The following is a 72,089-nucleotide window of genomic DNA, read 5'->3' as shown; positions in this document are numbered from 1 at the left end:
TGAGTCTTTCTGTACAGTAGGGGGGCACATGCTTTTGTTCAGGCTTGCCTGCTGTTTCCATACAAGGGCTAAACCCTCAGGAAATGGAGCCATGGTCTGACTATTTTTAGTTGTGAGTGTGTGTCTGTGTGTTTGTGTTTGTGTGTGTGTGTGTGTGTGTGTGTGTGTGTGCGCGCACGCGCGCTTGTGAGTACATGCATGTGCTTGTGGGTGATGATGCCTGGAGAGAAGGCTCAGCAGTTAAGAGTGCTTGCTCCATAGATCTTTTCAGAGAATATGTGGGAATCTGATCTTCGGATGAGAGTTTTGTTCCTGGCCATAAAAAGAGAAGTGGCCTCAGGAGTAACCATCCAATTGTTTTTATGCCCATTTTGTTGGCTATAATTGCTGACCTAAAGTCCTCCTCTGCTGAGAAGGTCATCAAGGCCCACAATAAGCACTGCCAGGAACAATGTAACACCAACTTATCTATCATCTTCATTCTGTCCATGACTGATATTTCCTCCACCTCTGCTGACAAGGAGAGTGATGAGAATAGGTGTAAAGTGAAGGAAAGGGATGGAAAGAGAGAGGAAATGCTTGCAGCAGCATCTAAGCCTATACTGACCGCCCTTCTCTCTGTTCCCCCCTGCCTTGAGGGACTACTCCCCACACTGCAGTATCCACAGAGTGATTTGCCTGGATGTCTGCCTGCCGAGCCAGCTGCTCTGCATACCTCCCAGCCTATTCCACCTCTGGTGCTGCACATGCCCACCATGGCATTTCCAGTTAATGTGGGCCCCAATGCGGCCAACCAGCCATGGATCCCTACCCCTCTTACAGACCTGTCTTTGGTCTGTAAGGCTGCTAATGAATTGGGTCCTGACTCGTCATATTTTGAGCAAGTCCTATGGCAGTAGGCAATGCATTTACAGACTTATTATGACTGGCACCATTTGATGAAGGCTGTGTTAGAGCCTGCAGTCTTCCTTAACTGGCAAGCTGCCCATGATGACCAGGCTGAGGCTCAGGCTCATTTTAATATACAGTACAACATCGCTGTTTCTCTTGAGATGCTCACAGACTGAGAACCATATGTTAACCCTGTCACAAAGCCCAAATTGGACAACATGTTTATTTACATGCCTCAGGAGACACCATTGCCCTTGGTGTGTGGGAGGGATCCCATCACCCTTCAGTGACAAGCCCCTGCTCCCCTATTAACCTGGGGGCAAGGATATGCTTGCATTTTTCCCCAGGATACCACCATGCCAATATGGATACCCTTCAGAGATGTGTGTCTGGCAACAGACCAAGAGACATTGACCAAAGAAGAGGGGTAATATATGATTTGCCCCACTACTGTGGCATTAGTAAAAGGTCATGTCATTACTGGCTTGTGACCCTAGATATCAAGCAATTGCCTCACCCCCTACAGGGTCACTAATGCATTACCAGAAAGACTTCAATTGGCACAATTAATATGACTAGGGTCCCAGTCATGTCCTTGAGATTGAATTTTTGACTAATCCTTCTCCTGTTCAAATGTCTTCTACAATAGGTTCACCAACAGAAAGTGGTTACAAAGGCAACCCTACAGGTTTTATTGGCTCTCAGACACATAGATAAAAGCCCTCCTAGAGAGGTAATGCACACATGGCTCATTGAAGGCTATTGCCTAAAGCCCACCACCTGGACAGCTCTCCAGGACTGATGCTCTTCAAGGGCTGGTAGTCAATGACTGGAATGAGCTTATTTGGCAAGCCAACCTAAGTCAGGCACAGTCCATTATGCTGAGCTCTCCTGAGGTGGAGTCAACAAAGTTAGGACAATGCAACCTAGCTCCCATAAAATAATTAAAAGAGGTAGATATGTGGGATGACTCATCCCTAACAGGCCTGAGGGCCAGCCAGCCCAAACTAGTAATAAGATACTTTCTGTGAACCAATCTGGGTCTGCCTAAAGGTCTTAGCAACAGCAGCTGAGACATGATCTGGAGATGGCCTGGACCAATGAGAGGCAGCCATGTCACACCAGCAGATGCATATTCATTAGACTTTCCCCCAAGGTGGGATGGAGGGTACATAAGGCTTGCTTCTTCCTGAATAACCTGGACTTGTTTGTCTCCAACATTCTCCCAGAGTCTATGTCATTGACTCTGTGCCTACTTAGCCCCCTCCCCCAAAGGGAACAACACAGTACCCTGCCACACATAACCTCTTCCCCAGCCACACATAACCTCTTCCCCAATTCAATACATTTTTTGAATTTCATTTTAAAGTTAAGGCATTCCTAAAGTATCTAGGCTGGTTTAGTTAAGCAGTCCCTCTTACAATCCCATGTCTGTGGTAATATTTTATTTGTGATCTAACAAATAAAGCTTGCCTGAAAATTAGAAAAAGGAGCTAGCCACTAGTTAATCATAGAGGTCTGGAGGTCTGTATAGACAGACAGGAAGTGATAGTGCCGGGTGGAGAGAGGAAGTAATAAGTTGGGGTGGAAAGAGGAGCTCACTCTCTTTTGGCAGAGGATTTTGTAGGGGTAAGAACTGGTGCCTTGCTGCTCTGCCTCTGATCTTTCAGATTTTACCCCAATATCTGGCTCTGGGTTTTTTATTAATAAGACCATTATCAATTGATGTTACACATGTCTCTCAGCAGCTGTGATTCACTCATCAGCATTCAAAAAATTCAAAGTCAACAGGACACCATATAGGATCCAGACTCTGTGTATTTTTTTATGTTTAAGTGGCTTATCTTTTTTATATTATTGTATTCTCTAATTAAAAACTTTATCTTATAAACTTTTTATGACTGTTTATACCCACTTTCTCTTCTTTTTTTAAGCCTATGCACAATTTAGAACATATTGTGCATTTTTAGAGGTTTTGTGTGTCTTGACCTGCCTTTACTAAGCATCTGTGGTGTTATCTGATCACATGACACAAATCTTAAGCTGTTATGTCAGCCACTGCTCAAGTCAGCTTAGCACATGGTGCTGGCAGCTGGCTCCAGCCTGTGGGAAGTGGCCAGTAGCTATGCTTCTATGTGCTGCCAAGCCTACCCAAGAGACCCGTGGTCACCAGGAAGCTGCGTTTGACTCTGTGTTCACAATTATTTTTAGCTTTCTCAGGCCACCTGTGATATATGTGGCTGGATGTTGGGTGCCATGTGTAGCAAGCTTTCTCTTTGGGCTGCCAGCTCACAAATAATGACACAGAGACTTATTACTAATTAAAGTTCGGCCTTAGCTTTGGTTTGTTTCTAACTAGTTCTTTTTTTTTTTTTTTTTTAAAGATTTATTTATTTATTATGTACACAGAAGAGGGAGCCAGATCTCATTACAGATGGTTGTGAGTCACCATGTGGGTGCTGGGAATTGAACTCAGGACCTCTGGAAGAACAGTCGGTGCTCTTAACCTCTGAGCCATCTCTCCAGCCCCTAACTAGTTCTTATAACTTAAATTAACCCATATTTTTTTTTTTTTTTTGGTTTTTCGAGACAGGGTTTCTCTGTGTAACTTTGCGCCTTTCCTGGGACTCACTTGGTAGCCCAGGCTGGCCTCGAACTCACAGAGATCCGCCTGCCTCTGCCTCCCGAGTGCTGGGATTAAAGGCGTGCGCCACCACCGCCCGGCAAAATTAACCCATATTTTTAAATGTACTTTTTTTTTTTTTTTTTTTTTTTAGCATGGCTCAGCTACCTTTACTCTGTACTGCCCATCCTGCTTCTTCCACATCTGGCTGGCTACTCTGCCTTTCTTCTTCCCCAAGACCTCTCTGTCCCCAGAAGTCCTGCCTAATCGCTTCCTGCCCTGCCCACCACCTCCCACCTGCTCTGCCCACCCCAATCCTCATGGCTCTTCCTTATTGAAGCCCCTGGATTCTTTGATAAAGAAAGAAAAAACGTTACAGTTGAAGAGGTGTGTGTGCCTGCTTTTAGCTCCAAAAGCCTAGGTCCCACAAAACCCTGACAGATCAGAGCCAGGTTTTTATTCTAGGGCAAGAAAAACCACTCAGCGGGTTTCTGAGCAGCGAGAACAGGATGGAGAAGATAGAGTGGGCAGAGCCTGTAACAAGGAGACTTTGTCCCTGAAAGAGCCATAGGGCTGGGGCATTGAAGCTTGCAAGCCCTGTTCCTAGGAGACTGAGGCAGGAAAATTACAAGTTCAAGGCCCGCCTAAGCTATATGATGACTTTGAGAAGACCCTGTTTTTTTGTAGCAAGATTGTATCTCAAAATACAAACAATAAACAAAGGTGCCCTGGAGTCAGGAGTGAGTCTGCATTCTCAAACTCGGCCTCAGAGCCCCACCCACCCCTCGGGCTGAATCTCACACCACACTGCTGCTCAGTAACCCTTCAGTCCACACACAGCCTGACGACAGACGCCAATCTTAAGGCTGTTTCAGCAGCTCACTCTCAGAGGGCTGAGGTTTTCCTTAGGCCCATCACCTCTTGAGCGCAAGATGATTGCCAAAGCTCCAAGTATTACATCTTCCGAGAACAGCATCGGAGAAAACAGAGTGGCACCGTCCAGCAAGCGGATTCTGGCGCCTGACGGCCAGAGTTCATCCCGAGACCGCATGGCAGAAGAAGAGAACTCACCACAAGTTGTCCTGAGACATGTGCACCCACACATGTGCGTGTGTGTGCATGCATACACTACAGAAGTTCATTAAACACACACACACACACACACACACGTAGCACAACAGAAGGCAGGCACGAAGGGTTGTTACACAGTTTTCCTCCAGCCTGAGGCATGACTGCTACAAATGGTTAGGAGTCCCCTACAGCTCATTGGTTAGGACTCAGTCATGTGCTCCTTCCCCCCACCCCAACATCTGTGCTTCTGCTGGAGCTCAGTGGTAGAGCTTGCACCCAGCATGTGTGATGCCCTGGGTTTAATCCTGAAAACCAAAACAAACAGAACAAAATGGCCCTTGTCCCTGTGGCGTGGAAAGTGAGCTCTCCCACGGCGAACAGGGCTGCGAGTGGGGTGGTGAGTGGACTGTGTCTCCTGTGGAAACCATCAGCGGGTGCTGGAACCTGACAGCAGAGGCTGCTAGCCGATAGCCCCTCTCCCAAAGCGGCATCCATCCATGCCTGGACTCAATCAGTCCAGTCCTAGCTTACCTTTTAATGTCCTGAGTTCACACAAAACATCTTTGAGAAGTCAGGATGAAGGGGAGAAGGGGCTGAACCACCTGTGTGGAGGCCCAAAGGTTTCCTAGTGAGAGCTGAGCTGGCTTTACCCACAGAGCTGCATTAGAGGATTGTTTGACCACATGTGCGGTTACTAGGTGATTGGAAAAGGTCTACACTTGGCTGAGCTAGGGTAAGGTCTTTGCTCCAGCCCTTGGCACTCCTATAAACAGCCCTTTAGAAGAGACAGGAGGGGCTGGTGGATAAGGATCCAGGCCTTCCCGAGGCTATCCTGTGTTTCTATCTGTTTCTCTCCCCTCTATCCCTCTATCTAAATCTCTTATCCCTCTCTGCTCAAGAGTACCCTGGGGTAAAATGTGGCAGCCCGTCTCCCAGCTGGCCTCCCACACACCTACACACACATGCCTGAGCAGACTCCCTGGGGAATTTTCTCTGGACTCAGCTCCTTCCTATGCTTCCATTCAGATGTGGTCACCCATCTGCCCCCCAGTCCCCAGAGCCGCAGCAAACCACCACACTAGACTGGAGAGCTCTGGGTTGGGCATCTAAGCCTGCAAACAGAAACATCACCAGTGAACACAAGACCAGGACAGAGCCGAAGATGTTCCCCACCACCAGCCTCAGCTGGTGGATGGAATGTGGACTGAGGAGTCATGTGGAAGCCATGTAGATGGAAAGCAGCTTGGATCTGAGAACGTAGCAGTCGGCATTCAGTCCAGTAGTGAGGCAAGACTGCCTTCCTCCTCCTCCCCCTTCCTTTCCTCCTCCGTCTACTTCTTTTTTTCTTCCTCTTCCTCCCCTGCCCCTTTTCTTTCTCCTCCTTTTCTTCCTCCTCTACTTCTCTTCCTCGTGCTGGAGATTGAACTCAGGGCCTTTCCAGCACAAGCTAGACAAAGGTGTTGCCGCTGAGTGGTGCCCCAGCCCTGGCTGCTGGTTTTCTACTTAGGCGTCACACTTTCTAAAAGCCAGGCCATGGGAACACTGCTGCTATAAGGAAAAATGGCTCAGATAACACCATCATCTATACCTGGTTCCGTTTTCTTTTCCATTGAAAGCAAATAGCTAAAACACTTGCAGTAAAACTAAGGATGGATAGTTAGGCACATTCACTAAGAATGCACTAATGAGTGAAACAGAATGCCAAATAGGACATCAAACAGTCACAATTATACTACAAGCGCGCGCGCGCGCGCGCGCGCGCACACACACACACACACACACACACACACACACACACACATAATATAATGCATGATTAAATAGCTTGTGAAACTAGGGAGTATTTAATTGGTTCTCATTTGGGGGTAACAGAAATGACACAATGAAGGTGATTTGGCTTTAGGCATGGAAGCCAGATTTCCTGAGGGTCTGGCCCTCGCCCGGTGGCCTTCAGATCCCCCATCTCCAGTTCTGCCCTGCAGTGGCTGCTTCACTGGTCAGCTTAGCTGCAGCCCCACAGAAAACCAGTCAAGGGAGCCAGTTAAGGCCCAGGAAAGAACAGGAGGGATAGTTCAGGGGCCATGTTTAAATACGTATCATGCATGTTTGACGTATCAAACATCCTGTGTGGTTGATATGATACCCTCAGCTTACTGGATAAATCTTCTCATGTTTTTAAACAATAAAGGGGGACTGGATAGCTTGTCCTAAACAATCTGACATCAGAAATGCAATTGCTCAGCCTCCTGAATCAGGAGGTTCATGAGTTCAAGACCAGCCCTAGCTACATTAATTTGTCTGATCCAGCCTGGGCTGTGTTGTGAGACCCTCTTTCAAACAAACAGTGACAACAAAAATGCTCAAGCTAGCCGGGCGGTGGTGGCGCACGCCTTTAATCCCAGCACTCCGGAGGCAGAGCCAGGCGGATCTCTGTGAGTTCGAGGCCAGCCTGGGCTACCAAGTGAGTTCCAGGAAAGGCGCAAAGCTACACAGAGAAACCCTGTCTCGAAAAACCAAAAAAAAAAAAAAAAAAAAAAAAAAAATGTTCAAGCAAATGAGTAAGAAGTATCACATCTGGATCCCTCACCAATCAATTTGAAAGCCCCATGATTCTAAATGTTCTCTGCTGTTTTGCCACAGACGGTCTAGGTGGGATGAGGTTCCCACCTCAATCCAGTTCCTGGCTATTCCCCTTGTGAACTCACAACAGCATGGTCCAGGTAGAGCCTGCAGCTGGAGCAGACAAGCTACTACACCAACATTTACATCTGCTTTCAATTTTGCTTTCCAAATTCAAATTTAATGAGAAGATGGCAAGAATGGGTTTATTTTTATAAACCCAAGGTGCTTGGCTAAGTGTCTTCCTTAAGTCCCAAAGAAACCCAGGACAATGGCTGGCTGAGGTGCCTATTACCATCTCAAAACAGATGCTGGCCACCAGGCTCCCTCAGCATCACAAGTACCTGTTACAGAGTCCTAGTCCTCTAGGTACTTCTAGCCACGCCCACTCCCCTACCCCCCACTCCCCACCCCTACCTCCATCCCCCCACTCCCCCATCCCCACCTCCCACTCCCCACCCTCACCTCCCACTCCCCCATCCCCACTTCCACCCCTACCCTCACCTCCCACTCCCCATCCCCACCTCCCCCCCCACCCCTACCCTACCCCAAACCTCTGCAGCCCCTGAGCTCTGGTTCCCTCCCCCCAGCTTCTCTTTCCTATAAAAACCTGCCATTTGGGCCACAGGCTCTCCTGGCCTCTGGGTTAGCTCTGCCTTCTTGGTCTTCATTTCTCTTCCTCTCTTGCTACCCCCGCCCTCAGGATCTGGTCTATTCTGCTGGCCATGTTCAGTCTGGACTCTTCCAGATTCTCTGGCTGTGTGGTCTCATTCATATCTACAATAGGAAACTTCTCCTCAGCCATACCTAGGAGTGGCCTCATTCTCATTCCTCCCTGACTCTTACCCCAGGGTTTAAGTTCTCCAAATAATGTACATCAAAAGTATACAAAAGAAAAAAATTCATCATTATCTCATGTAGGGCTACATGAGACCTTGCCTAATAAAGAAAGAGAGGAAAAAAAGAGGTAGAGATGGAGGAGGGAGGAAGGGCAGGAGAAAGCAGGGGTGAGGAGAGGAGGCAGAAGAAAATGCTGACTGAGACTCCCAATATTGGCTTCACAATCCCTTACTGTCTGCAGCTTGACAGAGCTGGATGGTGAGTAGACATTAACAAAGATTAATACAAAAGGTCATTTTCAAAATCAGAAAAATTGTGCTGAGGGGATAAAAGTAATTGGAATACAGGTCATAGAGTGCTTCCCAGCATGTGTGAGACCTGGGAGAAAGCCCACCACCACTCCAGAGATCTGCATTATGGACTATACCATAAAAGACCATCCTGTGGTATTTTATTACTTCTTCCTTAAGAAAAACCAACCTGAATAAAGAGGAGGAGACCAGGCAGGGACTCCGTCTCCTGTGGACTGCCCACCCATGCACTGGGCCTCTCCCCAGCCATTGCTGTCCGTCAGTCCTTCCTAGGCATCTTCACACATTTGGGGCTAGAGAAGACAGCACTTGCTGTCTTAAGAACGAAGCTGATAGGGGCCAGCAGCAGCAGGAAGGTCCCTGGAAGTATCCTCTTCTCTCCTGGAGCAGGCTAATAGGTTTCCTGCCCCACCCCACCCCCCAATTGGTTTCTCTGCTGACAGAGTGAGCCGAATCAAGCCAAACTGAGAAAGATAATAGCAGGTATATTGGGTGAAGCAACTCAGAATGAGGCCAGAGAAGTTTCACACCTGAGCTAAGGCAGGGAGATTTTATAGGTTGTAGGTGAGGAAGGATGACGTGTCCACTACAAGCTGGGTTTGTGCCCAAGTGTGGTCAAATGCTAAGTGCTCAGGCAGGGACTTGGGCAGCTGGTTGCCCCAGGGGAGGAAGCTGCAGTAGCCACCAAGAACGCAGAACTGGGCTTTGGGCACCTTTCCTTTGTTCAGAGACTCCTGAGTGGGCAGGTTTGGAGGGGGGGGGGGCAGTCAATAGGGCTTCCCAGACAATGCAGGGGTGGGCTGGAGGCCCTAAAACCCAGGAAGAACTTTGAGGTGTCCTCCATGGGCCCAGCAGCAGGAGTGAACCGCAGGCACTGTTAGAGTTAAGCTTCCCCATTCATTCTCATTAGCTCCACCCTCGGTTATAAATTTCTGTGGCTGCCCACTTATCAACAAACAGCATGAATCTGACATGTTCCCCCTATGGTGATTTTTGTTGTTTAACAGGGTCTCACTGTGTGTGGCCCATGCTGAGCCAAACTCAACCCCTCACCTTTGCCTCTTAAATGCACCATACACCAGGCTGTTTTATTTAGTGAATGAAAAAAACCAAAAACCAGAGCTGTGTTTATGTTGCATACTAAAGGGGAAATTAAACACATGTATAGGATCTTTGTGCTCATAGGTTAGCACTTGGGGAATGTGGAATGGTAAGCACAGGGGGTTATTCCTTCAAGGGAAGGGGTGCAAGTTGCCCCCAAAGCTGGGCATGGACATGTTTACCAACCCGGTGACTTTTGTGCTATCTGTGTGGTCGGAGACTTTTACAGCGCCAGCTCCTCCCCAGACACTTATTGTAAATTTGTTTTTCTCAGTCAGTCTATAGGACCTATCCCCGTGGGCTTTACAGTGAGTTTCAATGTGGTCACATCTGACCTGTATTTAGTTCACTTTGTTCCTCCATGTGATCCCTGTAGGTTTTGTTGTGCACTCAGGATTGAGTTAATTATCACCAGAAAAGTTTTCACCAAATTGTGCTGTGCTTAAACATACCTAAAATAAACGACTTGGGGTCAGACTCCTGAAGTTTAGACCAACTGGGGAGGGCATAGCTCACAGATAAGCACTGGGAAACCAGAAATGTTAAATCACACAGGCTTATCTCTTCAATGGAAGGGACGTATACCTGTTTTCCACCCAGAAGGCTGGGGTGGATGGAGTTAATAACCTGGTGACTTTTGCTATCTATAGGGCAAGGTCACATCCAAATCTCTAGAATGCTTGTCCCAGACCCTTCCTCCCTAAACCTTTATCTTTAATTTTGTTTCCAGTCCTTAAGAATCCATCCTTGCCGGGCGGTGGTGGCGCATGCCTTTAATCCCAGCACTCGGGAGGCAGAGCCAGGCGGATCTCTGTGAGTTCGAGGCCAGCCTGGGTTACCAAGTGAGTTCCAGGAAAGGTGCAAAGCTACAAAGAGAAACCCTGTCTCGAAAAACCAAAAAAAAAAAAAAAAAAAAAAAAAACCCATCCTTATGGGGGGTGTCACATGTACTTTATAGCTTGGTGACTGAGACCACACCAGATCCTAGGCCCTTAAGCTGCAGAACCCATCTTCATGGTAGAGGTCACATGAAGAGTTTTTGCAAAAGAGTTTCCATGTAGTCACGCCTTAAGCTTTAATGTGCACATGAGATTGGGATAATTGTTACCAGGAAATTTTTCCCCAAAATTGTACTGTACTTAATATGTCCAAAATAAACTAGTGTCAGACTTCAGGAGTTTGAACCGGCCTGAGCTGGTTAAGTCAAGCTGAACAGCACAATTTGGTGAAAACTTTTCTGGTGATAATTAACTCAATCCCCAGTGCACAACAAAACCTACAGGGATCACATGGAGGAACAAAGTGAACTAAATACAGGTCAGATGTGACCACACTGAAACTCATTGTGAAGTCTATAGAGATAGGTCCTGTAGACTGACTGAGAAAAACAAATTTACAATAAGAGTTTCCCTCCTGCCCCTTGCAGCTCATTTCTCTGCTAGCAGCAGAGTGTGAAGGGACGCCCACAATCACCAGTGGCTGCTGGGCCGTGCCGAACCAAACTGCCTTCTTGCCTCCCTTGGAGTGTCTCTCCACAGACATGTGCAGGTTGCAGAGAAACACACACACACACACACACACACACACACACACACACACACTCACACACACATTCACACACACATGATAGAGAGTGCGGCTGAGTTAGTTCTGAATGTACCACGCACACTGTTCAGCTATAAGACTGCAGCAGCTAACCTCTGGGAGTCCAGTGTCTCCAGTCTGTGAAACAAGACTAGGTCTGAAGCACAGGGTGAGAGGGCAGGAGTCTGGGGAGGGACCATGTAATGGAGAGAAAAAATAGGGAATTCTTGTGGGCAGCGGGAGACAGGTGACCAGAGACCAGCAAACAGAGCATGTACAAAATATAGCAGTAACTCACGGTGACCAGGACGCATGGCTAAGACTCAAGCAGCTCCACAGACACGAACTGCTGTTTCAAGTCTTTTGATTTCATTTCTTCACATACCAAGCAACAAATGGCCCCAATGAGCTGCCAGTGTGACTGGTCTTAGGGCGCCCAGACAGATGGTCAAACATTATCCTGCTGGGCTCTAGAAAGTATTTACATGGTAGATCTGAGGAGAGTAGATTGTCCTCCAAGGTGTAGGTGGACCTCATCTGTTCAGGTGAAGGTCTAATTAGAACGCAACACTGACCTCAGGCTCATTCTGCCTCACAACCTTCAAGGTGCGACCTTGGCTCCTCCAGCCTTGAGATTCTGACAGGGACACTGGAGGGACAAATGCTTTGTAATAGATATTTTTGTAACTACACATAAATATGAGGTTTCCTTTCTCTAGAGAATTCTAATACATTGCTATACTCCATTGTGCTGGCTAGTTTTATGTCAACTTGACACAAACTAGATTCATCTGAGAGGAGGGAACCTCCATTGAGAATATGTCTCTGTAAGATCATGCTGTAGACAGGCTTGTAGGGCATTTTCTTAATGAGTGATCGATGGGGGAGGGCCCAGCCCATTGTGGGTGGTGCCATCTCTGGGCTGGTGGTCCTGGGTTCTATAAGAAAGCAGCTGAGCAAGCCATGGGGTGCAAGCCAGTAAGCAGCACCCCTCCATGGCCTCTGCATCAGCTCCTGCCTCCAGGTTCCTGCCCTGCTTGAGTTCCTGTCCTGACTTCCTTCAGTGATGAACAGCCAGCGATATGGAAGCGTAAGCCAAATTAACTCTTTCCTCCCCAAGTTGCTTTGGTCATGGTGTTTCATCACAGCAACAGTAACCCTAAGACAATACCCTACCATGCTTTACTAACAGGGATTCCTTTAGGTTACAGGCCTTAAAGAAAAAGAAGGAAAAGAAGAACAGATGGATTAGAAAGGAAGCGAGCTAGAAGAACATGGAATAATTCTGACCACAGGATCAGGTAGCTAGGGAACAAACACAAAAGGTAAGACGAATACATCATCCCTGGCATTTTTTAGAGAGACGCCTGACAGATGTATTTCCCCGCCCCCTCCCTCCCAGTGAAGGAGAGAGTGGCAGAGCCAGACAGCACCGGCACCACATGGTGACCTAGGAGTCCACTCTGGTGGTCAGGAGGGACGGAGCTGTGAGCCTGGCTGTGGAGATAAGGGGAGAAACTGCCATGAGGGCGGACGGCCAACTCAAATCTGGAAAGCCGTGACTATGGAAAATTTTACATTTCCTTTCAGCGTAGGCCCCTAATTACATGGGTTCAGACACTGAAGGACAGCGAACACTTCTCAGGCAATCAACTCAATATTCCAAGGGTCACGTCTCCTCTAAGACTCTGCACAATGCCTCAAATGGCTCACACAGCGTGGGGGAAGCCAGAACAGCATCTTCTATGTGTTCGCTTCCGTGGGAGTCAGTGGAAATCCTTGCTCTTGTCCCTCAGCACAGTGCTGGACAGTTTAAAACAGGGACAGCTCTTCCCACTGAGGGAAGGAAGTGAGGAACACTAATGCTGGAGAAATCCAAAGACAATGTCGGCCATTTCCAGCCCCTCCCCCATGGAATTAAAAGAACGATTTTCACTGGGCAGGGGTGGCACACTCCTTTAATCCCAGCATTTGGGGGGCAGAAGCAGGAGGATCTCTGTGAGTTTGAGGGCAGCCTATTCTAGAGTGAGATCCAGGACAGGGAGAGAGGTTATACAGAAACCGTGTCTCAAAAAAACAAAACAAAATAAGACAATGTTACCTCCTGTCAACAAACAAACAAACCAACCCCTGAGGTGGTATGTCGGCTATTATGAAAGGCTGCTGTATGACTGAGGGGCCTAAGAGTCAGTTATTACCTAAAAAGACAGAACAGCTAACAAAACATAAGTGATAAAGTGTGCTGGTTCGAATAAGATGTCTGCCCTCCCCACCCCAACCTTAGGCATTTGAATACTTGGTCCCCAGTTGGTGGCCCAGTCTGGGCAGGCTTAGGAGGTGTGGCCTTGCTGGAGGAAGTATGTCGGAATGGGTGTTGAGAGCTTGGAAACCAGCACCATTTCAAATTTGCTGTCTCCTGTTTGCGTTTTGAGATGTGCGCTCTCGGCTGCTCCTGCCTGGTGCTTACTGCCACACTTCCCCAGCATGATGGTGATGGACTCTAACCTCGGGAACTGTTAGTTCAAAATAAACTCTTCCAGAGCTGGAGAGATGGCCCAGTGGTTAAGAGCATTGGCAACCCTTTCAGAGGGCCCAGAGTTCAATTCCCAGCAAGCATAGGGTGGCTCACAGCCATCTATAATGGGACGGTGCCCTCTCCTGGCCTGCAGGTGTACATGCAGACAGAGCACCCTATACATAAAATAAATGAATCTTTTAAAAAGTAAATATAAACCCTTCCCTTTGTAAGTTGCCTTGGTCATGGTGTTTTATCACAGCAGTGGGAAAGCGGCTGAGATACAGAGATGGCTGACTCCGTGGTTAGGAACACTTGATCTTGCAGAAGACCGGTTCGGTTCCCAGCACCCACAAATGGAGGTTAACAATTGTCTGTGACTCCAGTTCCAGAGGACTCAGCACCCTCTTCAGGGCCTCTCCAGGCACCAAGCATGCACTAAGGTAAAATACCCATACACATAAAATAAACAAAGCTTACAAATTACAAAACGCTGCCTGGAATTTCACAGTCACTTGTAGAACAGGATTAAGTATGTCTGCGACAGAAAGTGAAAAGCTGCCGAGGCCTAGCATCACAAGGTTCTGTGTGCAGTCCTTAGCACCGGAAAAAGAGACAAACAGAAGGGGAGGTGGAGAGAACTCTGCAGCGTAGTCTAGCCCACTTCCGGGAGCAGACTAGACTCAGTAATTTCACCCACTGGAGAGCCAGGACCCAGAGCCTACTGTGAATGCGCTGGGTAAAACAGGAGGAATTGTGGTTATGAACCCACGAGTAAGGTCATTGCCAGGGCTATCCTTGAAAATGTCGCTGAGATCCTGAGTTTTGTGTCACTGGGACCAAAATGCCTGATATAAACAACCGAGGCAGGAAAGCATGTCTTTTGGCTGAGATGCATCCAGTTGTCTTGATTCAGGGCCAGTTCCGAGGCAGAGCACCCCTGGGGTGAAACAAGCCAGATCAGGGCTAGAAGGAGAATGTCGTGGAGGACAGGAAGCAGAGCAAAGCTGGGAAGAGGCCGAGGACAAGATGTCTCCGAGGAACCAGTCCCAGTGACTAACTTCCTCCAGCAAGATCAAACCTCAGGTCTGCAGAGCCTCCGGAAGAGCACTGCCGGAGGAGGATTGGGATCACTTCAACCCTGGTGGCACTGTTTAGGGAGGCTGTCGAGCCTGTAGGAGGTGGGGCCTGGCTGAAAGTGTAACTCACTGCTGTGTGTGTGTGTGTGTGTGTGTGTGTGTGTGTGTGTGTGTGTGTGTAAGGGCGATACTTGAGGATTACAGCTCCGCCATGCTCCTGTGGATCTGCTTCCTGCCCCGCTGAAATGTGAGCAAGCAGCTTCCTGTTTTCACCGCTGCCATGGATGGGAGGTAGTTGTTGTCCCTCCCAGAGGACTGTATTCTGTCAAATCATGGGCCAAACCAAATGCTTCCTTTAAGATGCTTCTTTCAGATGTTTTATCACAACCACTAAAGTGACTAACAGAGGAACCGGTGTCCAGAAGACAGCAGCTGCCATTGCTGTGGAGAAACCTGGACATCGTGTGTCTCACGGGCATTTGGAACTGGTTTGTGGAAGTGATGTGGAGTGGTCTGGGGCTAAAGGAGCCCTGGGGTGCTCCAAACAGCATAGTGTTTGTTTGTTTATTTCATTTGGGTGGGAGTTTAGGAGAGCGGGATGTTTTCTTTTAAAAAATGAAGACAAAGACGTAGAGACTTCAGAGGGGTCGCTGTCAGCAACTGGATTGGACCATAGAGATCACATGATGGCGCACGCCTTTGATCCCAGCACTCAGGAGGCAGAGGCAGGTGGGTCTGTGAATTTGAGGCCAGCCTGGTCTACAGATCGAGTTCCAGGACAACCAGGGCTGTTATGTGGAGAAAACCTGTCTCGAAAAACAAACAAACAAACAAACAAACAAACAAACAACAAAACAAAACAAAAAACCCTTCTTTTCCCATCTCTTAGCATGGAGGATGAAGTCATTGCTGCTCGGGAGTCTGTACATTTTAGGGCAGATTTTGTTTGCATGCCTTGCTCTGTAGTTCTGGCTGGTCTTGAGCCCAGAGCTCCACCTGGCTCTGCTAAGATTATAGGCCTGCTCCATCACCGCCCAGCTGTACCACTGGATTTTATTTTGACTCCAGATTGTCCTTTGGCTGGACAAGCTTTTCTTTATGTTCATGACAGTGGGGGATTTGAAAAAGGTCTCCATTCTAATAAACTCTTGGAACATGTGAGAGAGGAAGGCGTGGGGGGTCTCTAATACAGCAGGCTTCCGGGCAACCTGGGGACGTGGTCAGCGAGGCAGATATTCAAACTCCTCCATAGCCGTGGTGAAGGGGCCAAGATACACCTCCAGCTGGCAGCATCTGAAGCCCGAGGGTCATGGCGTCACAGAGGTTTACATAAGGTTCCAGGAAGCCCTAGGCCAAGTGATTGTGGCAGGACCTGACTGCCTGAAAGGAGGCCTTGTGACCTTGAAGGGAGCGGTGAGGGTGAAGCCTCCGTTGTCAAGGAGACCCCAGTATGCTGCAGATTCTTCCTTCTAAGGCAGGGGGATGCTGGTCCAAGACAAAGGTCACTTTTGCCACAGGCCCCCGAGAGCCACTGGGGTGGGGCCACTCGAGTCTGCTGAGTCCAGATCATGCCATCGTGGGCCCATGATGCTGGACAAAGAACCACAGGATTTGATGCTTTCCTGCCAGAGTTTGGTCTAATATTTGTGCCATCTCTCCTTGCTACGCCCCCTTCCTCTTTTGGAATGGGAACTATTTGCTCTGTCATTATAATATGTTTCACACACACACACACACACACACACACACACACACACACTTTTTTTTAAAACAGGGTTGATTACGAAACTGCAGTGAGTCTCAGAAGAACTTTGGATACTTGAACAATGTTAGAACTATAAAACTATTCAGCTCTGAAGTCACACTGAATGCATTTTGCACTATGACTCCATGAGGGTCAGAGGTGGAATGAGGTCTGAATGTGAAATGCCCCCACTGGCTCGTTGGCCCCCACTGGTTAGGTGGGGCTGTTTGGGACACGCCGTGGGGTGTTTTGGAAGTAGGGCCCAGCAGGAGGCAGTGGTCACTTGGAGGGTGTAGCCCGCACCAATTCCAGTTGAGCTGTTTCCTGACCACTTCCAGAAGACAGAGCAGGCCCATCATGCTTTCTTTCCCCACCATGATGAACCTCACCCCCTAAACCCTGAGCCTAGACACGTCCTCCCTCACTGCTTCTCTCAGATGTCTTATCACATGATGAGAAAACTAACGTGGTTCCCAAAAGCCCTCCAGTGAGTCCCAGGGCTGCCTGTGCTACACAGTCAGGCTGGTTTGTTTGTTTAAAAAGGAAAAAAAAAGCTGAGTGTGGTGGCAATTTAAGCCCAAGCACCGTGGACAGAGCGAAGTGGATCTTAGAGCAGCCTGGTCTACATCCCGAGTTCCAGGCCAGTCAGGACTACACAGTGGAACCCTCTCAAGAACAAACACAGAAGGTGTTGAATAAGGAGTCCATCCTCAGGAAACAACTGCTGAATGAACGCTCCAAAGGCACGGGGACCTGGGCATGGTGTGTGTGCCAACCTCCCGGCCGGCAGCTCCTCAGCAGGCGGAGTGCTGAGGACAGAGGACATGGACACTGTGACCACGGAAGGGACGACCTGGAACGTCGGGCCTGGAGGAGGAGGAAGGTTGGCAGGACTCTGCATTGAGGTTGGAATGATGTGTGGAGCAAATGCCAACAGCGGAACACAGCAGAAACAGGAAGTGAAACCTCAATCCTTCACGGGGATGCAGGGATTCACGTAAATCACTACTGGGAATTCTGCGGGTCCCGGGGCAGCTCTTTAATCTGAGTTTCACAGAATACAATTCACCTTTTCAAAGTTGTGTCACTTGGGGCTGGAGACCCGGCTGCTCTTCCAGAGGAGCCTGGCTCAGTTTCCAGTACCTCGGTGACAGCTCACCACCACTGTAACCCAGTTCCCGGGGATCCGATCCGCTGCCCTGCCCTGAGGACACCACACTCACATGTGGCACACTCACATACATAGACAGAACACTCATACCCATAAAATTAAAAAAACTATAACTGTGTCATTTGGTTTTACTCTGTTCAGAGTTGTGCAGCCATTACCAACACCACCCAGTTTTGACCATTTTCTTACAAACCTCTCCCACCCGGTGTTGTCACAAATCTCTTCCTCTTTGGAGCCTGCCAACCACTATGCTTTCTGAGTCTACGGATTTGCCTACATTTCACATAATGAAATCATGTGATGTGTGTGTGTGTGTGTGTGTGTGTGTGTGTGTGTGTGGCTTCTTAGTATGTTTTTAAAGCTCATCCACATGTTTTGCATGCTTTGAACTTCCTAAGTTTTTGTGGGGTTTCAACTTTCTTAGGTGAGCTCAGCACTTAAGAGCACTGGCTGCTCTTCCGGAGGACCTGGGTTCAAATCCCAGCACCCATGCTTGTAACTCCAGTTCCAGAGAATCTGATGCCCTCTTCTGTCTTCTGCAGGCACATCAACACACATGCAAACACACCCATATTTATAAAATTTAAAAAAAAGGTTCCCATCAAATTAAAAAACAAACATTAAAGACGATTCTGCCCCAAGCGTCAGTGGCACACGCCTTTAATCCCAGCACTTGGGAGGCAGAGGCAGGTGGACCTCAGTGAATTTGAGGTCAGCCTGGGCTACCAAGTGAGATCCAGGACAGCCAGGACTGTTAAACACAGAGAAATTCTGTCTTGAAAAAACAAACAAAAAGAACAACAACAACAAAAAGATTCTGCTTCGAGAAAGCACAGAGAAGCCAAGTTGAAAAGAGAGATCGGTTTGAACAAGAGGCCTCTGTGGGAAATGAGCTCCTCATGATTCACAACAGCGAGCAGCCATCTCCTGCCTCAGCGCTAGGAGGACTAACTGAAGGGAAGCAAGACAGGACAAAGTGGCCACTCACAGTGGAGAGGGCGCACAGGCAGCAGAGACCCAGAGCAAAGACAGGCGGCAACCCAGGCTGCAGACACACGGCTGTCAGCCCTGCAACCCCCAACCTGCTGCTGGGCAGGGCAGTTCCCCTGTCACGGAAGTGGTAAGACCCTCACCTGCACACCACTGGTCAACATGACCCCTTTCCTAACAGAGCGCCTCTTCCTGAGGGCCTCTGGGCTTCCTGCAAGAGGCCTTAATGCCTCAGCATTCTGTGAACTGCAAATCCTATGGGTGCTGAGCATCTCCTTGATGTCTCCCGGAGCCGGTCCTGCCCTGCACAAACAAATGCTAAGTAGGCATTGACTGACAGGAAATTATGCTCCCATCAGAAGCACACAGCTGTGTTTTCAATTCTGCTGATTCAATGTTTCCCATCAGAAACAGCTTTTGGTCTGTCAGTACCACAACCGTTTATCCTCATGGACAGAGGCACAAAATGTGCGCAGTGCCTTTCGTGATAAAGGGAACGCTGTCTGTAGCAATCCAAGGCACATCAGCAGTGACTCACAGAGCCCCCCTTTCCTCTCCTTGTTCCCCAGACTGCTGAGAAACCCAATCTGGCAATCAAGGCACAGAGAGGCTGCGGGCTCAGAACAGGTGCAGCCACAGGAACATGGCCACGAGCCACGGGCAACTAACTGTATTAAAAGTCAAGTGTCCTTTCCTGCCACGTTAGTGACATTTCAGGAGATCAACAGCTATGAGCATACACCTGGCAACACAAACCGACACCATCTAGAGTATCATCACAGACAAATATTTTGGACAATGTTCTCTTCAGCTGGGCCTACTGTGTGGCTAGATTTGAAAAAGTATGGGTCTTCGGGCTGAACTTTCTGGATAGGCACACGACACCTAGCTATGTTTCTTCTTGTGATCAAACACCTGAGAACAGCAACTTAGGGGAGGAGGCTCAGTCGGCTCAGTTTAAAAAGGGGTTGTTCATTTCCTAAATAAAACACCAACAGCACAGACCCTGAGCACAACAATTAATAAATGGGACCTCTCGAAACTGAGAAGCTTTTGCAGGGCAAAAGACACAGTCAATAAGACAAAAAGACAGCCAACAGAATGAGAAAAGATCTTCAGCAACCCCACATCTGACAGAGGACTGATCTCCACAGTATATAAAGAACTCAAGAAACTAGACATCAAAATACTGAACAGTCCAATTAAAAAATGGGCTAAAGAGCTAAACAGAGAATTCACAAAACAAGAATCACAAATGGCTGAAAGACATTTAAAGAAATGCTCAACATCCTTAATCATCAGAGAAATGCAAACCAAAACGACTCTGAGATACCACCTTACACCTGTTAGAATGGCTACGATCAAAAACACCAATGACAACCAATGTTGGAGAGGATGTGGAGCAAAGGGAACACTCCTCCACTGTTGGTGGGAATGTAAACTTGTACAACCACTGTGGAAATCAGTATGACGGTTTCTCAGAAAATTAGGAATCGAACTACCTCAAGACCCAGCCATCCCACTCTTGGGCATCTACCCAAGGAATGCTGATTCATACCATAAAGATACATGCTCAGCTATGTTCATAGTAGCACTATTTGTAATAGCCAGAACCTGGAAACAACCTAGATGCCCATCAACGGAAGAATGGATGAAAAAAATGTGGTACATATACACAATGGAGTACTACTCAGCAGAAAAAAACAATGAAAGCATGAAATTTGCAGGCAAATGGATGGAACTAGAAAAAATCATCCTGAGTGAGGTAACCCAAACCCAGAAAGACAGTCATGGTATGTACTCACTCATAGGTGGATTCTAGATATAAAATAAAGAACAATCAGACCACAACCCATAGAACCATAGAGGCTATATATATAGCATGGAGGTCCCTAGGACGACTGTGGCTTATAATAATTTTCGGTTTTACTCAATTATTGAAAAAAAAATAGCCAAATGAATGGAAACACATGAACTATGAACAGGCTGAGGGGCCCCCAGCTGGATCAGGCCCTCTGAATAGGTGAGACAGTTGATTGACTTGATCAGTTTGGGAGGCAACTAGGCAGTGGGACCAAGTCCTGTGCTCATTGCATGAGTTGGCTGTTTGAAACCTGGAGCTTATGCAGGGACACTTGGCTCAGTCTGGGAGGAAGGGACTGGACCTGCCTGGACTGAGTCTACCAGGTTGATCGCAGTCCTCGGGGGAGGACTTATCCTGGAGGAGGTGGAAATGGGGGGTAGGCTGGGGGTAAGGGGAGGGGGTGGGAGGGGGAGAATAGGGGAACCCATGGCTGATATGTAGAACTGAATGGTAGTGTAAAATAAAATATATATATATGTTGTTCACCATGGTGGAAGGCATGGTGGCAGGAACATGAGGTGGCCAGGGGTACTGCCTGACGGTAGGAAGCATGAAATACTGGCACACCCCCTGCTTTCTCTGGAAAGTTCAGTCTGGAACTCCAGACCACAGGAGCTCAGAGCAATGCAGGGCTCCCAGTACAAGCTCAGTAACTACAGCCAATGGTCCGATATATGCTCGAGACACACACACATACACACACACACACACACACACACACACACACACACACACACACACAGTTTGGGATTAACTCACAGAATGAATTGTTTAGTTTTTTTGGAATTTTTCTATTAATATGGTTTAATAAAATACCCCCAGAGAGAATGCTGCTGAGTGTGGGCTTCCCTTAACCACACACACATTTCAGAACCAGCCAACCACCTGGGCAGAGAACAAGCAACGTGCTTACTTTTCAGCAGCACTAGAGTGCCCTCTGGTGGCAGCGCACAAGCCCTGCATGGTCATAATTTTGATAGGAAACAGGAAGGACTCTGTGCTTCGAATAAACATAAACTCTGTACGGACCTACACTGAGAGTCAATCCGAATATAATGGGTACCTGTGAAACGGGGCGACCTGTGTTAAGGGAAAAGGAACTATGTGAGCAGAGTAAGTGACCCTTTAAAGAAAGTTGCCACAGCTTATCTGCTGAGGTCGACCACATACCTAGTTACCAGCAAAAGACCATGAAACGTGCTCTTTGGATTCGATAGTCTCGACATTTTCTCCTCCAAGCTCGAGGTGGAGCTGTAATTATTCCTTCTTCCACTTTTTCCCTCCTATGGTTTTCTCATACAAACCATTCATTCTTTCCACGTCTTACTTTCTTTACATTTCATAAACATACGGATCAATCATGGCAACAAAAGATAAAATGTGGTTTGATGCACTGTTTGACACACTTGTACATGACACCATCTGTATGCAGACACCTGAGAAGGCAGGGCTCTCAGAGGGCTTTGTGGGTCAGACATGATGGAGATGGGACTCTTCCTCAGTGACAAGTCAGAGTAGCTGGTTTGACCACAGTCATCTATGATAGACAACAATCACTATTTGAGTAAGGCCTAAAGAGGCTCGAGTCCTCCCGGCTGACCACACGCCTAAGTAGCTCCTGGGTGTTCGATTACGCTGTAGATTACTCCTTAGATCTATGCAGGATTGTCAACTACCTCTCCTAGGGGTACTCGAAGCGGCACTTTCATTATGTCTTCATTAAATGTCTTCAGTGCCCCCATGGACAGGTCATATGATTTCAGTAGCGGAACTGGCAGGAAATCTCGTTTGCTGCTGCCTCCAGCTTCAAAATTCTTTACCCTGACCATTCCTGGTCTCTCCAATCCTGTCTCTCAGATAATGGACTTGGACTATGAAGGCGAGTCTTTTGGAAATGAAATGGTTCCAATGTGATATATTCTTTCTTATTAAGAAACCAGAGCTGGGTGGTGGTAGCGCACGCCTTTAATCCCAGCACTTGGGAGGCAGAGGCAGGCGGATCTCTGTGAGTTCGAGGCCAGCTTGGGCTACAGAGTGAGTTCCAGGACAGGCTCCAAAGCTATACAGAGAAACCTTGTCACGAAAAACCAAAAAAAAAAAAAAAAAAAAAAGTTTTGGGTTCAGTCCTCAGCAGGGGGTGGGGGGGGAGACCAGGATTACATTCAGATTTTTCTTTAGAAGACTTGTTTTTATGTGTGAGTGTTTGCTTCATATGTGTACCACATGTGTGCAGTGTCCACAGAAGCCAGAGAACGCTGATCATCTGGAGCTGGAGTTAGTGTCTGTGAGCCCATGGGTACTGGGACCAACCCTGGGTCCTCCGCAAGAGCATCACCTGCTGAGCCATCTCCCCAGCCTCCACAGTCACGTTTCCAAAGGACCTAATGCTATAAATACAAACTATGAATACGGTTATGTATTGAAATGGCAATTTAAAATATTTTGTTCTGCCGGGCGGTGGTGGCGCAAGCCTTTAATCCCAGCACTCGGGAGGCAGAGCCAGGTGGATCTCTGAGTTCGAGGCCAGCCTGGGCTACCAAGTGAGTTCTAGGAGAGGTGCAAAGCTACACAGAGAAACCCTGTCTCAAAAAAAAAAAAAAAAAAAAAAATTGTTCTAAGGTCTTTGTTGTTGTTTTGTCTTACTGAGACAGGGTCTGACCTATATAGAGCCCTGGCTGTCTTGGAAATCACTACGTAGACCAGGCTGTCCTGGCCACAGAGATCTACCTGCCTCCTGGGTGATAGGAGTAAAGGTGTGCACCATCACACCAGGCAGTAATTAATTTTTAATTGAGCGCTTGTCTCTAAACTGTAACGTTTTCTACAGAACACAATACTGTTATAGACTTTCCACAGCAAACTATCTCTCACTGATTTACTGCATTTGATTTTATTAAGAAACTGAGAAGCGATTTCTTCTTTTACTGATGTTAATAAAACAATAACTGCTGTAGGCCGCAGGAATATATCATAAGAACTCAGCTGGTTATGGCAAAGTCACTACCTGGAGGGATCAGGGAATTCCTCCAGAGGAAGCCAAATCCCAAGGAGCTTTTGGTGTTACTTGGCTTGTTATATATCAGCTGTCTTCTGTTATGAAAATCATGTGTGCCTTCATAGCTTTCCCAATTGACTTTTCCCTAAGAAGGGCTAACAGTGTGGACTGACCACTCTCTGGACATATACATTCCAGGTATTTGGAGAACAGCCTCGGGAAAGGCTTTCTCTGGTATCACATTGTCTCCCTTAGCCACTTTGAAGGACTACAGGAAACACCACCCAGGTGGGGGCTCAACTTCCGAGGACTAACAGTGATAACGGCCCACATGCAAGTCTCCTGACTTACGGTAAATTCCACAAGGAGACACTGCCTAGGAGAGGTGGACGTTAAGTAATAGCTTTACACAATTTAGCTCGGACCCTCCCTTTATATACCGGGACTTCCAGGGCACGGAGAGAGAAGAGAAAAGAGAATGGAAGAACTAGATGGGTAAGAACTTGAGAGGAACGAACCGAGATGGGGAAGAACTAGACTGAAGGGCTAGAAGAGAGGACTAGAGGAACGAGATGGAAGATGAGGAAGAGCCAGATGGGGAAGAACAAGATGAGGAAGAGCCAGATGAGAGAGGAGACGGGAGAGGAGCTGATAGGGGAAAGAACTAGATAGATGAGAACCTAGAAGGGACAGAACTAGATGAAGGAATTAAGATAGAACCTAGAGGGGACAGTAGATAAATATAGAGAAATCAGGCAAGAGAGGAGCTAGACATGAGAGCAGAATAGAAGCTGTGTAGAGAGAGAACTATCACAGAATAACAAAGTGTATGAACTAAGGAGTTTCGTGTACATAGCTTCATTTCTTTTCATCAAAGATTAATTATCAGCTGGTTGTAGATTCTTCCTGGACCCTGGGAGGGGACTATCGAGGGGCTGGACCCCCATAGTCCCCGATAAATAACCCTATATTTTTCCAAAGGCAGCAAAGGTTTTCACTGTAAGCAGTCTGTAATATTTCTACACGTGGCTTTTCACCTTGTGCACATTACTTAAACTCAAAAGGAAGATGGTAGCAAACTCTCCTGTCGACAAGGATTTCTATTTCATTTCCAATACCTGAGAACATAATTTAGAGAGCAGGTAGCCAGGCAGTGGTGGTGCACACCTTTAATCCCAGCACTCGGGAGGCAGAGGCAGATGGATCTCTGTGAGTTCAAGGCCAGCCTGGGCTACAGGGTGAGTTCTAGGAAAGGCGCAAAGCTACACAGAGAAACCCTGTCTCGAAAAACCAAACAAGAAGAAGAAAAGAGAGCAGGCAGAGATGCTCACACTGCTGAGTCAATGTCCACAAAGTCTGTCTCTCAAGACACTACTTGATTGTGCTCATTCCCAAATCCACTCAGGTCATGGTCCACAGAGGGCTCGTTTAGGAGCAGCTTTAGCAGGCTTGCATAGGGAAACAACCTCCTGGGCTGATGCTGTAGGTTATTAAAGTCAGCACGCATCAGCTAAACACAGCACAACCCACCATCTAAGACCTGCTGTCGGCTCTGCCAAACACCAACACGATCTAGAACGTGGGTGTCCATCTTCCAGACTCAATCTCTACCGACAGGTACTGGTGGGGAATCTCAGCGATCAAAAATGTTAGGTTCAAATATGACTCCGACTCAAAGTCTGTCATTTGAGTCACTCCCAAGTTGTTAGGACCTGGGAATGTAGCTCAGTGGTGGAATTATTGCTAGCATGTGTCAGGCCTGGGTTCTATTCCCCAGCACCACACAATCAGTCAATCAATGAACACACGTGCACACACATACAGAAAGACATATTTTGGCTTTTAATTTCTTTGTGAAACAGGGCCGACCAGTCCTCCTATCACCACAGAGAAAGGCTGAAGCAACAGGTCAGAATGGTCTCCAAGTGTTCCAGATGTCTCACAACTGCCTATTCTTCACACAGGAGGGACCCAGGAGCCGCCTTGGGAAGGGAAGCAAGCAGGAGCAGCCCTTCCCACAGTGGCGGCCACCATCAACACTATAAATACACCCCACAGGCTGAACTCCACGACAGGCACCAAAGCAGCGTTAAGACTGCAAGGATTTCTAACTGCAGACTCCCTCAATGTGCACCCTGAAGCTCCCCTATCAATCACAGGGAGGCAGCTCCCAGCCCTAAGTAAATGCATGTGTTCAGCTCTCTCTAGGCAACACTCGGCACCCTCTTGCATGTGGGTCAGTTACTCATGGCAGCCCTGACCACCTCTGACGGGGCTGGCCTGGGTGGAGAGCTCCTGAGGAGCAGAGTTGGGGACCAGCTTCAGAATCCCATCTCGGCGCTCTGCTGCACTATACCTAACGGAAGGGCGGTCAAGTCCCAGAGCTTCACACACAGAATGATTGACACCAGAGCACAGTTCCTACCCAGCCACAACCGTCAAACCATCGAGTGGCTCACCAGTCACTAACTGAACACAGTTCCTTACAGTAGAGACTATCCACATCCCTGAGATACTAAGGTTCAAAGAACACTTGCAAAATAAGAAAGAGAAAAACTCAGAGAAATTTCTAACATTGAAATGAAAGCTTTTCAGCTTCCTCTGTCTACAGGAAAACAAAGAATAAAACTGCATCCCTACCGGATGTCATGGCCATGCCTTTGATTCCAGCACAAGGCTGAAGCAGGCAAGCTCTCAGTTCAAGACCAGCCTGGCCAACACAGCAAACTCCAGGCCAACTGAAGCTACACAGCGAGACTAACTCCACGACAACCACACCCGCACTCCTAACCTATCTGGACTTCAGAACGCTGACACACATTTGGCAGCATGTGTCAAAATTTGGAGAATCTCTTACAGGGTACTATTCAAAGTGCACACAGACGTACGTACATGCGTACTCAAGGACGGGTCAAGAGTAAAGTGCAACACTTTGAATACCCTGAACACGCAGCACTGACTTCTGTGACCGACACTTGGTAGAACCGCATGATCAGGAAGAGTGAGGAGCTTAAGTCTCACAATGTGGACCTTGGATAAACCACTAATCCAGACAGCAACAGGACAGGAGTGGGCGGTATAATCCCTGCCTCATCCAAACCAGCTCGGAGGGAGGGAGGGAGGGAAGGAGGGAGGGAGGGAGGGAGGGAGGGGAGATAGACAGATAGATGCTGGACACAGAAAAGGGCCAGACTTCCCCTGAGGGTGGAAAGAGGGAGACATTGTATGTTTGGAGTCAGTAACTACTTAGAAACAAAAATACAAAATCCCAAGTAGCAAAGATCTCGAAGGCTAATCTTCTAAAAGGGATGGAACAGTGCAGACTAGTTCTCCCACTTACAAAGCTATGTGTCCAGTGAGTACGGGATTACCACAAAGTCCCCTCTCAGAGTTCTTTCTAGATTTTAGCCAAGCCATTCATTTCAGCAATTTTAAAGGCCAATAATGCCTATTTTCAGACAATGTAAGAATGACGAAATCAGAGTGAAGCCTTTATAATTATGGAAGTTAGGAAACAGACTTAGACAAAATAAATGACCAATGCTGCATAGTTTTGCTACACTTTATTCTGGCCCCACTTCTTATTGAAGAGAACTAAGCGTCCAGTGTCCAAATATAAATATCACCATGTGTTGGAAAAATAACCTTCAGATTTGTGCTCTGACCTCAGTTTGGCACAATGAAATCATACGCAAGTCAGACACAAAGGCTCGCTCACAGCTTGGCAGTGGTGGAATCCTGAAGGTAGCCCACTGCGTCAGACGGTGCCTTCCCTGAGCCCACACTGCAGGGAAATCCTCAAGTCACACACACAGCACACGGTGCACAGGTTCTTTTATTCTGTCCTGTGGATGTCAACGGTGCTGACAGATAGTGTTGGGAAAATTGGAAAGCACACACCTGAACGTTGTCACATTGTTCTACATCACGACTTAGTAACTACTGAACAGTTATGTCTACTAAATACAGTGAACAAAACGGTATGTTTACACCATTCTCCTGTAAACAAGGCTGTGCACAATAGTAACACACAGAATTATGCATACCATGATATCAAGGAGGAAAATACCTCTTTAAATAAACTATTCTATTTATAAATAAACTCTGATTTGTTTCAGTACACATTTACAGACCTGATCAATAAAAAGAAACAATATATAATATATATTTTTTCCTTTAAAAAGCAAATGTTGAGATATGGACCACATGAGAAGATCCACCTAGGGAAAGGGTGAGGAGCAAGCAGAGGGCACGAGAGTTACGAGAATGAATCCTGGGAGCACACATCAACACAAGAAGAGGACTGTCTAGCAGGAGCTCATTTTTACTTGAATTCCAGCAAGTTGCAATCAATCTTGTAATATACATAGGGGTAGTATTCTTGCTGACTCAGGTTCAGGCCAGGAATATCCATAGGAGCCTATGGAGAGACCACAAACACCAGTTAGGTACTTACAGGACCTCTTATGGACACCTCATCTGGGATGAAGTTATGCATTTAAACTAACTTAATCTGACCAGGCACTCACTTTGCCTGAAGTGTGGGTAGACCCTGAGGCTGCTGAGTCACACTGAGTCACACAGCAAGCAGGAAGGCCAGACTAAGCTAAGCTCCAATGCTGAAACTGTGACTGAACCATGACCTTCCTGTGTTTTATTGTGTAAAACTGCAAAAGTTAACTTTTTAAATCTTGGTTTAGGGGATGAGGCTTACAAAATGTAGTATCCAAATAAACCGAGTGTGGTTTTGAAGATCTCAGATCTGTTTACACCTTGTAAGAATTTACTGAGAGCCAAGTTTCTACCAAAGACTTAGGGTTCTTACTTTCTCTAAGATTTTATGAAAAGATAGCAAGTCATTTCCTGCATTTTTCTCTCACTAAAAAAACCAATTTTTCATTATTCCGATATATACGTGAGATGCTACCATCTTCAACTAAAGTGAAAAACAGCAAGCTATATGAAATTTAAACTGTAAAATAAAAGCCCACTAATATGGTGTAACAACAAAACCACACACACTGTTTGTGTTCTGGTTAAAAGCTAATGACCGGGCATGAAGAGCACTGGCTCTTCCTCCAAAGGACCTGGGTTCAACTCCCACCACCACACACTGCTCCCAACTGTGCAGAACTAGGGGATCTGCCTCCCTTTCCTGGCCTCCCTGGGTGTCAGGCATTCACTGATGTACAGACATATGTGCAGGCAAAACACACAAACATAAAACTCTGAACTGTCCCAAAGAGACTCCAGGGAGTAAGGGTACTTGCTGCCAAGCCTCCTGATGACCTGAGTTTGAACCCTGGGACCCACCCACATGGTGGAGGGAAAAGTCACACACACACACACAAACACACAGCATGTGTGTATCCTCCCCAAATAAATAAAAACGTAAATTGCTAATCTATTGACTCCGTTATTTCTACCAGACAAAATTAAAATAACTTCCTATTTTCTCTGCAGTCTATATTGTTTAAGAACAAGGGGGAGTACTGGGTATCTCTGAATATCTGCAGCTAAACATCTAATACACAGCGAGATAACGCTGGGCCGCTAGGATACCGAGAGCAGCCACACCTAGCACATGAACAAAGAACGTCCTTGCTGGGTTTGCCCGGACGCCTGCTATCCTTTCCTCCATCTCCTGAGCGAACGGGTACTCACATCGATAATAGCGGCTGCGCTGCTGTCCAGGTGCTTGTACAGTTCGTGTAGAACTTCTCGGAGTTTCTTCACCGTTTTCTTGTTGGGTTGAAGGAGCATCGCTTGGAAGTTCACCGGCAAGCCGTACCTTAAAGAGCAGCAGAAGCAGTGTGTAGCACAAGCACGCACGCACGCACACATTTTCTCTTCAGAGCAAACGTCCTCCTGCTTCTCTAAAGGCTCCTCATGGACACAGCATGCCCCGTGTTAAATAACCCCTTCACAAGCCGGCCACCAGCCACAGAAGCTCACACTAGCATGTAAACAAACCTGCGTCCACCACAAGTCCGTCCTTAAAACTGAGTCACTGCGGGGTGGTGGCCCCCGCCTGTGATCTCGGTGCTGAGGAGGCTAAGGCAAGGTCAGTGTAAGTCTGAGGCCAGCCTAAGCTGTAGCAGACGGGAAAACAGGCAAGCCAATCACTAGTAATTAATTAATATTCAATTTCACAGTAATCTATGAATATGCCCAGTACATAAAAATAAAATAGGGCTAGAAGACATGCTTATAATGAAAAATTGAGAATTTCCATACTTATTTGAAACATTAAAAAAAATGTAAAGGTGAGAAGCACAGCTACAGATAAGTTTTTAAATGATTTCTAATAGGAGCAGAGGCTCAAAGGGTATTGTTATCTTAAAATCTACACTGTACATCAAACTACATGCAAAATATCTGAAAAAAAATCTTCATTTTAAAGACATTGGCTTTTTTTTTTTAAAGACAAGGTCTCACTGTGTAAACCAGGCTGGCCTTGAACACAGAGATCTGCCTGCCGGGATTAAAAGTGTGTGACGCCACATCCAACTTGCTTAATATTTTATAATTAATTTTGCACTTAATTACAAATCACGTGCCACACACAGATATACTGAGTGAACTGAGGAATGATGGTGACCCCACGGAGCTAGAGCGATGTCTCGGATGAAAGCACTGGCTGCTCCTCCAGAGGACCCGAGTGCAATTCCCAGCACCCACGTGGCAGCTCACAATCGCCTGTAACTGCAGTTCCAGAGGACCTGAGGCCCTCTTCTGGACTTCACGGGCACTGTGATAGACAGACATGCATTCAGGCAAAATACTCAGACTCAATAAATAGGTAGTTTTTTAATGGTAGTGCTCCCCTAATTATAATGGAGCTAGCTCCAAGTTTCTTTTTGCTTAGTGCTATCCATCACTGTGCACAGTCCTGTGGTTTCTGGCAGAGCTGGAGCAAGCTCACCTGCACCTCCAGCCTTATAAATGTCTGACCCACATACTCACTCACAGTTCATGACACATGATCATCACGGTAAATAACTGAGTTACTGGTTCACTATTTACCACACTGCACTTTGGATTAGTGGAGTTCAGGCCTTTCTCATGACAAGCTGTACAGAGTCTACTAGAAAGGTTGTGCTGTATCACACGTCTCCAGACTGCATCGAAAGGCCACGTGGGACAGGCATGATGCTGCACACCTGCCATGGTGGCAGTCAGGAGGCTGAGGCAGGAAGATCAAAGTGTGAACCAGCCTATGCTGCAAAATGAGTTCCAAGTCAGCCAGGAGGAGACTGTATCAAGCAAAACAAGTGGCCGTGTTGAGCAACTGACACCATGGCAACTGGCCGACCACAGAGCACATTCGGTGTACCCCACAATGAGCTCACTGACTCACAGACCAACTCTCCTTAAACAGCACATGATGCACCTTAGAGGCAGAGTGAAGCAGTGTGGATCCCTCTCCTGAACCTGGTGCTAGAGGACAAGCTTGTGTGACCCTGACCGTCTCTGCCTCTTCATATGGCTGGACTGTCATGAGAAAGGGACACTGAGCTCTGCAGCTCCAACTTTCTCAACTGTCTTACCTTAAAACAGATTCGACAAAAACCCTCAATGCTTTTATATGAATCCACGCAATAAACGCCTCACTGAAATTCACTTTGAGCCACCGCACAAGTGGTCCCTTTAAAAAGAAAAACAAAATTACCACAAATTTGGTTTGCAAACGGCAATTAGAAAGTCAAACATCTGACCACACTATGAAGTTTCAAACATTATGCTGGACACCCTATTACCTTCCTTCCTGCTCTTAAATCAAAGGGTGAGCCAGTACTCTGGACCTCAAAGACTCTACAGTGAACCGGGCTCAACAACAGCAAAGGCATGGCTTCATGGAAGCAGTCTAACTGGGTTTGGAAGCTGTAGCACCAACACTGGAGCACACAACACAGCGCCCAGCGTACTTAGTGCACTGACAGAGAACTCAACCTGAAGCTTCTAGAGACACAGCCATTCCCCAACCCTAGCTCACAGTGTGAAACTGTGAACAAGGGCTTGTTCTGAGGCCCTGAAACCTGCTCCTGTTTTACATTTTCTGTTTCTATGACAATGCAAGTTCTTGTTGAATTAAATGTTGAGCAAAATTAAAAACTTCTTGAAAGATGTCAAACAATAATACCTCCTCCTGTCTGCCTGTAAAGACAGCATTACTGACTCAGTTAACACTTAGGTTAGGTAATGCACAGGACCATGTGGACGTACCAAGCAACTGATTCAGGCAAAGAGGATACAATTCAGTGACAATTTCTGATCAAAATGCTTGCTCTTTGAGCTGCTGTGGCCACAAGCATTGACAACATGTGCTTGCTAGAAAGCAGAGCAGGTGGGGGACAGTGAGCAGCGAGCATGGCTGTGTCTGTGTCCGGCTGCTCCCCGGTGATGGAAGAACAACCCTGAGCTGCTGGGAATCTACCCATAAATATATATTCTAATTTGTTTGTGAGAACTTCCCGATACTCCTGCCTCTTCCTCCAGTGCTGGGATGACAGGCTGTGCCACCACAGCCAGCTTTGGTCAGGGTGGCACTGTGGCTTTTTTGTGCTGGTGAAGCACTCTACTGAGCTACATCGTCAGCCCCAATACTTACATTTTTCTAGCACCAAATTATAAACTGTTTTTTCATAATGTTTCTCTCTGAGACTTCCAGGCTTTCAGTATCTCCAGAATGTATTTTTCCATTTTCCTAAGACTCAAAAGCAAAGCAAGCTCTAAAAAAAATCCAGCGAGGATCGCAAAAGGAGGGCTCGGCTCCGGGTAAGGACGTTTGCTGTGCACGCACAAGGACCTGAGCCAGACATGGACACACGTTTGTAATCCCCGAGAGATCTGGTAACTGATGGCTGCCTATAATCCCAACACTCTGAAGCCGAGGCAGGAGAATAATTCCCAAGAGCTCAAGACAGCTCTGGGCCACACGGTGAGGTCTGCCTGGACTGTGGGGTGAATCCTGTCTCAAAAAAGAAGTGGAAGAGTACAGCAACTAAAATCAACTCTCTTAAAGGAAAAACCAGAGAAGTTTTTGCCAAGTCAAAGACAGGCAATACTACTTCACTTCCCCGGACACTGACAGTGCTAAGGAACACCACATACAAACTGCTTCTTCTTGTCAGTAGACAGCCTGTTCATTTCTTCTTTATCTGCCTTCATCTCCTCCTCGTTATACTGGAAGTCACGAACTATGAACCTAAATTTGGAGGAAAAAAACAAATTTGTCCACACCATATATAACAAATGCAACAGATTAAAATTATATGCACACCTTTATGAGAGGGACAGACAACTTACTTGTTTTCTCTGGCTTTGTGTCTGAAATCATCGACCGCTTTTCTAAACAAGGTGACGTTACAAAGGTAACTGTCTTGGTCCTCTGAAAGAACACTAGAGGGGAAAGGCACTGTGAGTCCTAGACGTCCTGTGGGTTTCACAAACGGGGAAGGGAGGGACTGGAAGCATGCTCACTCTTCACCTGCACGCCTCCGTCGGGAAGACGCTCTGTCTGGGATGCTCTCTGGTTAGGATGCCCGCACACCCTCTCCTCACTCTCCAGCTAACAAAACCATCTGTTCACTAAGGGAAGCCACACTCTAAGGGGCAGCTGTTCAACTTCTACATCAGGCTGGTTGGTCAAACTGTCTGTTCTTGTCTCACGGACTATCCCTCTTTCCAGTCCAATCCAGCCAGCCCACCAGGGCCTGGCTGCACACGGCCATCACCTCATACCCCAGGTATTCATTCCTGTTCCCCATAACATCCCCAATCGGAATTTCACAAGCAACAGTCTCAACAGCTCTGAATGAATACACTTCTGTGTGTCAAGCTCCTTTTCAGTGTCAGTGAGCTCATAACTTCCAGCCACAGCTCCACGGACATCACTACAAAAACCTTTCCAGACACAAGTGCTGGGAAACTGCCACAGAGATGTGTAAGGCCTTGGGGAGCAGGCCTGCTGGAAAGGGTGGACTGTGGCTCAGACAGTAGGAATCAGCTTTTAAAAGTGCCACTGACTCTACAGGAAGAGAACCCATGCACAGGGGCTGCAAAGCTACACTCAGCATTCTCAACAGCCAAGGCCCAGGGTGGGTGATGTCACTGGGGGTGGGGCCTCTTCTACCTTTCATGCCATGAGGATTTTCTAATGTTTAATTTACGGTTTTGTGAAAGAAAAACAGCTTCTAAAGTATAGGTGATACACACGCAAATTCTCCATCTTCAGTGTGTGCAAGCCAGGTGCACACCCACAAACATCTCCACACTTAAGGTAAAAAATATTCATCCTTCTGAAGTTGCCTTGTGAAAGGTTTTTCTTTTTATGTTTATGTTTTGGTTTTTTAAGAATACTTTTATGGAGGGGGGGGATGCTGCACATCCACATGCACCTCACTTGCATATGCCTGAGGAAAGTGCTGGATGCCGTGGAGCTGGAGTGACGGCAGCTGTGAGCCACACAAGTCTCAAGCAAAAAGGAAAAAAACCATGCTTCATTCTTAAATTTGTGTGTGTGTGTGTGTGTGTGTGTGTGTGTGTGTGTGTGTGTAGGCATGTATACAAGGTACTTTCCTGGAGGTCAAAGGACAACTCTTTCCGCCATGTAGGTCCTGGGACTCAGGTCATCAGGCCCAGTGACAAGCCCCTTTACCCACAGAGCCACCCTGATAGTTTAAGTAGCATTTCTTCATGATGAAATGTGGACTTGAACTCTCTCCAGATACAGTGTTAGCCAGAGCTATGGCTGCCTGCCGGGAGGCTTAGTTTAACCCGATGAGCGTAACAATTTCTACAGGTAAACAGATGAACTGACTCTTAGGTCTGCCTCGGGCCATTTCCGTGACCCTTGCCGGAAGTAGAGCTTTCTAGAGCCCCCAGCTCTTCCTGCTCTTCCTGATCCCTTGCTTCTCTAAAGCTTGAGCCAGCCATCTGGTTCTCCCCGCTGCTTTAGACAGCGCACTCTGGCAATCCTAATCCAGAACACAGACGAATTCTGCACAATGCCTAGGACAATTTGTATGTACATTCTAGCACTCAACCCTACTAAAGCAATCCTCGGAAACTCTAGGGAGTGACTTCTAGGAGAAAGGTACGGGTTAACCAGTGAGCTGACCCAGACTGACATGTCTAAGTTTCTGGTGCAGGTAACTGAACCCAGGGCCTCCCACATGCTGGGTAAGAGCTCAACCACTGAGCTACCCCTCCTCCCCAACCTCCAATGAGACAGTTAAGAAGCAGAGACATTGCCAGCCTGGTCCTCACAGTTCCAGACCAGCCAGGGTGACATGGTGAAACCTTATCTCAAACAAACACCCACCCAGAGACAGAAAGAAAAGTGGTGAAAATTCAGGGGAGAGTGCGAGTCTCCTGAGCCCGCGTCAGTGGAGGTTCAAGACAGCACCAGCCTCTTCCCTGGGACAGCTTCACACACATCTGCACACATCCTAGCAGGCGGCAGGATTTCCAATCATCGGACATTTGAAAACTTTAACACAGAGTTTTACAGTGCACAGCTAGGCTTTGTGCATTGACGACGAGGTGAGAGACCAGCAGGATGAGCACGTCAGGGCACTTCCTGTTGAGCCTGAGGACCTGGAACTGACGTGGTGGGAGGAGCAAACTGACCCCTGCCACCTAAGCTGCCCTCTGGCCTCCACAGAGGCTCCCAACACACACACACACACACACACACACACAATACGGACAATGTCAGCGGTAAGGCGAACAGCTTCATCAAGCCGGTCTTTCCTGCACGGTGAGTGACAGAGCACTGCCCCAGTCTAGCTCTCCTAGCTGGCTCGTGTGAACTGCAGGCTCCTCCTGGTGCTACTGAGCTGGCTCTATGATCTCCATGGACATTTAAACAGCCCCATTTCTTAGTCAGTGATGCCAAGTGCACTTTACACTTGAACCTGGTGGAGTGGATATTACCCTGACTGAGGTGGGGCTGGGGATCCAGAAGGCCACTGGGACAAGTACTGCCGGAATCGAACTCTTCTTCCTTTAAACTATTAAAGTGGTTAGCAAAAGATCGAACTCTCTGAAATGGTATACTTAAAGTCCTCCTTTCAGAATTAGGCCTACTCCCCGTCCTACACAGCACCACACCCACCCCTGCAGCCGGCCTTTCATGGCTACCTCGAGAGGGCACTGCACTGAGTCTTCAAGCTCCTCCTAGGTACCCGCTGCTTCCCAGATACGCGTCAACCTCTGAGCTCAAACGCCCTACAGAGAGGTTATTACTGGTCAGGAACAACAGTGCAGACGAGAATGTGTGTCGAGACACATCCACTGTCTCCGGCTTACTGTTTGAAGAGCTGGTTTGAGAGATGGAGGGGCACAATGAGCTCAGGCCATGGCTCTCAAAGGACCAACACTCGTCAAGCGCCAATGGAACAACCCTGTGTTTTATATATTCTGTCAAGTCTGCAAACTCCTAACTTAGGTCATGAGAGGAGAAAATGAGACCCGACAAGTTCAAAGACTTGCCCAGGTCACACAGCAAGTTGAGAGGAACCTCAATAGGGCCCATGATTTTCCATCACACTGAGCAAACTCCCACTGAACTAGAACAGAAGTACCCCACGGCCTAACCTTACCAACCTCACGTCCTCACTGTCTTCCACACCGTCCTTTACAAGAACATCTGGGAGACAATGGCAGACACTGGCTGATAACCTGGCTCATGAGCTACAATGTCACTGCCTTGGCACTGGGAACTGAAAGCCACCTGCGTTAGAGAGCGTCAACACGGCTTCCTCGTCTATGAGGACATGAGCCGCCTAAACTGCCTCACGGCACTGCTTAGAGTGACGGACAGACAATACACACTGAACTCACAACCCAACCGCTGACTAAAAAGGCAAGCCTTCTGCGGCTTTTCCAGGATAGGCACATCTGGCCTCAACTCTCTTCTCAAGTGACAATGGATTTGATCAACACAGCCTCCAGGGGCTGCCTGGTGACTCCTCTGTGAGGTCAATGATGTTAGTTCCTAGTGGGCCAAGTGCACGGTGGACAAGGCTTCAGAAGGCAGAGAAGTCCTCACTGCTTCTGGCCCTAGTCCTGCCCAGCAACAAGTGTGACTGGGCAGACAACCTCACCTCACTCTCCTCAAACTTCTCACCTACAGAAATGGGGGGGGGGTCGGGTCACACTGGCTGCGCCCAGTCCCTTCTAGACATAAAATGATAACTAAGATGACAATTTACCAAGTAAACTGGTGGCTCTAAAGTTACAGGCTTACTGCAAAGAAAACCGCAAAGGTATCTCCTAATCCCACAAGCTGCAGGAAGACTCGGGGAACAGAGCGCTATTGGCGGACGGCTACTCACTTGCTCGACCTGGGGACCACCATCTCTGCGAGCGTTTCATACTGCTTAACCCAGTCATTGTGGTTCAGCCTGCAGAAAGGCACAGGAAGCGTGGGGGATGAGTCTGACTTCTGCCATGCCCAGGAAGAGAAAACACGGACAGATAGGAAACGTGGCTCCAATAAAATACATCACAGAGATGTAGCAAACCCCAGCCTCCTACTGAGAACACGCCTCACCTATAGAGTGAGGCAGGAAGTACTGATCGCCTGCCGCCCTCAGAGCTAGTAACTGTCGCAACAGAGGCTCAGCCAAGAGCCTGGTTTGGTAAGGTGGCCGAGTCTCTGTTCTTCTTAAACTGCATGGTTGAAAACAGAAGAGGCCGTGGGCAATCACTACCCTTGGTGGTCAGTACAAAGGGCTGACTCAAACTCTATGTACAGAAAGAGGCGGCATCTCCCCGGGAAGCAGGAGGAACCAAGTGGCGGTAACTGATGCTGCCCCAGAACACTGTGCACCAGCTTTCGGGAAAGGCCACTGGCTTTGGGGACGTGGAGAGACAACTACGTGTGATTTACAATAAAGTGTTTGTAGGCATGGCTAATTCATTATGTAAAGTGACCTACAGGGCTCCTGTCTCCAAAAGCTGAAATTTTCTAAACATAAATTTTAAAGAAAGCTAAATAAAAAAAATATGGGCAAAGATTATTTTCCTGAAAGCTATAAAATCAAAGATAAATAGAAATTTTGAATAATGTGTTCCAATGTGTCAGTAAACAAAATTTTATTTGTTTGTGTATCACTGTGGCTGCTTCAGCTCTAACAACCAATGGACATGGTAGAGCGGAGCAGTTATGACAGCTGGTAGAGCCATAAAGACTATGCAGCCCTTGAAAACACAGTCTTCGTTTTTTCTCCTTTTGGTTTTTTGAGACAGGGTTTCTCTGTGTAGCTCTGGTTGTCCTGGAACTCACTCTATAGGCCCGGATTGGCCTAGAACTCACAGAGATCTGCCTGCCTCTACCTTCAAGGGCTGAGATTAAGGGCTTGCCCCATCACCGCCCAGCTCACATTCTTTATTCTTATAGGGCTCAAGTTCAAATATTTTTCAGAATAACAAATTCAATGGCCTGATTTTGAAAAATCTAAAGTATCTATTTTTAAAAGTTTAATAACAAAATATTTGCTCTATTAGTCAGCCAAGCCTACCAATTTATAACTGATGTCTCCACTACAACATTATGAACCAAATTGTGCTGTATGTGCCACATGAACAAATGTTTTGTGCTTGATTTTCAGGGACGCTCTGGTAACAGACATACTTGGGGACTACCACCAGCAGTGTGACCAGGTACTCGGAGTCAAGAACAAAGTCATCTTTCTTCACGATCTCTGCCAGGCTCCGAGTCAGCAAACTTCCCCTGGAGGATGAGAGGAGAGTCACTGGGGTGAGTGCACACTCCACGGCAAAGGGAAGCAAGGGCTAAACACACGTCATAAAGGCTTGGGGCTTAGGAGTTCTTGTTCTTGCAGAGGAGCCAGGTTCAACACCCACGCGGAGGCTCAGCTGCAAGGGATCTGACACCCTCCTCTGACCTCCAAGGACACCAGGCACACATCTGATGCACAGACATAAACGCAGGCAAAACAATCATACACCGAAAATAAAGTTTTTAAAATTTTATATAAAAAGTCAACAGTTAGCCAGATGTATCCTACCCCTGCAACTTAAGAAGTGTCAATGTTTGCCAGAATTTCCTCTAATGTCTAACTTTGTGCTCATTTTAATTACTGTAACTCAGCCCTTCTCATAATTACATACCTTGACTGAGAAAGTACTAGTCATCAGATACCAGTCTACTTCACTGCAATCATGAAATTTTGTCATCTAAGCACAACCTGTTTCTCCTCCTTCTCTCCCTAGATATCATGTGATACCAGACAATTTTGGTTAATTAACACAATACAATAATCAACCTTCAAGTCAGTTTTCATTTGGTCTTCCAGTCATGAAAATGCTTGTCTATGCTTGGACTATGACACAACTCTGAACAGCTCTGCACCTGACGCTACACGCGGCGGCTGACAGATGCTCAGCGGTTGTGAGCACTTGCCGCACCAACCATGTGGACAGAGTTCAGACACCAGCGTCCGTCCGTGTAAGGGGCTGTGCACAATCATGCACACGCCTAAAACCAAGAACTGAGGGGCGTGGGGACAGGGTGACCCGAGGCCCGAAGAGGGTGCCAGAAGAGGGGACCTGATGAGTTCCTCTGCCCTCCATGCAAAGGTGTGTGCACCATTCACCCACACACCACACTCACACACATGTAAAATAAAAACTGAAATGAAAAACTTCACTTGTGTCCGTCCGCCCCCACCCACCCACCCCTCACCCCCCCCCCCGCCTCCAGAACCAACAACAAAACTGCCCCAGCTACACTTGCAGTGACACTACAAGGAGGTCAACCAAACACGGCCGCAATGCTTGTGAAACCTACACTGGAGAGGAGAGCAGACATCACCGCTACAGCACAGACAGGTGTTACATAAACATCTTTTAAGTGGCAGGTGATCGACAGGCAATAACTGACTTGACATAAAATAATTTTACACCTTCTTCAGTGAGATATCAAGTGGATAAGGAAATAAGCCAGCGTCCAGGTGGCAAGTAAATTTATGAGAAAGTTTAGTGAATCAGCTTCACATCTGTTTGAACTGCTCAAATTCTGTAAAATTAGTGAACTTTCTCCATGAAAATTTTTTAAAAATCATTAAAAAGTATCTTTGTGTATGCCATGTGTGTAGAAGCCTGCAGTTAGGAGAGGGCATCAGATGCCCAGAAATGAAGTTACAGAGAAGCACGGGAACCACCTCAGGTCCTCTGCAAGAGCAGCCAGCATGCTCTCCAGCTCCCTCCAACCACTGGTTACAGACACAGCACAGACTGGAACCTTCTAAACCCCAACGGGGCCCACAAAGGCTTGAGAGCTTACGCATTCTTTCGCTCCAAATTCTGAAGGTTTCCTTTCAGGTTGTTGTATGCAGACGCTCGAGATTTCAGGTCATTATCAATCTGAGTCACTCCCTTCAAAAGAGAAAAGAAAGACGCACGCTCTCCCTAGGTTTGCCCCACCAACACAATTTAAATAGTTTCTGATTCAGAGTAGTGGTTACATTAAAAGTACAACTTTAAAAGGGCATTTAAAAAACCAAACTTTGTTTTTAACCAATTTCCACATGAATCTTTCATGCTCTGTTAGTCTCTGTAGTTAACTGCTATTGTCATATTACTTCTTAAACCAAGAAAAAGGACCCCAGCTCACCAGATTTGAAGATTACTAATCAAAAGGCCTCAAGGCCAGATGTGGTGGCACACACCTTTAATTCCAGCACTCAAGAGGCAGAGGCAGGAGGATCTCTGTGAGTCTGAGGCCAGCCTGGTCTACAAAGTGAGTTCTAGGACAGCCAGGACTACAGAGATACCCTGTCTCAAAAACAAAAACAGAGGGAAAAAAAACCTAAAAAGTATTTCATAGCTATCTCACACACACACACACACACACACACACACACACACACACACACACACACACGCACGCACACACGCACGCACACTCCATACATTTAAACAATTCTTCTATAAATCAGTGTGTCCCACCTGCCTCCATTTTCGTCTTACCTTGGCAATTATTTCGGAAATATTTTTCAGAGATTGCTTGATTGGGTATTTGGCCATGTCCCACTGGAACCTTGTTATGTAAGTAACCAAGTCAACTGAAACAAGGTAATGGATTAATTACTAAAGAGAAGTTATAGTATTTTTTGGTCCTGGAACTCACTCTATAGACCAGGCTAGCCTCAAACTTAGAGGTCCATCTGCCTCTAACTCCTGAGTGCTGGGACTCAAGGTGTGTGCCACTATACCCGACTGTTCTTGTTATTGTTGATTTTAAAAGATTTATGTATTTATTATTATGTATACCGTGTTCTGCTTGCATATACGTCTGCATGCCAGAAGAGGGCACCAGATCTCACTGTGAGCTACCATGTGATTGCTGGGAATTGAACTGAGGACCTCTGGAAGAGTAACCAGCGCTCTTAACCTCTGAGCCATCTCTCCAGCCCCAAGGCTGTTTGTTTTTTTAACATAGGCAAAGATATAACTTCTGAAGGGTCCCGATTAAATAAATGTGAATGAGATCAGAAGAACACTGAAATTAAGATTTATTTTTTAATCATGGATATAAGGTGGGGGGCAGGTATGTCCAGATGAGGGCAGAGCAGATTCCCTGAAGTTACAGGAGTTGTGAGCCATCCAATGTGTGCCAGGAAATGAACTTACGTCCTCTGCAAGAGCAGTATGTGCTCTTAACCACTGAGCCATCTGTCTAGCCCCAGAACAGCAGATTTATTTATTTTTAAGTGGTATTGTTGGGTGTAGTGGTACACACCTTTAATCCCAGGCAGAGGCAGGCAAGCCCAGCCCAGTCTATTTAGCAAGTTCTAGGCCAGCCAGAGCCACATAGTGAGAGACTGCCTCAAAAATAAACAAAATGATAATAATTAACTAATTCAACAATAATGAGATCGAAGTATTCTGTACAAAGCCATCAATATCGAGAACAGGCTCAATATAAATTATTAACTTACAGCTGCAGACATGTACATTAGTGGTCTATTTTATGAGCACTCAGAAAAGCAATATTCTAATTTGAGGGGAACGAGGCATTACTCTGTAATAAAATCAACCATTCCTGGTTCTATTAAGTAGAAAACAGGAGCATCTAACTGCAATAATGCTGAGATGCTCAGCATTACGTCAAGAGTCGTTCCAGACAGGAGACCACATGCTGCACTTACACTACATTCTGTACCACCTAAGAGTGACATGAATTATGTTCCAGGGGACAGATGTAACATCACCAGTAGTAACCTCACAGCTTTCTAGTAAAGTAGCATCCTCATCTACGGGTTTCTACATCCTTTTGGCTTATGTTTCTGAGCCGCTCACATTACACATTAATCATTACAAATCACAAAGGATCAGCTCACCTCCACTGGCCAACAAGTTCTCCTGAACTTTATCTTTACTGTCCTCCAGCACATCAGCCATATACTGAGCCACTTTCTTGACCACGCTGGGAAGTAAAAAACACACACAAAAATCATCATTTGTAGGAAAAAAACTTCCATTCATATATAATGAATCCTATCTTATATAAAACATTTAAAGAATAAAGTGGACCAAGGTCTGGTTCTATGAAAAATCAACTGTGTAACTGTAGGGTTTTATAGGGACTGAATGCAATGTGTTTATCAATCTAGAAAGAAAGTCATGCAAACTGGTCATGACAGCACACCCTTGTGAGGTGGAGGCAGGAGGATCAGAACTTCAAGACCACCCCCTGCTGAACATGGAATTACAATCCTAAAAGGAACTTACTACTTTCTTCCTCCTTGCTTTTCCACTCTAAAAGGGCAAGCTCTTGACCTCATTTTAGGCTTTCCCCCAACTTGGTTTTCTGACCCAGGGTCTCATTATACAGATCAGGCTGGACTGAAGAGGCATCTTCACGCCTCAGCCTCTCAAGAACTGGGCAACAGGTATGTGGCGCTGTCTCCAGTAATGCATCTCTTCACTGAGCTACACAACTGTTCTCCTACAGTAGGCTTCTTGCCTTAAGTATGACAGAGCACCAACACCACACGGTGACTATGGTGGTGTACAACCCCAGCCCCAGCCTCTGAAGCTGAGGCAGGAGGCTCATGCTGAACTGGAGGCCAGGCTGGGCTCAATAGTGAAATCCTGTCTCAAAACAAAAGCAAGGGGCTGCAGAGACAGAGACTTAGCAGGTATGAAAACACACTCCAGAGAACCCTAGTTCAGTTTCCAGCACCCCAGTCAGGTGGCTCACAACCTAACTCCAGCTCCCGGGACCTAAAGCCGTCTCTGGCCTCCTCAGGCGCCTGCACTCACATCACACATGCACACACTGACAACACACACATACATACATACATACATACATACATAAATAGAATACTCCACACATCATCAGTTAGAGTAACGAGAATGAGAATGTGGCCAGACATGGCGAGCCGTTGGTCTCAACACTTGGGAGGCAAGGGCAGGAGGATCTCTATTAAGTTTGAGGCCAGACTGGTCTACAAGTTCTAAGCTACCCAGGGCTACAAAGTGAGACTAAAAACAAACAAACAAACAAACAAAAACAAAAAGAAATCCCAGAATGAGATACTGCTTTGTACCACCAGGAGGGTTAACAAAGTATCCATTAACAGTTGGTCCTGGCACAAACGCAGCAAAATTAAATGGCTTCAGCGCTGACCACACCTGTATGCCCAGCACCAGGGAGACTGAAGCAGGGCTGTTCTAAGCTCTGAACCAGCCTGGGCTACAGAGCATGTTCCAAGGCAGCCTGAGCTACAGTGTGAAACCCTGTCTCAAAAACCAAAAACACAAACCCTGACAATGCAAATATGAATTGGTACAGCCACTTTTAAAACAACTCCCCAGAAAAGAACCAAGGAACCGAGTCCATTCCCAGGGAGACATACACTCAAGAGAAATAGTAACAGAGCACACAAAAAATACATAAGCCAAAAAGAGAATAAACTAAATGTGCACCAGCTGATGGATTAATAAAACATATAATGGAGTATTTGATAATAATGAACATAAGGGAATAGTATTTGTTAATAGGAGGAAATAAGCTGGGCAAGGTGGCACATGCTTGCAATCCCAGTGAGGGGAAGCAGACAGGAGGATCCTAGGCTTGCTGGCCAGTGGCTTCCCCAAATCTGCTGTCCCACAGGTTCCAATGAGAGGCCCTGTATCCTGGCCACTATGTACACCTGCACACACATGCACCTACATGAACACACAGATACACATGTGCACACACACAAATATACACAAAACACTGATACACAAAGAAAAACAGTCATTTCCTACAGTCATTCAGCTAGCAGAGAGGACCCAGGGTCTAGAGAGACACTCTCCAGACAACCTGACACTGACCACAGACTCACTTTCTTCAATTCCACACATGCAGATACATTACCCTTCTACAAATGCATCCAGTTTAGCCAGTTCATCCGACAAGCCAACCAAGACATCCAACGTGCCAACCTAGAAGGGAAATTCAGCTGTCATCACTTTCATGTTTTATTGAAGGGCTCTGACACAGGTCTCACTACGTGACCGAGGTGAACCCCGGACTGCCAATCCTCGTCTCCCCAGTGCTGGGATTACAGGCTCACAGCACCACATCTGGCTCCCTGGCTCCCACCTGCTCGGAAGGTGGGAGGAGCTGTGGGGGACCAGTCCTCACCTTTTCTAGAGTTCCTATGAGGAGAAGAGAGGAATAAGGAATGACAGATAGAATGATAGGCCTAGCAGACGAGAGGAAAGACAGAAACACAGGACAGCTTCAGGAGGGCCTGGATCAATATCCACTGGCCCAGAACTTTATTCAAAAGAGCTTTTTATAACAATGCCAAAGGGAGGGGGAAAAGACCTCCTCCTTGCTAGATACAGCAGAGTGTAGACCCTTCCAAACACCTGGTACCCAGGCCCTTGGTCCAATCATCCTCTTATGCAGTTCTGCTGGGTAAAGCAAACTCAGACCTCACTAGGAAACCTATGTGGGCTCCCACAAGGAACTGTTTTTGTTTTGTTTTGAGACAGGGTCCCATCTAGTCCACACCGGTCTCAAACTTGGTATGTGGCCAAGGCAGGCCTTGAACTCCTGCTGACTGAGTGCTGGGTGGGATTACAGGCTTGTACCATCCTTCCTAGCTCTACACCCCTTTATCTTAAAAAAAAAAAAAAAAAAAAAAAAAAAAAAACTAGATGATGGCCTGGCGGTAATGGCACATGCCTTTGATCCCAGCACTCGGGAGCCAGAGGCAGGGGGATCTCTGTGAGTTCAAGGCCAGCCTGGTCTACAGAGAGAGATCCAGGACAGGCACCAAAACTATAGAGAAACCCTGTCTCGAAAAACAAAACAAAACAAAAACAAACAAACAAAAAACCAACAACAAAAACCCATAAAAAACTAGATGTTGTATCTTTATTGTAGGATCAACAAATCTTACATTCTCCACTTTTATTTCATAAAATATAGCAAAAACCAAAAAAAGTTTGCTGGACATTTAAGTGCAATTGTATGTATGAGTTAATTCTCTAAGTGGAAAGCAACACTCAGGCAATGGAAACTTGGCACTTAATGAGTAGGCCTGTGCTTGCTTTAAACAGGCCAGGGACAATGCAATGGTAACGTGAAGTCCTGCTCTACAACAGGGCCCTAGGTGGGTCTGTCCACCAGGGCCTGGTGTTGAGTCTGTGTGCATAACTGTGTCTCAAAGATCATGCTTTGCAAATAAAACACTGTTAGCCGGCTGGTGGCGCACACCTTTAATCCCAGCACTCAGGAGGCAGAGGCAGGTAGATCTCTGTGAGTTTTAGGTCAGCCAGAGCTACAAAGTGAGTTTCAAGATAGCCAGGGCTACACAGCGAGACCCTGTCTCAAAAGACAAAAAAAAAAAAAAAGAAGATAAAAGTAAAATGCTGTCTTCACAAAAGTTCAGTTAATATCCTAGCAGCCTGCTTCATATTACAACTGCTAGATTACAGGTCTTCAATAAATGTTAAATACATTTAATGGATGAAATAATGTCTAAGTAGGTACTGTGGTGACAGAATATAAACAATAACAAATGTTACTGTGACATGTAAAAATACACAGTAAGGTCTTTCTCTTCTGAAAACCCCACTTGTGATCCAGCACCATGGCTTCCTTGTAAGTTAGAAAACAGAAGAACAAGCTGTGACTTCCGTGGTTTCCTTGTGACATCCAAAGACCAAGATCCACTCTAACATCAACAGCTAGAGAGGAACCTAGAAGTTCACTTCTGCCAAAACAAAAAGAGCCCTCCCCAGGTTACCGAGAACTCACTGCCTCCCCAGCTTCCCCACCCTGAACTCACTGCCTCCCCAGCTCCCCCCACCCTGAACTCACTGCCTCCCCAGCTCCCCCCACCCTGAACTCACAGCCTCCCCAGCTTCCCCACCCTGAACTCACAGCCTCCCCCTGATCCCCCCACCCTGAACTCACAGCCTCCCCAGCTCCCCCACCCTGAACTCACAGCCTCCCCCTGATCCCCCCACCCTGAACTCACAGCCTCCCCCTGATCCCCCCACCCTGAACTCACTGCCTCCCCAGCTCCCCCCACCCTGAACTCACAGCCTCCCCTGATCCCCCACCCTGAACTCACAGCCTCCCCAGCTCCCCCCACCCTGAACTCACAGCCTCCCCAGCTCCCCCCACCCTGAACTCACAGCCTCCCCAGCTCCCCCCACCCTGAACTCACAGCCTCCCCCGCTCCCCCCACCCTGAACTCACAGCCTCCCCAGCTCCCCCAGGGCAGTTTTCTGCACAGTGCAGTCGCACCTTTAAGTCAGGAATGTTGAACTTGGAGGAGACCGCAAGGTTATTGTTCTTGGTAGTTGCTGCATGGAGTTTCTCCCATGTTTGCTGACAGGTTTTCTCCCCAGGAGCAGATATGAGCCAGAACTCAGTCATGTTTGTTATCTCTTTGGAAATCAGCGGAGAAGCTATAATGTTAAAACAGAGCAGTAACATTTAATTTCCTAAAGTACAACCTTACAACAGTTAGGATCTAAAATGGCCCCAGAGGCCCTGGGTAAAGGCTTGATCCCCAGTCAGAGGGACCATGGGATGGCGTGGGGGAGTCAGGGCACTAGGGAGATGCCTTGAAGGGGATACTGGGACCTTCGCTCTCTCCCGCCTCTGTTTTAATCTAGGGTCTCACCGTTTTGCCCAAGTTGGCCTCAAACAATCTTCCCACTGTGGCTTCCCAAATGGCTGCAATTACAGGAGCATGCCACCAAGCCTGGCTTCTCTTTTTTCCTTTCATGGCCTTTAATCCCAGAATCGGGAAGCAGAGGCAGGGGATCTGAGTTCGAGGCCACCCTGGTCTACAGAGTGAGTTCCACGACAGCCAGGGCTACACAGAGAGACCTCGACTCAAAAAAGAAAAAAAAAGAAAAGAAAAAGAAACCAGGACTTTCCGGCTACACAAGCAGGCCTGCCGCACCGACACACCAGCAGCCCGACGGCGTCGGCCTCCATGCTGCTGCTGTCTTGGCTGCGGGCCTTGGCTATTTCCCATACCTGCTCTCCTCCACCTAGTACTCCTACAGTCACTAAAGCCAACTATTTTACCCAGAAACCTATCAGGAGACTATCCTGACTGTGCTACCATCAGTTTATCAGAACCTACTCCATCTTTACGCCTCTGGTTTAGCAGCATGGAGATTAAACCCAGGGCCTCAGGCACTTTAGGTAAATACAGTCCTTCCCCAGCCCTCCAAAGACAGGGCCTCACTAAATTGCCTTGGTTCTCTAATATAGCCCAGGCAGGCCTTGACTTTGAATCCTCCTACCTAGGCATCCAAGTAGATAGGATTACAGGCCTGTATGTTAGCCTAATCTGAACCACCTTTAATAACACCAATTTCCTAGGTGGTCACAGTTTGGGGCAATTTGATATTTTACTGTATGTTTACACCAGCAAATCTGCTGGAGTGTATTTGTGGGTGTATTTCTCTACTCGCTCTCCCCCCAAATGGAGGTAAGAAAAGCAACTGTTCTAACCCTCCTGACAAGAGCATCGTCCATCACCTGAGCTCTGCCTCTTTTGTACAACGAGACCCAGCAGATGCCCACCTCACCATTCTAAAACACTGCTCTCGGCCTGCAGATGTCTGGAAGACTCCAGAAACACGACAGAAGACCCGATGTTCTCATCTATAAATGACACCTGCCTCTCTCCTCCACTGAGCTTTTACCAGAGAACTGATTTGGGCTGTTGGCTTTATTGGGTGAGCAGGGTCTCTGGTTCCACCTCACCACAGGAGCTGTGATCACAGGCCTGCAGTGCTGTGCCAGGCTTGGGAACAATGGAAATCGTGCAGTTAGCACTCTCGACCACTTCCCATCTTCCTGGCCCTGTACTTCTTGAATGTTGTTTAATGAATCACCTTGAGGATACATTCGCTAACAGATAAACCGAATTATAGTTGTTTATCTACTTTCACTTTCCTGGTCTTGAAACATAATCTACACACAATGAAATGCACTGATCTTAAGGCTGTGATCAGTTCCTGAGCCACATATGGCCTGTTAAACCACCGCCAAAACCAAAATTAAGAACATCTGAGTGGCTCATGCCTTTAACCCCCCAAACAAACAACGCTGAGGCAGGGAGAGCTCTCTGTGAGTTCCAGGCCAGCCAGGACTACAATAAGAACCCATCTCAAGAAAAAAAGAAAAAGAAAAGAAAAGAAAGAAAGAAGAAAAGAAAAAGTATTTTTAATTCTGGAAGGGTGACTCACTTGAGATGCTGAAACAGGATTACCAGAAGTTCAAGGCTGAGTGAGTTACACAGCAAGACCCTGCCTCAAAACTCAGAAACAAAGTCAGGCATAGTGGCACATGCTTATAATCTCAGCATCCAGAACTACCTGAGACTCCATCAATCCTACTCCACTGTCAGCCCTGGGCACGTGCCACTCTGCTGTCCCTATCGATTAGCTTTGCCTGGTTTAGAATTCCACTATTAACGTGTTGGTGGAAGCCTATGTAATGTGCTCTTTGGGACCTGGCTTCTCCGGCCAGCTCCGAATGCTCCTGGTATTGCTTGGTAGGCCACTGCAGGACTCCACTAAGCTCTCTCTCTCTGTTTACCTACAGATGGACATCTGAATTTACTGGTTTAGGGCTATTAAGAACAAGGTATTTGCCGGGAGGTGGTGGCGCACATCTTTAATCCCAACACTCAGGAGGCAGAGCCAGGCAGATCTCTGTGAGTTCAAGGCCAGCCTTGTCTACAGAGGAGATCCAGGACAGGCTCCAAAACTACAGAGAAACCCTGTTTGGGGGTGGGGGGGACCAAAACAAGCACAAGGCATTTTATGAACCAAGAGTTTTGTGAAAACATGTTTCTACTTCTCTTGGGATAACCGGGGTGGGGGTTGGGGGTAAGGGGGTTGTTTCAAGACAGGGTTTCACTGTGTAGCCCTGACTGTCCTGAAACCTGCTCTGCAGACCAAATTGGTCTTGAACTCATAGAGATCCGCCTGCCTCTGCCTCCTGGGTGCTGATTAAAGTCATGTGCCACCACTGCCCATCCAGAAATGCACTTTCTAAGCAGATAACTGCAATATTTGATCTTACGGCAGCTGTCGATTTTTTTCCAGCGAGAAAACATCTTCTGTTCTCAGTTACTGAAGGACTCACGCTCCAGCTGTCCCACTTGCTCACTAACGTTAATGTTCTCGGCCTCATCTTCAGCCTCTCAGTGGATGCAGGGGCATCCTGCCTTCCCACAATGCATTTCTGTGAGGGCTAATGAAAGTCAGTATCTTTCCACGTCACCAGCCTTGTGTGTACCTTCTCTTTATAATGTCCTTTTAAATATCTGCTCACCTATCTGTGCATGTGTGTAGGTGTATAGGAGCCAGAGGGTAACCCTAGGTGTTGTACCTCAAGAAAAATCTACCACCCCTTTTCGAGACAGGGTCTCTCACTGACCTCCAGCTTACCAAGTAGGCTGGCTGGCAGGCCAGTGCGCCCCATGGATCACCTGTTTCGGCTTCACTCGCACTGGGATGACAAGCGCCAACAAACACACCTGGCCTTTTTTTTTTTTTAATGAGCCCTCATGCTTGCACAGCAAACATTTTACTGACAGAGCTATCTCCCCAGTTCCTGTGTACCCGTTACACACACACACACACACACACACACACACACACACACACACACACACACCGACACTGAGTTATGACTGAATTCTAGAGTGTCGTACACTGGTAGAATGTGAAACACAATCAGCTTGGCACGGTTAGCTCTGTGCCTCTATAATCTGAGATAACTAATTTATAAAGACAAACGTTTATTTGGTGAGGGAGGCCGGCTCCCTCTTACTCCCCCAGGGTACTCTTGAGCAGGGAAAATGAGGAATTTGTAGATAGAAGTATAGAGAGAGACAGACAGAAACACAGGATAGCCTCGGGAGGGCCTGGGTCAAAACCCACCAGCAACTTCTGTTTCTAATAAAGGCTTTTTAAAGGAATGCCAACGGGTGGAGCAAAAGACCTCCCCCCACACAGCCAAGTGCAGACCATCCCAGACACCTGGTGACCATGCACATGCTGTGCCAAGCCACCCCCTAATGCAGGCCTGCTGTGTCAAGCAAGTTCAGATCTCACTAGGAAGCTTTTGTGGGCTCCCACAATTTGGCTCACTATTATAGAGGTTCTAGTCTAGGATCAGTTGATGGCATTCCATTCAGGCAGGTGGTAAGACATCACATGATTGTAGAAGAGAAAGAAGAGGGACAAGAGTCCACAGGTCTCAGAGGCAGACCACTGGCGACCTAAGACTTCCCAATTAACCCTTCTGAAAGTACCCACTATCTTCCAGTAGTGCCAACACCTTTTCCAGATGGACACACATACACCTCTTGAGATCCAAACTACTGGACTGGGACTGTAGCTCAATGGTAGTACCTAGCAGTGGGTCATGAGGCCCTAGGTCTCATCCCTAGTACCACAAAAATATATAATAGCAATAGCACATAAGTTTATACCCATGTGGTTTGACTTTTTGTTTGTTTGGGTGTTTGTTTGTTTTGCTGTTTTGAGACAGAGTTTCTATGTAGCTCTGGTTGTTCTGAACTCTCTATGTAGACCAAACTGGCCTTGAACTCAAGAACTCTGCCTGTTTCCGCCTCCTAAGTACTGGGATTAAAAGTGTGTGCCCCTGCACCTGGCTGTCTTCTTTATTAATAATGGGCTTTTGACTTTTTCATATATATTGTTGTACCTTACTCATATTCCACTCCTCCACCCCCACTACCCTCTATCCCCCATCACTGGTCCCCATCACTGGCTCAGTTTTATCTTTTATTTTAGTTTTTGTGCTGCTGTAGACCACACCTAGGGCCTCACATACACCAGGCATGCACTCTAGCACCAAGCTACAGTCCCAGCCTACCAGGTGTCTTTACTTTTTAAACATCAAAACCATGCCCTTATCCCAACAGTTGAAAAGTTGGAAAAGTTCAGAGACTAATAAACACCATCACAACAAAGAACAGTGGAGAGTCTGGCAATGGCCCAGGGCAAAGGCACTTGCCATCAAGCCTGGCTACGTCCTTTTGATTCTCAGAACCCATGTGAAGGGGGAAGGAGAGAAAACAGTCTCCACAAATGCCCTGCTGGCAAACATGCACCCCACACAGATAAAGACAGGAAGATGGAGACAGAGAGAGCGGGGAGATGATAGAACAGAGAAGGCAAGAGGACATTAAGCTGTTGTTAAAATGACCATATGTGAAGCACCAGACCAAAGCTGGCCACAGCAACTTCATCTCACTGTGGAGTATGTCTGAGAAAACCTTAAGGCCAGCTCCATGAAGTTCTGCTTATCACTGCATATGAAAGGAGAGGAGGAGGCCAGTGAGATGAACAGTACCTGAGCGAGAGAGAACTCGCTCTGGCAGTTGTCCTCTGTCTTCACATGTACACCATGGCACGCATGCATCCAAATGTGCATGCACATCACAAACACAGGAACAATAAACTAAACTAAATAATTTAAAACTTACTTTAAAAATGTCCTACAGGCAAATCAGATTATCAGCAGGTTTCGGAACGACTGTATTCCCAGGCAAGTTTGGTGGCACATGCCTTTAATCCCAGGACTTAGGAAGCAGAGACAAGTGGATCTGTGAGTTCAAGGCCAGCCTGTTCTACATAGTGAGTTCTAGGACAGTCAGGATTAAATAAGGAAACCATTTTTGGGAAAAAAAAAAAAAAAGTATTCCCATGATGAAACAGTGAATTTAATGTTATAAGAGGTGGCAATACTACACAATAAAAGATAGTTGGGCATAGTGGTGCATGCCTTTAATCCCAGCACTTAGGAGGCCGAGGTAGGCAAATCACTGAGTTCAAAGCCAGCCTGGTCTACAGAGAGGGAATTCCAGGACAGCCAGGGCTACACAGAGAAACCTTGTCTTGAAAAACAAACAGGGTGGGAGGAGAGGGGGAAAAAAAGAACAAACAAACAAATGAAAGGTGGCTAAATGTAGAGTTCTCAAGAACCACAGCATCACTGGAGTTATACACTAAAATGGTTTTAACTCAACTGTGTTTAGAATGATGCATGTGTGTGTGTACATGTCTGAACACATATATACATACACATCAACCCACTTTTTGCATGAATTTCATGGTAACTAGCACGTTTATTAAGCAAATAGAAACAAGTAAGAGTATAGAACAAAATAAAATCCAGGTGAACTTTCGTTTTGTTCAAGAATGAACAACTTGCTAGGTATGGTGGCAAATACTTTTAATCCCAGTGAGATCTTGTCTTAAAGAGGGGTGGGAGAGTGGGGGTGCTTGAGAGATGGCTCAGCAGTTAAGAGCACAGTCTGCTCTTCCAGAGGTCCTGCGTTCAATTCCCAGCAACCACATGGTGGTTCACAACCATCCATAATGAAATCTGTTGCCCCCTTCTGGCCTGTAAGCATACATGCAGACAGAACACTGTATACATACTAAATAAATAAATCTTTAGACATATATATGGAGGCGGGGGGGGGGGAGAACACAATTTAGCCAGGTGTGATGGTACATGCCTATATTCCCAACACTAGGGAAGCTGAGGCAGGAGGATCTAGAATTCAGGCCAGCCTGGGCAACACAGTGAGCTCCTGTCTTGAGTGAGTGTGTGAACTTCCCAAGAACAGAATACAAACTATTTTGAATGTCATATGTACAAACAACAGATGGCTTTGTGCCCACGCTGTTTCCTCTCCAGGTAACAGAAGGCTGAATAACTCATTACACATGCACTTCAGGTTCTGGTTCCCACTTGGAATGAAATTTGAATCTGCCCACCATCCTTGGATGAGTTTTTCCTGCTATTCTCAAAACCTTCCTGGGTCCTCCTTTTCCCCCCGACCCCAAGCTGCCCTTAGTCCTCTTTCCCATCTGCCTCTCTGCTCTGTGTCCACTTTGCACAAACTCCTCTCTGCCCACAAAAACAATCCAAGATCAGGGATTAAGAGCACTGACTGCTCTTTCAGAGGACCCGGGTTCAATTCCCAGCACCTACATGGTGGCTCACAACTCTTAACTACAGTTCCAGGGGACCAACAGCCTTACAAAGGCATACACAAAGGCAAAACAGCAATGCACACAAAATAAAAATAAATAATTTCTAAAAATCCAAGCCCTTTTCTCAACTAAGTCCATCTATCCACCAAATCAATCAATTTATACCCCACTCCATCACTCTGAATCTAGGTCCATTAAACCCAAGTAAACATTATAAATGTATCAAGGCAGATACGTATTTTATGTCTAGTCTCTTATTTTAGTCATTTTCAACTTAGGATCTTATTAATCTCAAGTCCCCAGAACTGTGGTTGCCTCTAGGAAGCAAACCAAATGAAATGTAGTCCCAGTCATCAGTAACTTCCAATGATGGCACAGACCTCTAGGAGGTAGGCAAATGGACAAAGGTCTCTTTAGAGGGATGAGGTAGAGGCCAGATCTGAAGTTCAAGGTCACCACTGACTATACAGTTCTATGTGAGGCCAGCCTAGTTTACATGAGACTTTCAAAAAGAATAAAAGTAAGTTATTATACAAAATACAATGTTGGAAAGTACCTAGTAATTTCTGGTAAAGCTACTATACTTGAATTGGCACACTGGCCAACATCTGCAGTATGTCTATTATTGAAAGTCATTAAGTAGAGCTCTTCCAGTCCGGGAAAGGGGCTCGTCTTTGGAATCTCAGCACCTCAGAGACAGGAAGGAGGAGTCTGAGGCTAGCTTGCTTGGACTTTACAGGGAGCGCCAGGCCAGCCTGGGCTACAGTGTGAAACCCTAGTTCATAAACAAAAGGACAGGGCCAAGGCGATGGCTCAGTGGGTAAGAGCCCCTAGCTGTACAGCCTGGTGACCCAAGTTCCATCTCCAGAACCGGAGTAAAGGAGGCGTGAGTGGCACCTGTGACCTCAGCACTCCTCCGTAGAGATGGGAGGCTGAGGCAGTCAGTTCTGGTACACACAGGAGATCCTGTGTCAACCAGGTGGGTGGAAAGGATGACCCCCCCCAATTGTCTTCTGACCACCACACGAAGCATACCACACGCACCCCTGAACCCATCTATACTCCCACCTCCCAAAGTGTCACTTCACTTTTCTCTTGGGCTGATCATTTATAATCCTGACTAGCCACTATGTACTCTGCTCTAAGGTGATCTCTCCAAGTCTGAAATTCAAGGTAAAAGCTTAAAAATCAGGGCTAGGGCTAACCTGCTGAGTGCACACCTGCCTAACTATGCATAAGACTCTGGGTCAATTCCTTGAACCCCCACCCCCACCCCCTTTTTAAGATTTATTTTATTTATTAGGTATACAGTAGTCTATCTGCATGTTTGCCCTCACGCCAGCAGAGGGCATCAGATCTCACTATGGATGGTTGTGAGACACAATGTGCTTGCTGGGAACTGAACTCAGGACCTCTCAAAGAGCAGTCAATGCCCTTAACCTCTGCCCCTCCACTTCCCCTGTTCAGATGAGCTGGTTTCCCCAGCTCATCTGAGCCTTTGAACTGCTTCAAGGACAACACATACTGAAGCATGAGTAATGAAAAGCACTTCGATACATTAAGCAATCTGGTGCTAAATTCCTTTGGAGCAGATGCTATTATCACTGATCCTTGCAGAGCAGTTAGTTAATGAAGGTATCTGTCCAAAGTCAGAGCTGGTAACTACACTGAGACTGCCAGAGACCCATTGAAGGTTTCATACAATCAGAAACATGAAAATTTCTGTAGTTAATACTAACAGTCATTAAAACAAAACTGAATTTACAGAAACATTACTCCTATGTTCTGTATCTTCATCATATATTTGTCCAAGAATGTGATGACACCTCATGTTTATCTGTGTCTGCGAGACATGCAGAGGACTATTTCGAGTTGTCTGATGTGAGGATCACTAATCAGAACTTGGTGGGTGAGTCTCAACGCAGGACAGTCTAAAATGTCTAAAATGCCATGAGCATTACAGCTCAGAAGCACTGACTAGCACACGCTAAGTGGTGAGGAGGACAGAGCTCAACAGTCAGGAGCGCTGGCTGCTCTAGCAGAGACCCAGGTTCGGTTCCCAGCACGTAACACGGTGGCTCACAGACTCCACGACTCCAGTTCCAGGGAATCCAATGCCCTCTTCTGTCTTCCACAGGCACCAGGAACATGAGGTACACATAACATACAAGCAGACAAAACACACACACAAACCAAAAAATAATTTCTTTTAAAAAGTTAATATACCAGTTAATTGGGCTAACTTATAAAAAAAAAAAAAAAAAAAAACTTCCTATTCATTCAGTCTGCTTTAAATGCTTAGGAAATGCCGCTCCCCTTGCCCTCCCTCACTCCCTCCCCACCCTAAGTAGCCCTGGCTGACATTGAATTCATAGAGATTCACATGCCTCTGCCTCCCAAGTGTTGAGATTAAAGGTGCGGATCACAATCGGCATCAACCTCTTTCTACAAAATGCCAATGTTGCATCCACCCGACATTCCATTTTCAAATGCACAATCCTGTTCCTCACTTCAGATCCATAGCTAACAAGCCATCTTTTATCCTGCTATAACATAAGCACCTCCCTCCACTGACTACCCAACTCAATCCTCTGAACTAATAAAGGTACAGCACATTTGCACAGCAGTATATTGTTACAAGTACATGTCCCATCAGACATGCGCTTCATTACCCAGATTATAGGGGAAAGATGGGTGCAGTGATGCATGTCTGTGATACTGATACTTGGGAAGCAGAGGCAGGAGGATCAGGAGTTCAAGGCCGCCCTGGGCTACACATGACCCTACCTCAAAACAAAAACAAAAAGAAATTTCAGATCACCTTGGTTTAATGCCCAAGCTCTTTCCAAGAACACCATGCTAATGCTGTCTTAAAAGCATTGATGAGCCAGGTGGTGGTGGTGGTGGTGGTGGTGCACACCTTTAAGCCCAGCACTCAGGAGGCAGAGGCAGGCAGATCTCTGTGAGTTTGAGACCATCCTGGGTTACAAAGTGAGTTCCAGGAGAGGTGCCAAAGATACAAAAAGAAACCCTGTCTCAAACAAACAGACAAACAAACAAACAAACAAAAAAGCATTGATGAAATGGAAATCAAATGCAAATTAATTTGTATCTAAAATGAAATATAGCTCTACATTCAGACAGTGAAAACAATGCACCCTCAGACATATTACAATCTGTACAAGGACAATATAGAAGGTACTTAGTCAAAACTGCTGCTATTCCTAAGCAGAATCACGTACAAAGGACGGGGAGAGGGAGTGCACACCGTGCCCCAGCATCTGGGAGATGGAACAGAAGGATGTGTGGTTCCAGGCCAGCCTGGGATTCGTGGTTCAAAGAAGACTAACTACCAACCCAGGAGCTGGAGGACAGCAGAGGCCCATTATAAAGGTTCAGTGTGCCATGCTGGTCTTATTCCTGTCCACTGGACATCAGTTTACAAGTTATAGCAATAAACACAAAACCTAATTTCTGAAACCCTGAAGTTTAAAAATGACAATGACAACTAATGTAAATAAAACTGCTAAGATTTTTATAAACACAAACACACAGGCATATCAGCACTCGGGAAGCAGGTATATTTCTGAGTTTGAGGACAGCCTGGTCTACACAGAGAAATTCTGTCTCAAATAAATAAATAAATAAATAATCAATCAATCAATAAATAAATAGGTAGACAGACAGACAAAAATAAGCATGTATGCGTGCGTGCACAAAAAAGATAATTCTTTAATCCCAGCACTCAGGAGGCAGAGGCAGATCTCTGTGAGTTCCAGGTCAGCCTCATCTACATGATGAGTTCCAGAGGAGCTAAAGAGATAGCTCAGAGGTTAAGAGCACTGGCTTTGAGAAGTCCTGAGTTCAATTCCCAGCAATCACATGGTGGCTCACAACCATCTATAATGAAATATGGTGCTCTCTTCTGGCCTACAGGCATACATGCAGGCAGAATACTGTATAATAAAAAAAGAGTTCCAGGACAGCCAGGGCTACATAGTGAGACACTGTCTCAAAAAAAAAAAAAAAAAAAAAACCAAACAAAATGTTTATTTCCTGCCTTGTTTTAAATTCAGAATTAGAGTAGCCACTTAGCTCTCAATATTCAGGATGCAGAGTACTATTTCTTGAGATCTGATCTAGTATTTCAAAGGAACCAAAAGGGAAAAGGATCCTGTAGTTCTGTGACAAAAACCTGAGGCTCCGACTTCAGCACAATGGAGACTCACTTGTTGCCAAAGAACCATGATTGACAGCTGGAGCACCTCAGCTCACCCTGTCGCTCCTCATCTCTTCCAGCTACAGTACACAGGAGTCCTTTACCCACACTCACAGAAAATCAGTTCTGAGTTCTTCCAGACAGGGTCTTGCTATGCAGCCCTGGCTGGCCTGCAACTCACTACATATGCCAGGCTGGCTCAAACTTGTAGGGGCCCTCCAGCCCCCACCTCCCAGTGCTGGAATTACAGGTCTGTACTGTGTCCAGCTTACAGAAGCAGTTTCTTTCTTTCTTTCTTTTTTTTGGTTTTTCAAGACTGGGTTTCTCTGTGTAGCTTTGCGCCTTTCCTGGAACTCGCTCTGTAGACCAGGCTGACCTTGAACTCACAAAGATCCGCCAGCCTCTGCCTCCCGAGTGCTGGGATAAAGGTGTGCGCCACCACCACCCGGCCAGAAGCAGTTTCTAAAGCACAGACTGCAACAGCAGAACCCCTTGAAGCTGTCCTAACCAGGTACAGTTTCACCAAAAGCTCTGAATCTAAGGCATCATGCACCTCCAAACACTTGCCCTTCTCTGTACATGTGACTGTGGTTGCTACCTAGGTAGTCAGCATGAATTCCGTCTGAGGCCCCAAACCATGCTAGACTTAGACCAGTTACTTGGCTCCTTTGCTTCTAGTCCCAGTGAATCAGGAAAGGGCAAGAGATGACATTACAAAGGGATAAATGGAAAAGCCCACAGAGCTTGGCAAGAGTCTCGTCCAACCAACTTCAGAATGACCCAGCCTCCTCTGCACACTTCGGGTCTACTCAGAGCGCCGTGATAACTATCTCCTGGAAGGGGCAGGTGGGATGCCATCTTCCTTTCCCTCCCCCAATTCCTTAACCCCCCTGGTGGCGAATACGGTTAAGCACCCCCTGAACTGCTCAGTGTGGAGAGGGGTACCCCCAAACCCTGCAGTGGACTGCACCGCCCGCCCGAGCTCCTCTCACTGACTTACACATCCTTCTGTACCTTCACAGAACCACGTCTTCGGAAGCCGCGGTCTGACGCTCTACACAGCCTGCATCTTCCCTGGGTCCTCTTTGCCTCTAACACGAAAGCCCTGGGGAGCCTGACCCAGCTCTCGACACACGCCTGCATGTCTGCCAGTCTGTCCACCCCCACCCCCACTACACCTCCCCTGTCCCAGGCCCCCGTAACTTCTAGGAAGGTGTATTCATCCTCTCACTCCAGGGCCTTGACAGATGGTGCTCCCCCAGCCTGGAATGTTCTGTTCAATCCTCCTGCCTGCTCATCCCTTTGCACACCAACCTCTTCTCCTCAGCGAAGCCTTCTTCAATCTTCCACGGAGATTCCTGGGGAACAGCTCTGCTCCACTCCAGTCCTCCTCAGAGCACGTTTTACCCTTGCATAATATTTTTATGTCTCGAGACAGGGTCTCACTATTTAGCTCTGGCTGGCTCTGCCTCCCAAGTGCTAGGATTAAAGGTTTGGGCTACCACACCCAACTCGTATGACTATTATTAAAACCTACCTCCTCCATATTTGTCTGTAAACTCTGCGAGAACGGAGACCAGTCTGCTTTCTAAGCCCTGGCGTCCTCACTGTATCTGGTACAGGCAGGGCACGCACTCATGAGCTCAGCAGGTGTCACTCGGCCTCAAAACTATTCCCCAATTCTCCACAGTGCAGCCTGCTTCAAACCTGGCCTTTGGCACCCCAGAAACACGTCTTCCCTCTCGTCTGGGACTTTCCTGAACAGAAAGTTCTCCTCGGTTCTCTCCAGTCCAAGACCCAGATTCAAGTTTTCTTTCCTCTCTGTTTTTACTAGTGTACAACTTCATCCTTTCTCCTGTGACTTATCTTCTCACCATCAGTGAGGACTCCTAGGGCTGGGTTATTCACACCCCACCACTCCACTCCCAGGGCAGCACTAACTACTGAGCAGCCATCTCCTGCCCCCCCCACACACACACACACAGACACACATTACATTTTTCCTCTGAAAAGAATACTCGCTTCCCTCATGTGCCTCATAGGTGATTCAATTTGCCTTATGAGAGACTGCCCGCAAGTTCCTTTTCAGGGCATTCTGCCTACCCTCCCCACATCTAGGGAAATGGTTTTAGCTGCCCGTCCACTGCCTACAGTGACCCTGTGTCCTCTGTGACCGCCCCCTGCCTGCGGTAGGCACCTCTTTCAGCCCTGGAGACTGTCACTCCCTCCACTCGGGCACAGGCGAGACCACCCGGCGGAGACCGCACGCACACCAGCCCAGACCCTCGTCTGAGCCATTCTGGTACTTCCCACCCCCTCCAAGTGAGCAGGGCTCGCCGGGACTCCAAGCCAGGAGGGACCCGAACGGGCCGGACCTCTCTCTTCGGCCACGGAGTTCCCCGTCAAGGCCCCTTCTTCCTCCGGCACCAACCCTAGGCCCAGAGGAGCGCAGAGCCGGCGCCCAGGCCGGGCTGCAGCTCCGACGCCACAGGCTAGGCCCCCGCGCCCGCCCCCGTCCTTCCCCGGCGGCCACTGCAGGGCCAGCTCCCGGCAGGGCGGCCACTCACGGACCCGGGAAGGTGTCTCGGGAGGCGGCGGCGGCGGCGGCGGCGGCGGGAAGCCTGGCAGACGTTAACCGCTCAGCGCTCCATCCCTCCCGGACCTCAGCTCCGGCCTCTCGGCTTCCTCGACCCCTGCGCCCAGAGCAAGTCACGTGCCCGCCGGAGCAGTCAGCTGACCACGGCGCACGCCGCCGCCCCGCCCACGCGCGCGCCAAGCACTGCGCGCAATCGTGGTGACGGGCCCGGCCCCCGGAGTGGGCGGGGCGGGGCGGGGCAGAACGCCGAGCGCGCTTCCGGGTGGGCGGGGCTTGCCGCTCCTCCCCCGGCACCTGCACGGGCTCGCCAGCCACCTGCGAGTGTCCCCGCCCACCCTAAAACCCGCAAGCCGCAGGTGTCGGCGGTTCCGACTCCCCAGCCTCCTGCACCGACTGCAAGTTCTATTTGACAGTCCAGTTTTCGGCGAAATCTCCCCTAAAAGTTCACGCCAGTGTATTCACGTTTTTCCATCCGATCTGGTATCACTTCGTTCCATAAAGTGTTCAGCTCCATAAAACTGAGCACCAAGCATTGTCAGTCTGTTTTTTTTTAGGATTGGCTAGTAGAGTGACCCTTCGCCAGGAACTCCACGTCTGGTTTAGGGGAACCAAAATGAATGCAGGTAGTCAAGGAAGGTTTCAGGACAGAGAAAACCATCAGCCTTGGGTTCCAGAACAGTAAATATCGAGCTGCTCTCTCAAAACATCCATATCTCACTGGCTGGGAAGATAGGTGGTACCCATCTCAGAATTTTAGAGACTCGGGGACTGGGGGATTTTCTTTTTTAATCGTTTTTAGGTTTACAGCTTAGCAAACTGAAGGTCCAGAGGTCACGGAGCTGCTTGCACAAAGGAATGGGCGGGCACTCCTGACATTAAGTTCTGGCGGTCCTTACTAGAGTGTGTAATAGATTTTCATTGTCCACTTGGAGACAACTCTGGGTGTGTCTTTGAGGGACTTTCCAGCAGCTTTAACTTAGACCCCTGAATGGGCAGCACCATCTCATGGGCTGGGAGCCAAGACAGGATTGCTTTTGCAAGGGATGGAGAGATGGCTCCGGGGTTAAGAGTGCATACAGCTCTTGCAGAGGATCTCAATTCTGTCACCAGCTCCCACGTGGAGTGCCTGTGACTCCAGCTACCTCCAGGGGATCCGATAGCTTCATCTGGCCTCCTCCAGAACCTTTACTCATGTGCACACCCAGAGAGACAAACACACTCATACATATAAATACAAATAAAATAAGTCTTAAAAAAAATAATAGGTTGGGGATTTAGCTCAGCGGTAGAGCGCTTGCCTAGCAAGTGCAAGGCCCTGGGTTCAGTCCTCAGCTCCGGAAAATAATAATAATAATAATAATAATAATAATAAGAAGAAGAAGAAGAAGAAGAAGACTGGACCTGCCTGGACTGAGTCCACCAAGTTGATCGCAGTCCTCGGGGGAGGCTTTGCCCTGGAGAAGATGGGAATGGGGGGTGCCCTGGGGGGGAAGGGGAGGGGGTGGGAGGGGGGAGAACAGGGGAACCCGTGGCTGATATGTAGAACTGAATGGTATTGTAAAATAAAATAAAAGGGGAAAAAAAAAAGAGTGACTTTCCTTACCCGAAAAGAACTGTTGCTGCTAGAAGGAGAAACTGAATGTGATTCAACTCCGTTTAGTAAGGGGAATTGAACCCTAGCTTTTCTTACAAGAAACACACTCTGCTTTTGAGAAAGGGGCACTCTTCTACTCTACTGTGTTTCCTATAGGGCCAGAACAGTGAGCTGGCTCAGAACAAAAATGAATGAATGAATGAATGAATGAATGAATGAATAAATAAATAAATAAATAAATAAATAAATAAATAAATAAAAATAAATAATGGCTAGAGAGAGAAGGCTCAGCAGGTAAAGGCACTTGCCACCAAGCCTGATGACCTGACTTATATCCCCAGCACCCACATAGTAGGCAGTGAGAACCAACTGCTGCGTGATATTCTCCAAGCTCCACAGGTGCACGGTAGCACCCACATGTGTACACACATAAATAAATGTAGTGAGTTCGAGTCCAGCCTGGTCTACAGAGCAAGATACAGGAAAGGTGCAAAGCTACACAGAGAAACCCTGTCTCAAAAAAAAAAAAAAAAAAAAAAAAGTAGTAAAAAGTGTTAAATAAATATTCTTTTTTTAATGGAGAAAATTAAGTACCAGCATTCATCTCTCTGCTTCCTGATTGTAAAAACAGTGTGATCAGCTCTCTCAGACTCCTGCCTTTGGGACTAGCTTACACTCCCCCCACCCCCCGCCCGCTACAAACAGAGACAACTTAAATATAAGGCAACTTATATTTATTTGGGCTTATGTTCCAGAAGTTTGGGCGTCGATCACCATCACAGCAGGGAAGTGTGGCAACCGACAGGCATAGCAATGGGAACAGCCGAGAGCTCACAAACCACAAGCAGGAAGCAGCCAGCACACTAGAAATGGACGTACTTCCTCCAGCAATGCCCCACCTCCTCAACTGCCCCAAAGAGCCCCACCAATCAGAACAATTATTCAAATATCAGGGCTGCACAAGCCGCCTCATTCAAACTACCACAGCTTCCTTCCTTACCTTGTTTTGGTCGAGTATTTTGTGGCAATGACAAAAAAGGCAAATAATACACAAAATTGTTAGCAGAAATGAGACCAGTCTAACAAACCGGACACTGGCTTATTGGAGCAATGTGGGGGAGTCTGGAGCTGTGGGCTAGAGCAGCTCTACAACGCTGTAAGCAGAGCTTAATGAGACACACTGAGGGGGGTCAGAAGACCAGGATGTCCACAGAAATGTAAGTGAAGTCCTGGCCCACAAGGGTTCAGCAGGGAACAAGGACTTCATTGGCGCCCCAGTTAGAAGTCCTTTAAATCCAATTCTGGAAAGGAGCTTGGCTGCATTCTGGCTGTGTCCTGAAATTTAAGGCTAAGCTCAAAGGTAATGGACTAAGTTATTTGGCAAGGGATTTTATGGCAGTAAAACATCCAGCCTGCAGAATGGCTACTGCTCACTGCTCTCAGCTCTTAATCAGAAAGATGAAAAGTGAAGTTTGATGGAAGGAGCTTGAACATACTTAAAATGGCAGACAAGGTAGGTGTAGAGAAAGCAGGTGTTCCCTTGATAGCTCCAACTTGTGAACATACAAATTCACTGGATAAGAAAGACCCTGAGGAGAACACTGCTGAATGGATCCTTCTTCAAAAACAGCTGCTTACAGGGCTGGAAAGATGGCTCAGTGTTTAAGAGAATGTGTTGTTCATCCAGAGGACTAGAGTTCAGTTTCCACACCCATATCGGGCAGCTCACAACCACCTCCAGCTCCAGGGGTTCCAGTGTCCTCTCCTGGCCTTCTTGGGCATGTTTATGGGGTGTTTTCTTGATTAATGATTGATGTGGGAGGGCTTAGCCATCAAGGTCAATGCCACCCCTAGGCAGGTAGTTCTGGATCATATAAGTGAACTGAGCAGCCAGGCGGCGGTGGTGGTGCATGCCTGTAATCCCAGCACTTGGGAGGCAGAGCCAGGTGGATCTCTGTGAGTTCGAGGCCAGCCTGGTCTACAGAGCTAGTCCAGGACAGGCTCCAAAGCTACAGAGAAACCCTGTCTTGAAAAACAAAAAACAAACAAACAAAAATAAGAAGTGAACTGAGCAAGCCATAGAGAGCAAGTTAGCACACAGGGTTCTTCCATAGTCTCTGCTTCAGTTCCTGCCTCCAGGTTCTTGATTGAATTCTTGGCTTTACTTTCTTCAATGATTGTAGATGAATTGCTAAATGGTCTTATTACAAAAAAAAAAAAAAAAAAAAAAAAAAAAAAAAAAAAGCCAGATATCGGGGTTAAAACCTGAGAGATCACAGGAATAGGAAAAGCCACAAGCCAACCTAACCTCACCGACACCTCAGCTTCCAAAAGCGACCTACTTCCTGTATACCCATGCCTATATGCCTTTCTGTTCTGTTATCTCATTTTCTCTCTCTGTCCAGCTACATCACTTCTTCTTCCTGCCCAGCTCTGTCACTTCCTGTCTGTCTGTCTAGACCTCCAAACCTTTATGGTTAACTCGTATTGGAATTTAAGGCATGTGTCACCACACCTGGCTCTGTTTCCAGTGTGGTCTTGAACTCACAGAGATCCAGACAGATCCCTGCCTCCCAAGTGATAGGATTAAAGGCATGTGCTACCATTTCTATGTTTAATATAGTGGCTGTCTTTTCCTCTGATCCTCAGATACTTTATTGGGTTGCCCAAATAAAATATCACCACAAATGATAGACTGTAATCTGTAAAATGAAATAAACCATTTCCTCCTCAAGTTGCTTTTGAGTCAAGTAGGACAAATAAACATTGTATTTAATATAAATTACAGAAGCAAATGCCTGTCAAAATATTCTTGGCATAACTGGTTCTTGGAAAGGAAAGGGCAGGAGGGTCTTCTGATCATTAAGAGCTGAACACAGGCAGTGAACGTGGGCCCAGTGAGAGGCAGAAGAGCTGTTTTTGCTTTCTTACAGAGGCTGTGAGGGGGACAAACTAACACAATGAGTCGGGTGAGCCAGGCTCTGCAACTTGTGTCTCGGTTCTCCTGTATGTAAACTCCCAATAGGCTTATTCAGAGGATTAAGATAACGTGAATAAAAATGCAGCTGACATCATCTGTCCCTCACGAAACACTGCTGGTAACGTCACGACAGCATTTATGGAAAGAAATGGAATACAAGGAAAGGATTGAATCTCAAAAAGGCAGTAGCCACCTCACCAGAACAGAGGCACCCGATCAGATAGGCAGATGGATAATGATTCTGACCCTCACCGCGGTGAGCTGGCTACAACAGAGACTCAGTTCCCTGCTCAAGCATTTGAGCCTCAGAGACTTTGGGGTTTTGCTGTTGCTATTGTTTTGCTTTGCTTACATTTTTTGCTTTGTTGGTGAGACAAAGTTCTGGTGTAGCCAGGCTGACCTGGAATTCACTCTTTAGCTCATAGTAGCCTAGCACTTGGGATCTCTGTGAGTTTTCAGTCAGCCTGGTCTATATTGTGAGTTTCCCTACCAGGTGAAGTTACACAGCGAACACTGTCTCAAAGTGGGGGCCGGGGGGCGGCGGGGGCGGGGGGAGGTGTGATGGACAGAATGGAGAACAGGGTAAAAGTACCAAGTCTGATGACCTGAGTTCGATTCCCCAGATCCACTCGAGGAAGGAAAAAATTGACTTCCTCAAGTTTTCCTTTGATCTCCACAGCACATATGCATGCATGAGTGTGCACATGCACACAATAAATAAATAATAAATATACATTTAAAACAATTTCCCTAAACTTTATCTCTTAGTTATATCAGCTGGACATGATGCCTCACACCTGTAATCCCAGCACTGGGAAACGGAGGCAGGAGGATTGTTGTGAGTTTGAGGCTAGCCTGAACTGCATAGTTAGGCCCTGCCTCAAAAACCCAAATAATAAATAAATAATTAGATAGACAGACAGATAAATAAATAGTGAAATGTCACACCCAGGTATTCTGACACCTGCCTTTTGAAGCACTTGGGAGTCTGAGTCAGAAGGATTACACATTTTAGGACAGCCTTGACTATGCAAGACCCTGTCTCAAAAAAAAAGAAAAAGAAAAAGAAAAAGAAAAAGAAAAAATCTGGGTTTAGTGGTAGGGATAGTGTGGAGGCTGAGGCAGAAAGATTGGAATTTCCTTCCCAAGACTGGCCAAGGCTACAGAGAGAGTTCAAGGCCAACCTGGGCAATGTAGTGAAACACTGATTAAATATTAAAAGCGTGAAACAAACCACTGTGGCTAGAGCTCTGTGGCCGAGCATCTTCACAGGTCCTGGACGAGCCAAACTCCAGCACGAAAGAGGGAAAGGCAAGTCTTCCAGAAGATAAAGGCTAGTGTTTTCATTATTGAATCACAAGATGGTTTGGAAAGTAAAAGTTCTAGACCTAGGGTTCTTTTCTTTTGTTGTTGTTGTTATTTGTTTCTTTGAGGCAGAAAGTCATACTGTAGCATAGGTTTACCCAGAACTCACTATGTAGCTCAGCCGGCCTTGAAGTTTTTTCTGTCTTTGTCTTCCAAGTCCTGGAGTCACAGCTGTGTGCCACCACACCTGGCTGCTTTCACCTCTTTCCAGTCCTTGTCATGAAACTGTGGACTCTTTCTTCTCCCCCACCCCCTTATTTTAGTATTCTGAGTCAGGATTTCTGTGTGTAGCTCTGGCTGTCCTGGAACTCGCTCTGTAGACCAGGCTAGCCTTAACCTCACAAATATCTGCCTGTCTCTGTCTTAGTTCTGGGACTAAAGGCATGTGCCACCACATCCACTAAGAACTGTCAGCTCTTAGGATACTGAAGGAAGTGTCACTTAGCAAGCAGCTGGCATTACAATGATGCCAATCCTTCTAGCTGGCACTACCATGATGACAGTCCTTCTAGCTGGCTTCTTAGATCTAGCCTGGTTGCTACTTGCCCACCTGAGGATGGCCTTCTGGCCTGTGATCATTTTGTCCTTGTAAAGTCACATGGCTACTTGTCTGGTGTGTTTCTTACCTCCACAACACCTTAAACTGCATGATTTTCTTCTTCTCTTCTCCATTCTTTTCCTCCAGCAGTTGCTGAAGTTCACAGGCTGCCTGCTGTGGTGGTTTTAACAGGCTCATATATTTGAAGGCTTAGACACTACAGAGTGGAACCATTTGAAAGAATTAGAAGGACCAGAAGGTGTAGCCTTGTTGGAGGAGGGGTGGCCTTGTTGGAGGAGGGGTTTCATCAAGTTCAGGTTTTGAGGTTTCAAAAGCCCACACCAGTCTATTTTAAGTAATTTTTTCTTTTCTTTTCTTTCTTTTTCCTTTCTCTTTCTTCTTCTTCCTCTTCCTCTTCCTCTCCTCCTCCTCCTCCTCCTCCTCCTCCTCCTCCTCCTCCTTCTTCTACAGGGTTTCTCTGTGTAATCCTGGCTATCCTGAAACTCACTCTGTAGACCAGGTTGGCCTTGAACTCAGAGATCTTGCTGTCTCTGCCTCCCAAGTGCTGGAATTAAAGGCGTGCACCACCAGCACCTAGCTAGAGTAAATTCTTAAGGTCTTTTATTGATGAGATGAAAAACCCCAAAAGGAGACCCTAATTTCCCCCTGTATCGTCTGTCACCAGTGAAGAAACACCAAAATTCCAGGAGCAAGGGAGTACTTAGAAGGAAGAAGATGGGAAGAGGACACTGCTGTTCTCTGTTTGTTTGTTTGTTGTTTGATTGATTTGGGTTTTTTGGCGGGAGGGGGTTGGATTCTAGTTGGAAATTGCTTGGGTTAGCTAGAAATATAAGGTGAGGGGTGGATTGAAGAATATCAGGTAATCCATGAACATCCCTGGTGACCAGCCATTACTGGGAGCCATTACTAGGGAGCTGATAGGGCAGGGAAGGGGAAAAAAATCCAGAAAAACAAGTAATTTTAGTTCTGGGAATTAAGTTACTGTAGTTTCAGGAATTGTAATTATTTAGCCAAAACAGAGGAGCTTTTAAAAAATATCATGACCATAGCTTGTTTATTCTCACAGATAAACAAGATTATTTGGGGAGATAGTCAGGTAGGTACCTACACATATATTCAGTAACCCTACGGTTTGATGTCTCCCCCAAATGTTAAAATGTCATTGCTGTTGCAGAACATTGAGAAATGAGACCTCTGGGATGGTTAGTCTCCCCTAGTGTGCCGGTTACTTTCATGTTAACCTGACACAAGCTAGAGTCATTTGGGAAGCAGAACCCTCAATTAAGAAAAGGACTGTCAAGCATTTTCTTGATTGATGACCGATGCAGGAGGGCTCAGTCCAGTGTGGGTGGTGCAAACCCTGGGCAGATGGTCCTGGGTTCTATAAGGAAGCAGCTGAGCAAGCCATGAGGAGCAAGCCAGTAAGCAGCACTCCTGTGTGGCCTCTGCATCCGCTCCTCCTCCAGGTCCCTCCCTTGAGTTCCTGCACTTTCTATCGTGATCAACTGTGATGTGGAAGTGTAAGCCTCCCCAACTTGATTTTGATCATGGTGTTGTTTTTTAACAGCAACAGAAACCCTCAACTGAAACATGAAGCCATGACTCCAAGTCAAAAGACAGACACTCCAGAGAAGCCAGTGATCTCCCAGTCACCCACACAATCCTTAAGAGTTTAGTTACCTTCCTTCTGCCTTGGGTTTATTAGCTCTTCGCCTTCTTCCTACCTCCAAAGACTGAAACTGAACTTATTTTCCAAGGCTCAGGTCAGAGTCTAAAACTGTCATGTAAGTTGGGTCAATGAAAATAAAGAGCTGACGCGGTGCTGACTGCGTGTGAGCCACTGTATAATCCTTTAACTGTGGATGGTAAATCCCACCTCATGGAGTTACTGTGCTGAGTCCATCAGCTGATAGACACAAAGGGTGTACTTTGGAGTATGTGGGAAATACCTAATAAAAACCAACTGAGATGCCATGAATCATGCCATTGAAATGACACAATGGCATTTTGTTAATGGTCAAGATTGCCATGTTTGACCACCTGAGAGAGAATAAGAGTGAGGAAGTGATTTGGAGAAAGAGAGACCCAACCAGTTCCTCCCTGAATCTCTTGGCATGACTTTCTGAGCCTTAGGCAGATAAAAATGCTTTTGTTCCAAATGACTTTTACAGCCTGGTGACAGACTTACATTTCCATGATGGGTGTCTCTTCCCCATCCCATCACTTCCCTGTTCTGGGCACCAAATGTGGAACTAAGACAGCGCTGGGAAAATACAAGCTCTTTCCAAGGTGATCCATGGTGCGGAACTATGTGGGGGACTTAAAGAAACTGTCTTAGTGGCCAGGGGCTCTTCACCAAGTCTCAGTTCCTGGGAAAGAGACAACAGGTGTCGTGTCTTCACTCTGTCATCCATAGACTCCAGCAGTCTGGAGCCGTGAGCCCAAATAAACTAGTTCTTCTTCTCCTTCACGTTCTTTTTTGAGACAGGGTTTCTCTGTGTAACAGTCTTGGCTTTCCTAGAACTCTCTTTGTAGACCAGGCTAGCCTTGAACTCATTGAGATCCGCCTGCCTCTGCCTCCCAAGTGCTGGGATTAAAGGCGTGCATCACCACTGCCCGGCTAGTTCTTTATTTTTAAAATAGAAAGAAAGAAAGAGAGAGAGAGAGAGAGAGAGAGAGAGAGGGAGGGAGGGAGGGAGGGAGGGAGGGAGGGAGGGAGGGAGGAAGGAAGGAAGGAAGGAAGGAAGGAAGGAAGGAAGGAAGGAAGGAAGGAAGGAAGGAAGGAGCAAAACTGTAATTCCTGAAGCCAAAGCAAGGCCAGTGTCAACTATGTTTTGAGACCTGCCTCAAAAACAACAGCAAAGAGACAAAGGGGTACTTCCACACACCGCCCCCCCCACATACCCCCTCACAGAGTTCTTGTTTCTGGAAACCAAATGCAAATTGAGAGAGGGTTATTACATAGGAATGTCAGATATGTGCCTTCCACACTAAACCTGTGACAATCCTTTCAGATATCCCAGTGCTGGGAAATTAGCAATTGAAATTTCTCTTTGATCCCTGCAGTGGACTTACTCCTTAGAGCATCTGAGACACAGACACAGGCACAGACACACACACACACACACACACTCACACACACACTCCCCTGCATCAATCACACCAGGTTAGAACTTACATAGAAAGTATTGTGTAATAAGTGTAACTCTTTAGAACCTGCTTTAAAAGATTCGTCAGACCCAAGGAAGCCCCAGATACAGAGCTTTGAAAAACATAGGGCCACACATTACCTGAAAGACAGTAATTGAAATTCTAGAAATGGGGGCAGAGGTGTGTGTGTGTGTGTGTGTGTGTGTGTGCATCTGCCCTGGCCTAGGTGACACCTTGAAAGGATCTGGGGCTCTGGTCTAGGGAAACCAGGAACACTGTTACCATGCATGTTCCTCTATCCCTACCCTCCCTAGACAAGAGCCCTACTCAAGCTACAAGCATGCATTCCCTCACTCAGTCACAGGATGTGGAGAAGGGGCACACGTGTGATCTCAACACTTTGGAGCCTGAAACAGGAAGGCTGACAGGGCTGAGGGCCCCTTGGGCAACAGTAAGAGACCACCACAAACAAACCAAGCAGGCCCCTGGCAGGCCTGGGAGGGACCGTTGTTTGCTCCTTCTGTGTTTTGATAGTGGCCCTCTGCCTTTTTTTCTCTTTCCTTTTTCTTGCTCTCTCTCTTTCCTTTTGAGGAAGAGTTTTATGTACACCACATTGAATTTGTTACATAGCAGAAGGGTTACATCTCAGGCTGCCCAAATATGCAAATATGAGGGCAAGCTGGACCATAGGGATTCTGGCAGTTAGATGAAAGCCAGCATTCCTCAGGAACTTGTGAAACTGGTTCCCACCTGCCAAAAGGAAGCTCTTCCCTTACCTCTGGCAGAAGGGACATATGGCAGCCTGTGGTGGCATATCAAAGCCCAGGCTGGTTTCCGTTCCCCTCAATGTAACAGGGCCACTGTTGGGTCCCACTCAACCTGTTGAATGGTCCTGAATAGGGGAGTGAGGACTGAGAAAAAACAGCTAGAAAAAACAGAGACATGAAAGAAAAGACAGAGACACAGGATAGGTTCGGGAGGGCTCTGAGTCAATACCGCAGCAGCCCCAAGTTTATTTCTCAGGGCCTTTTTATACAGAAGCAAGGAGGCAAAGAGACCTCCCCCTCTCAAGGACACCATGGTTCAAGGAACAAACAAGCATAAACACCTCCTTAATTCTCAAGACATCTGCTAACCATGCCTTTGGCCAAACATCCTGTTATCCAGCCTTAAGAGCAAAGTCAAGCCTGAACTCTCTGACCTTGAGTCAAGATGGAATCAAGCCCCAAACTGGAGTTACTGTGGGCTCCCACAGGCCACACACCTTAGTAGGCCCCCAGACCTTAGCACAACTGACTCCATGATGGAAGTATCATTCAAGCCATAACACTCAGCAGATAGACAGCACCACCTGCCAAAACTAAAACAAAGTCCTAATCCATCAAAGTCCACAGTTCTGGGAAAGTCTCTAAAGGTACTAACTTGCTTTTTGGCTTCTGTAGTTCCCCTTCTGGCTAACTGTTCTTGTTAACTGAAGTATGTCAACCCAGAAACCGGGGTTTTTTGGTTTTGTTTCGTTTTGTTTGTGTGTGCTTAAAAGCTCGCCCTGAGGAAGACTAGATGCTACACTGGGATCCTGAACATCCAGTGCCAGCTAATAAAGATTTTTTATTGGCTTAAACCCATGCAGTCTGCTCTGGTGGATACCCCACAGCATCAGTATCATAATCACCTGTTATACATCGCAAATCGTCCATGCCAACATGCTGACTTCTCACCTCCCCAGGCTTCCCTCATCCCAGATACCGTTCGTTCTCTTTATAACGGCGAGCCTTCTGTTCTCACCACACTCTTCCTCTTCTCTATCTCTGATTACTCCCCCTCCTCTCACCAACAGCCCTGGCCACGTGCAGTCGGCTGGCCATGCTCAGTCTACGTCTCTCTCCCTCTGCTCCAGACTCTCCCAAATGCCTCTGGCTATTCTCTCTCATATCTGCAGTAACGACCTTAACCATATCATGGGGGGGGGGGTCATGATGGCAGTTTCTGTTCTGTGCCCCTCTCGTGTGAAAACATAATTTCTCATCCTCCTGCCTCCATCTCCTGAGAGTGTAAGCATGTGCTACTTCACCCACTGAAAGGAAAGGATTTTTCAGTTAAAGGTGACCTTGGTGATCAGAAGCCAAGGAATACTGAAAAATTTACACCACAAGACAGACATCATGTGGCGTACGCCTTCAATTCCAGCACTCGGGAGGCAGAGGCAGGCGGATCTTTGTGAGTTCGAGGCCAGCCTGGGCTACAGAGTGAGATCCAGGAAAGGCGCAAAGCTACACAGAGAAACCCTATCTCGGAAAAAAAAAAAAAAAAAGACAGACATCATGCAAAAGACTTATTGGGAAGGGGGAACACAAAATAGCTGCCTCTGAGTGGGGATGGAGACAGTGATGAGCCAGGCTGGGGTGGCGGGCTTTCCGGAGGGTGTGTGTGTGTGGGGGGGGGTAATGGGGCATGGACGTAGGGAAAATATGGCAATGGTGGAAATGTGTCCCATTGTCCATTAGTGATGGTGAGGCTGTTGGCACTGAATCATTGAAGGCAGGGAGGAATCTGGTTTTGGAATGTGGGCAAAGGACTTTTGGCGATTCTCAGTATGCCCAACACTGGCAGTTTTCTTAGTTTCCCAATATGGTGATAAGAAATGCCCTGAAATATTTATTGCAACA

The 72,089-nt window shown here is 47.0% G+C and overlaps 1 protein-coding gene and 1 long non-coding RNA gene across 3 annotated transcripts; one reads left to right on the top strand and one right to left on the bottom strand.

Annotated features, from left to right (window-relative positions):
• Positions 1–26,946: 26,946 nt before the first annotated feature.
• Positions 26,947–59,925, bottom strand: Atp6v1c1 (ATPase H+ transporting V1 subunit C1). Of its 2 annotated transcripts, XM_028879228.2 has the most exons (13): positions 59,751–59,925; positions 46,197–46,360; positions 43,806–43,873; positions 41,776–41,861; positions 40,403–40,497; positions 39,717–39,808; positions 38,043–38,141; positions 36,742–36,810; positions 32,708–32,800; positions 32,513–32,606; positions 30,949–31,046; positions 29,063–29,189; positions 26,947–27,818 (listed from the first exon to the last, which is right to left on the bottom strand). In XM_028879228.2, exons 2-13 carry the CDS (start codon positions 46,326–46,328, stop codon positions 27,723–27,725), a joined length of 1,149 nt encoding a protein of 382 aa, XP_028735061.1. In that variant the 5' UTR covers positions 46,329–46,360; positions 59,751–59,925; the 3' UTR covers positions 26,947–27,722. The 2 variants fall into 2 exon arrangements, with proteins under 2 accessions (XP_028735061.1, XP_037053637.1); XM_037197742.1 differs by lacking the exon at positions 30,949–31,046 and having other exon boundaries at positions 59,751–59,913.
• On the top strand, positions 34,003–39,060 carry LOC119086386. The gene is made up of 3 exons (XR_005089670.1): positions 34,003–35,162; positions 38,020–38,168; positions 38,728–39,060. It is a non-coding gene; the product is annotated as an uncharacterized LOC119086386 (long non-coding RNA).
• Positions 59,926–72,089: the final 12,164 nt, after the last annotated feature.

This window comes from Peromyscus leucopus, chromosome 20 (genome assembly GCF_004664715.2).
Source record: "Peromyscus leucopus breed LL Stock chromosome 20, UCI_PerLeu_2.1, whole genome shotgun sequence".
Classification (NCBI taxonomy): domain Eukaryota; kingdom Metazoa; phylum Chordata; class Mammalia; order Rodentia; family Cricetidae; genus Peromyscus; species Peromyscus leucopus.
This window is presented reverse-complemented; position numbering and strand designations above follow the sequence as displayed.

Coding starts and splice junctions, on each gene's coding strand:
- Atp6v1c1 (XM_028879228.2), bottom strand. CDS start 46,328: ATGACTGAGTTCTGGCTCATATCTGCTCCTGGGGAGAAAACCTGTCAG. Junction 36,811..38,042: donor CTGCTGGTGGTAGTCCCCAA/GTATGTCTGTTA, acceptor GCCTTTCTGCAG/GCTGAACCACAATGACTGGG. Junction 32,607..32,707: donor CACAAAGCCAGAGAAAACAA/GTAAGTTGTCTG, acceptor CTCCAAATTTAG/GTTCATAGTTCGTGACTTCC.